Below are 57,500 nucleotides of genomic sequence, written 5' to 3'. Positions count from 1 at the left end.
AGTTCAATGCTAGCAGTGTTCTGTGATCTTTTAAATTCAGTTTGTGTCCATTAGAAGGCTATTTCAGATCATAGCCTTAAATTACGTTAACGATTGACTTAATTTGATATTTTGCGGCAGAGCGTTCTAGGGCTATTCAGAGCATCCATTTTAGGTAATATTTTCCGCAAGAGAGCATCACAGATGAGTAAAGTTATATGTATTACATACCTTATGAACTTGTTGCACGCGTTCTAGGCTTTGAGCCAAGTGCCACGTAGGCGCTTTTCAAATACTTTCGCAGCAAATGTTGGGAAAAACCCCTTGGCTGGTTACGGGACTCGAATAGCACGTGTTTACCCAGTAGCCAATGACGCTTTCACCTTAACCTATACTCTGCATGATTAGCTGACTTAACTTCCTTTTGTGGTTTGATTTATTGACCTCTGTATCCTTCAGACTGTAATCCTGTTGCACGCTAGACTACCCCACTACTGATTTCTAACTATAATTGATTATAATATTTGCACGTGTCGAACGGAAAAAATGACCGCCAGTCTTAGCTGTTTTAATGTTATATTTTAGTTCAACACCTCTAGAATCATTACTGGTGTTGTCCTAACCTTGACCCCTGATCATCTGATATTCTGCACTGTAGTTTTCCTTTCAGTTTCTAAATCTTCAGTTTTGTCATTTAAATTGTCAAAGATGAAAAGAAATAGGATCTGCATGCTTACGTGGGTATTTTGAACGTTGAAGCTGACGATGCGCTTATTTTATCCCTCTCTCGGTCACAAGATTCGGACAAAAAAAAAAAGGGCTAATACGATAAATTTGCTTTCTTGGAAAAGCCTGCTATCGTTATCGCCAATTGTTCAACTCACTGTTGTTTTCTTTCAAATTATCTGCTGCAGACTGGCTGAAGAAAAAACAACAAAAAAATCTTTCTCGGAAAAGCCGATTAGTCAGCTTTGTTTTGCCAGCCCCGGTTACAGCAGTTACACTGTTCAGGGGCACCCAACGACAATTTTTGGAAAATATCTGTTCCGAAGACGATTTGAGATCTAGAATTTTCGGAACATTTGTTGCTAAAATTTCTTGCTTGCATGCCTCTCCTAGGATTTTCGAACCTCCCAAAAATGGTATAATTGCCCATTTTTAACGAATTTTTACCTTAAAAAGGTCACCTAGAATTTTCTGGCTGAAATTTTCGAAAAGGTAAGTTTTGATCGCTATAATTTTCGGATCACTAGACTTTCAGCTAGGAAATCCGAACAGATGAAAAATGTTGGGGGATAAAAATATGCCTATATCTACCGTTTAAATACTGAAATACGTTCAACAATGCTATATTTAAGTGGTTTTGAACTATATTCTCCTTGGTTGCCCCTGACTGTTAAGCTACACGGAAAAGAAGGAAGTCAAAACAATGATTTGAGATAATGCTTGAGGATCATATTCGAAACAGAAGGCTGCCCATGCTAACCAACAGCGCCATACTTTCCTCGTTCTGATTTAATAATACCTCGCCTGCCATCAGACGGTCATTTTTAGAAAGAAAGGGAATATAAGTAACGCAAGAATTTAAACATAAGGACACAAGAGCGAAAGTATTACATTTGGTAAATATTATTCATATCTTTTTCATTCATGGCCTTACTTATAAAAGAAAAATTACCCACAAAACGACTGATCGAATTAGAAATCATTAAAATCACGGTTTGGACATTCATGGTAAGCGAATTAATTCAGGTTGTGGAAATTTCAGTCCAATAAGCGTTTTCAATTTACCAAAGTCACTTTCATTTCAAAGAAAGAAAGTTTCCGCGAAACACTTCAGTATCAAGTATCAGGGCAAGAATTTACGTTTGGAACATATTTCCGCGGAAAACCGCCGGGACAAACTCTTCGGACAATTCGACTCTTTTCGAAAATCATTGTCTAAGTCGAGTTTCACTGACTTTTCAAGCAGCGGCTTTTCAGTACTTCTGATCCATCGAGTTAAATCCAATCTCTTTGCATGGGTCGTTAAACACTGACTGCATTCAAGGCGAAGATTCTGAGTTCAGACGCCGAGTTTTCAATTGGAAAGGCTTATTCATTGACCATAATATGAACCTGTTCAATATCCCATAAATTCCCATAAATTTTCTATAAAGTGAAACATACGAAGGGTAAGGCTCCATACATGTCGTGAAACAAACCTTGTACTTAGTTTCTCGCGCTTTAAAGTGTCGCGTGTCTCGCTTCGCGCGTGTAGGTCACATGCAGAGCTGGAGGAACGTGTACTCCGACCACCCCAACAGAATTTTATTTTTTTTTTGTTTACCTTGGCTTAGGTTTTAAGCTTAGAAACCGATTTTGACATGCTCTGTTATTAACGTGAAAAATAATGTGCGACATCGCAATTAAAGTTCTCTTCCCAGACGGAGTAAGCGCGTTAGTCCACTAAACTTGCAATTTCTATCAAGCCAACGCGTGTTAACCTTTAATTATAAGAGACTTACCCAAAGACATTTAGTGAAGTAGAGTCTCAACACCTTAACTTCCTTGTTAGTTGACAACCGAACCGATTCAAATGGTTGGAATAAAATCTCCCTTGGTTCCGGGCCTCAGATAACAATGTTCACGACTATAACATGTTAAGTTTCGGCCTGAGTTTATATAGCAATAAAGCTTTGGTCGCTAACTGTTTAATTGCCCTGATTCGCTGATTTGACTTCCGTCTTTATCTTAAAGGCCCATTGCCAACCGGTTTTGCTTTCAGTTTCGAGATTTCCCGCCCAAATTTCATGACATGAATAACTTTCAATATCACGTCTGCGATCAGACAGACTAATTTTTATGTTTTCAAAAAATCATCTCGCTTCCTATTTCCGTCTTTATCTTAAAGGCCCATTGCCAACCGGTTTTGTTTTTAGTTTCGAGATTTCCAGCCTAAATTACATGACTGACATGAATAACTTTCAATATCGCGGCTGCCATCAGAAAGACTGATTTTTATGTTATCAAAAAATCATCTCGCTTCCTACAGAACAGAGTAATCAAGACCAAAGAAGCAATAATAACATGAAGAAAATAAAGAAAAAATGACATAAATTTTAAACGATAAACTTAAATTTCAGCAGGTCCATTCAGAATTCTTTCAAAATCGAGATGAAGCTCAGGTTTCAGAAGTTTTCTTCTAGTTGTTGTTGTTCTTGTTGTTTTATTTCACTATTTTAAAAGCAGTAACGCCAGAGTAAATAGTGAATTTAAGGAACAGGACGGCAGAAAGAAGAGAATGGCAAAAGGCCTGTGTGTGACAAGCGCGACAGGGTTATGTTGGGGAATTCTTATAACCCCGCTCCGCTGGTTCAAACAAATCAAGAGGACTGTATCTTTCGATGTAACAACACGATTTAATCCAATCCAACAATCTACTGCGATGTACAATCCTGACATATTCAACGGTCGTAACCACGATCAACGGTCAACGATCAACTAAAACATTCTAAATATACAGAGGTTTTTCTACTATCCTTGCGTAAGGCTGTATTTTTACATTAATCACATGTACAGTAGAAGTTCCCATTGTAAAGAATCTAATTAAGTGACTATTTCATGAAATCGCACGTTCTTTCACCTTATTTAGCCTAAGAAAATGCATGAAGTTACATCATTTTATATCGTAAGTATACTCGAACTTTGTCTACATTATTATGAAATCTAACGTCACGAAATCTAACTACATGCACGCCAATTAACCCTAAGAAATATTCATGCTAGGGCCAGGGTTATGGGCTCCTGCTATGGCCTAAAAAAATTCATACAAGGAATTTGGTGAGTGATAAACCTGTTTATCAGGATTAAATACATGTGACGGAAGTTTAGCGCCAAGCCCATGTATATATGTGAGTTGCTGCCACGTGTGAGTCATTATGCGATTCTAGCCAGCTAATGCGTTGAACTCGATTGTAAGCTTTTGTTGTACACTGGATCTCTGCGGCTACGATCGCTCGCGTTTCTCTGGACACTCCTTTAGGCGAGGGGGTGCTTCGTTTGCCTTGCACTGCGGCGTGCCTAGCGATTATATTAAGCTACAGGGCGATTGGAAATCGACTGCATATGAGCGTTACTTAGACCATTCACTACGCTACAAATTAGAGGCTGTTAAACAGATGAGCCAGGGTATCACTCACTAACTCCCCTTTTCTCTCCTTGGGGGTTTGGAGGGTATCGCGCGATGGTCTTGGCAATAAAGACCCAGAGAACCCCAAAGAAAGTTGTTGTGTATTTAGTGAGTGATAAACCTGTTTATCAGGATTAAATACATGTGACGGAAGTTTAGCGCCAAGCCCATGTATATATGTGAGTTGCTGCCACGTGTGAGTCATTATGCGATTCTAGCCAGCTAATGCGTTGAACTCGATTGTAAGCTTTTGTTGTCCCATCCCTCCCTCCCTGAGGGTATCGCGCGATGGTCTAGGCAATAAAACCCAGAGAACCCCAAAGAGAGTTGTTGTGTATTTAACAACGAAAAAAAATTCCTGCGGCTCGAAAATTCCCCTCCCCTCCATAACTTTTCTAATGGTCCGTCCCTATTAAAAAAGCTGCATCACCTGTTTCTTTCCCGACAGGTTATTATTTGCATGTTTTGTCGTGCTATTCACTCAGCATTAATGTTTCTCGTCTCTTACAAAAATATCTGAAGTTTGGCAGAAAGTTTTTTTTTTTTAAAAAAAAAACAGCATTATTGTCATGCTTTTCACACAAATTTTGCCCTCTTCTTTCCTCTCCCGCCGTGTTAAGACAGCTCTCAAGTGAGCAAATAAGTTACAAGAAGTTAACTTTGATTATTTGGTTAATGTCTTGCCACGAATAGTTTAGTATACATGTTTTACACCAACCAGCCCGTTATCCCCAAACCCCTAAACCGCCTAAACGTGAACCCCCCGCACCCCCACCGCCATTCCCCGCCTCCTCGCCCTTGCTTGTATGAGCAAATAAAAATATGAAACGGCAAACTGATTCTTACGGTAAAGCGATGAAGAAGTAAACAAAAAAATAAAACAAAAAAATATCTATTTAAACAATTGCCCAATATTTCGGTTTGAAAACAAATCTTCTTCAGGGGCTAAACGAAAAATGGAAATAAAGCTAAAAGTTCGTTACAAATTAGAATTTGAAAACGTGTCAATAAAACAATGGGTTGTTATTGGTACGGGAGACTAGGTGGTATCATATATCAGTGAGCCTTGTCACGTCTAATCATTCCTAGAGGAAATAATGTGTTCCCTTTGTGTATTAAATGAGCTTCTCGAGCCTTTCTCACTGCATCATCAATTTGTTTAAAGATATATTTTTTGGTTTTATTCTTTTGTTTACTTCTTCATCACCTTGCCGTAAGTATCAGTTTGCAGTTTAATTGTACTGATCCAGGTCAACGACTGGGGGATCCGGCACTTCTCATTGGTTTGTTGCTGTGGACTTGCCCCAATTTAGATTTGAGCAAATAGTTTAACTTGTCGAATTACTCAGCAACTTGAGAGCAACTACTCGCTGACGAAGGGGAGGGAGAAAAATCATGACTATATCAGTCACGAGACCCTCACACGGAAAATCATAAGATTCACAATCCTACCTTAAGGTTATACCTGCGCCCGTTGAATGTAAACCAGATGCTTTCTCTTAATGGTTTTATTTAATGGTGAAAGGGAGAATTTGAAGTAGGCTACTCGATCGAGGAGGTGAGCGACTTTTTTTTTCTTGGCGACTTTTGCCATTTGGTCAAATTTACAATACTGCGAAGGTTGCTTTGATAATTGTTTATTAGGCATTCGGGCATACGGAACTCACCGTAGCGAGTTACTGCTTGAATGACCGGCAAACAAAATTAGCTTCCCAGAGCGAAATTGCACAATGCCCAAAGAGGCCTTTATTGAATCATGTATTAATTTTTCGTATACCGAAACGTTAGCGCCAAGCCTATGAGAGAGCTTATTGTAGGGATGAATTTTCATTGTTGTTCAGGAAATATTGTTGAACCCATTCTCCACTACACCAAGAAACTAAGGCTCGGTTCAGACACCGAATATTTCATGAGCCGAACCTAACACGTTGAATTATACCGGTAAACAGTCTGGGTTCTCAATCAAAGAGTTTGCCTAATGGTCGTGGGTCGTGGGTCGTGGGTGTGGGTGTGGGTAAAAGTCGTGGCTGGGGGTAATGATGTAAAATTAATTTTTAATCATTATTAATAATTAACAATGTTACTAATTTTTGTTGAATATTAATAATTTACAGAATTACAAGTTTTGGATTTTTTTTAACCACTCAATAACAAAACGAACATTCGATGTATGAAAATTATACAACACTTCCCCTACTCTGTTACTCTACCAGAGATCATCGACCGCCAGCGCAGGGGGTGGCGGTGTGTGCAGGAGCAATCGAAAAGAAAAAGAAATAACGTTGAACTAATTTTTGTCTTCAAATATAAAGTTGACATAGCTGGGGGAAAGCTGTCAAACTTTGGAACAAATGAGAGCACAGGCAAACAATAAAATAAAGTGATTCTTATCCTGCTGTCTTACCGTATCTTACCCTTTAGAAATAAGCGAAGAAGGGAAAAGAAACAGAACTGATAACAAAGCGGTTAAAAGCCTCAAAAGAATCGAGAGGAGAAAAATCAAAGAGAAAAAGCGCTTTCTAAAGAACCTTAAGCCACGCAACCAGCATATCAAACTGTCAAATTCACAGCTGACAGACGAGCAAATTACCTTACTATCCCGTGGTTTAAAATTCATTCCCACTCCCGTGACAAGAGAAAACCAGGCGGCAGCTACTCAATGACTTCAGTCAATTTGCCAGAAGAATGCGCCTAAAATACACATTTCACGGTAAAGATAAAGAACCTCATCCTTTCCACGTTAAGTCAGACTGGGACCCACCAGTCCAGCCCTCAGTTGCTCTTGAGACCTTCCTAGAAGAAGTCAAAAGTCAAATTTGAGCTTGCTAATATCAAATTTCAACAGGCCGAAAGACAACCCTGTCACAGGGAGAGCGAAAAGCTCTAAAAGAACTATCGCGTGACAAAAACATTGTGATAAAAAAAGCCGATAAGCCCCGGGTAAGGGAACCACAACCGTCATAATGAACAGAACTGATAAACTTAACGAGGGTCAAGTCCAAATTGATGATATACATAACTACCGACCCTTAGACAACCATCATCGATTGATTCAATCACTACTTCAAGAAGGCCACATAGACGACATGACGGCTGAATGGCTTTCCCTTACACCCGATCGTCCGCGAAGCGTTAAGGCTTCTGAGAACAAATTCCTCTCAATTTACTTTTGAGGAAAACATGAGAAATTTCAAAACACGCCTGCAGAATAGAGATTACCCAGCTAGAATTGTAGAAAAACACCTTTCAGAGATTAAATTCTCTGATAAAGAAATGTCGCTAGCGCAGAAAGACAAAACCGCACCTAAGAAAATACTGCCCTTTGTAACACAATACCATCCGGCATTGCCTAACCTAAAGGACACACTCATGGGGAAATGGCACCTTATAGAAAATCAACCGCAACTGAGAGAAATCTTTAAGGAGCCCCTCCCCCCCCCCCCCCCCCCCCCATCATCTCATATCTAAAGGACATCCCAGTTAAAGCTAAGCTATGAAGGCTTTATTAGAATTTATTCATCCGCGAACTGCAGGAGTCGTGTAGGCTTGTCAACACTTCATCATTGTAAATTATTAATATTTAACAAAAATTGGTAACATTGCTAATTATTAATTATGATTAAAAATTAATTTTACATCATTACCCACACCCACGACTTGTACCAACGACCCACGACCCACGACCATTAGACAAACTCTCAATCAAATAGGATCTCCTATTTCAATTTGGAACGGCTCAGCGATTTTTCCCGCTGGGGAAGAGACAAGGAATGGGACCGAGAAACGATATTTTGCCCACATCTTGCAAAGCGGTCACGTTGCGTGGTGGTCAGCGGATAATTGCAGTAAGAAGCGAACCAGCAGAGGAAATGATTAAAAATCAAAATATATCTATATATATATATATATAGTAATATCATGCCTCTTTGTTTTTCTTGCATATTGTATTTGTCCTTTAGTACTAAAAATTGCGAGAGAAGCTAAAACGCACGCGACTAGACTGTTCACAGACCCCTATTTTCGTGTAAGATCGTCGAGATCGAGCGCTATTCGATACGGTTTGCCATCCTGGATCCCAGACGCCCGCCCTCTAGGTACATTCGAAAATCAAGATGGCCGCCATTAACGGTAAGACGCGCTATATCACGACTATCTGAAGGAAAAATAGGGGACATCACTGTGAACAGTCTAGCAAGCGACAGTGACTGCAACCGTGTTAAATCAATGCGCTCGATCGATATATAGGTTACATCGCTCAGTTTTGCCGGGCGAGGACATCTTAAGAGCGACGTAAATTCAATAGATTTGAGAATTACCAAAATATAATAGTGAGAAACAGTTCCACCTTGGACCGCCATGCTTTTGTTCCTTCTCAAAACCGTTGATCTATGGTTTTTGACGTATTGCGCATGATCAGTACAGAAATCCGCTGGCAAGACTCTTGATGATCACTTTGCAATTTGTGAGAACATCGTTTTGATTTCATTTAAGTGAATGTATAGGAAGTAGCTGTCTGTCATCTAGTATGAATCCGCTCGTTTATCATTCGACCCTTTCCTCAACCGCAAATGAATAAACAAACTATATCAAACCAACTTTGAACAGCAAAAAATCTTGATAGCGACTTTATTTTATGTTGTGGCAGCACTGAGAGAACACAAAGAGTTTAAAACTTATAAGTACACGACGTTTCAGTTGTTGGAAAACAAATTTAAATATACTGCATAACTTTTTACGCAAGAGTTTACCTGTCAAAACTTTGACCTATCCGAGATAAGATTGTGCTGGAGCGTGAATCCAAAAACTTGACCAAGCTATCTTTTGAAAGTTTTGTTTTTGTCAAGGTTTCAATGGAAATTCAAGATCGCTACTGGAAAAATGCCAGAGGCTGCCTCTCAGTCAACTGGTAAACGTTTCACCAAGACAAACGCAACTTGCATGTCTTGCTTTCCCCGTCCCCACCCCTGCAGAGTCTACTTAGTCCCTCTTTGCTAGTACGTACCTCATAACCAATTTTTTTTTTCAAACGCGGAGGTCCCGTACGCTATTAGCTTTTATTCATGTAAAATTACATGATTAAAGAAACTAAAGATTTTAACAAATCTATACAGTATGTGGTCCTTGGTCCCCGGGTAAAAGTCATTAACTTGAACATCTTATCCGAATCTTCATGTAACGAGCTGAAATACTCCCTGAAGATAGCTTTTATGTTCCTGTCGATAATCCTGAAGTTTCAAGTTCCAGACATAAATATTTTGCTTGGAATTCGCAAAAAGGCGACCGTTTTCGATGGTCCTTGGTCCGCGAATCTGGTCCTTGGTCCGCGTCTCAGGTAAGCAGCACGATAAAAACGTAAAAATGTTATAGTTTCCACACGAAAACGTGATTTTCACAGTATTTCTTGTATTTTTTTCATTTCTTGATGCAATTAAGCTAAAGTTTTTTTCGGAAGATGTTCTGAGCATAAAATAATCTGCTTTTCTTTCAAAGACTTTAGACAACTGTCTCCTCGAGTCTCCCACACGAGCGTCGACGAGCGGTTTTTAGCGCGGTCGAAAATAATTACCAAAAACTCTGTATGTACTCGAGGTATTAAAAAAGAGAACTTGTAGACAAGAAGAGGGACGACTTTCAAAAACATTCTTCGAAAACAAAGGCCGTCGGTTTTTACTTCGGGAAGTTTTGTTCAACCAAGGTCCATGATAGGACGCGGACCAAGGACCGCTAAGCGAAATTTGGTGATATTTTTCAAGAGTCGCTAAAACAAAAAATTCAGAGTCTACAGCAATATGCTTCCAACACCAGAAATAAGTTGATCTGAAAACCTGTTCTGCAAAAAGGCAAGTCTTCCCGTTGCGTTTTAGTTATTCGCAGGCTAAGTAAACATGACCACGTAATTTACGGTGCCGCAAAAATCCAAACTTCAAGAAAGACAAATTAACCTACCTGTCAACAAACTTTAATTTCGCGTCTTCACCCCGCAGCAAGAAGGCTGAAACCTCGTCATATGAAAGAATGCTAATCAGTAAATCACGATATCTTTCATTATTCAATGTATTTTTTGTTCTTGACGAAATATTTTATCATTTTCGGAAAAGACGCGGACCAAGGGCATCGGGGACTTGCGCGGACTAAGGGCCACATACTGTATCTTTTAATATTTTTTTTAAATCAGGAAATCAAAAGATCATGCAAGCCTTAACCTTGTTGCTCGTTGTCATGATAACCGTATCAGCCAGTCATGGATACGTCAGGGTGTGCTACTACACCAGTTGGGCCCAGTATCGTCCAGGTGCTGGAAGATTCCTTCCAGAAAACGTAGATCCATTTCTTTGCACCCACGTCGTCTTCGCTTTCGCAGTTATCAACGATCAACACCAGGTAACCTAAAATAATTTGATCTTTTAAGGCGGCAGTCTGTTTGTTTGTTTGTTTTTTTTTTAAGGGGAATAATTATTATTTAAGAAGGAAATAAATAAGGGATGAAAAGGTATACACATGCGCATACCAGTTAGGCCGATAATGCGTTCAGAGGCACCTTGTCGTGGTGGTGGACTATCTGGTACTTGTCTACTATTCACTTTATATTTCCAGTTTAACAACCCCCAAAATCGAGTATTGTCCAATTTTCCAAAATTTTAAACGTCCCCCCACAACCACAAATTCTTATACTTTAAAAGTATTCGAAAGAAAAGTCATCCAAAAATTCTCAAAAAAAAAATTGAACCCAGGACTCCAAGCTAACTGAGTCACTTTTTGATTGAATGAAATCTTGGCTATAAATTATATATTTAAGAAAAAGGGCGGAAGTAAACTCAAAACGATGCTTTCGACCAGGCTGTCCCCTTGAACGTCTCTCCACGGCCGCGACTTGAAGACTTCCACCATAACTTTGGACTATACGACACAAATAAAAAAATAATTTAAAAATATCCACCGGTTTAATGCTTATTGTGGATTTTAGGCTTTCAACGTAAATACTCTACTCTGAACTCGACTTAGACTGCAATAAAGCGTCCCGCTGAATTTGTTTTTAAGATTAGCCCCAATGTAATATTTCCGTATCATTCCGTCATTCACTTGTACCATTGCACATTGCGTTTGCTGTAGTTCAATTTAGCTTTCTTTCTTTTCTCAACAACTATTTCTTGATTGGTGATTCAGGGGAACTTCTGTGTCTGATTTGTTAACAAGTGATAAAATGGTACAAAACAGTTGAATCGAAGACCTTGCAACAGGTATAATAAATTTACTTGATTCTTTACTTGTTTCACCTGATTTCTTCCTTTCAATTTTCTCTTCTCTTTTTGTCAATCCAGATTATTCCATTCGATTGGAACGACAAAGAAATGTATAAACGTTTCAATAATCTGAAGAACACGAACCCGACCCTTAAGACGCTTTTGTCCGTCGGAGGTTGGAACTTTGGAAGCCAAAAGTTTTCTAATATGGTCAGTAAGCGTGGTAACAGAGAAGTATTCATTAACTCTGTTATGAGGTAAGAAATTTATTACGTCGTCCGTGCATGTCACCCCAGCTTGAAAAAGGAAAATTCTCTTCAGACTCGTTTAAAGGTTTCATTTTTTGCAACGAGTGTACAAAGGCTCCATGTGCTCCACATGGAAACTGAAGTTACTTGTTCGTAATTTCCGGTTACATCATGAAAAAATTTCACCAAATACCATGTTTTGTAAAAAGGCCTAAAAGGGCCGGGTTAAAATCAACTATACAATTACCTTTTTCAGCTGTGATCGCGGAGGGTTGGGTTCGGGGGAGGGTTTAACGATTAAAAAATATTGAAAGGGCGTGGCCTTGAGTGACAGCCATTATTTGTTCTTCTGATGTTTTAAAAGTAATCAGCTAACCGGCAGTCTGGAGTGATATAAGGAACGCATAAGGAATATAAGCACATCTCACACTCAACATTATGACCAGGAGTCCCATCGTTTCAGTCCCACTGGAGTGAGTTTTTTAACTTAAGGTGCATAACTAGGGGGAATTAAATCAGTAAGAATTTTTTTTTTTCTCGCCGAATTTGAGGTTAGCTTTTCCTTCCACACTTCCAGATTATGAAATGACTGCAACTTGATTTTGATTAGTTTGTTGAGGCATTATGATTTTGATGGACTTGACCTGGATTGGGAGTACCCCGCAAACCGTGGCTCACCACCAGAGGATAAAGAACGCTTCACAACCCTTTGTGAGGAGACATTAGCAGCATTCGTTGAAGAATCAGGGCAAACGGGTAAACCACGGTTGATGCTGACTGCAGCAGTGGCAGCTGGCAAAAAAGTAATAGAATCTGCTTATGAGATCAGCAAACTGGCTGAAATTCTAGATTTTGTCAGCGTAATGGCGTATGATCTTCATGGATACTGGGATGGCATCACCGGTCATCACACTGCCCTAGTGGACCCCTCTGGAAGTAACCTGACGGTCATATTCGCAGTGGACTATTGGCTATCTAAGGTAGAATTTTACGTCTTTTATCAATGTTAACTTTACAGAGAATAACAAAATAAATAACGTAAAACATGAAAACATGTAGTGATCTTGTCATTGTAGATGAGCGTAATGTTTGTTTCAGTAAAACTTTAAAATGTGACGGAAGCAACAATTTATATTAATTATTGTTGTGAAGTATTTGAAAAGTTATTTTTAAGATCTGTATATTCTTTTAAGTTTCGTTTTTGTTTCGTTAAGTTTGTCAAGGTTGATTTTTCCAGGTATAGGTGTTTTCCTGTTTTGATCTTTTGTTTTCACTTGTACTTGAATTTTTGCTTAGTTCGCGAATTTACTGACCTTGTACCATTTTAGAAATATTCTTCGCTTGCCATTGTCAGATGTTAGTTTTTCATAGGTGGTCGTGTTTGTCATGTTAGTGTTGACCTTGCTTCATTATATTAGTCTCGCTGAATCACAGGCGTCCCAACCTCACGTTACGAGTGTGTTACGTAAATTAACTTTCTCACAAGAGAGTCGGTGTCGCGTTACAAGCAACCGTTGAGACTTTGTATGAGAAATAAAATACTGAGGTCTGCGAACGCTAAATATCATTATTCTTACTTACTTTCTATAAAATATATAAAGGAGACTTACCTTTGATGTATTCCTCAGTTTTCTGGCGTGAATTCATCGATTTAGTCGGGTTTTTTTTTATTGTTATTGTTTGACCCCTGTCACTCTCTTCATAATACTTCATAAGCTTGTAGCGCGACACCAACTCTCTTGTGACAAAGTTAATTATTTACATAACATACTCGTAACGTGAGCTTGGGGCGCCTGTGGTTGAACGACCTATTTGGGCTTGTTAGCCAGCGTTTTATTTTGGTTTGTAGCTTCTAGCCGCGATCGCAATTAGGGGGGTTCAGTGATACGTACCAAAACATTACCCACACCGAGTTCACCTTTATTTTCCCACGGTCAGCTAACCCAAAAATGTCCAGCTTTGGCTACGAAAAGCCGCTACTATACTTGAACTAGTTAGTTAGAAGTGAGTGAGGATTGAGTAGAGAGAAGAGTAAGAAGATTAAGATAAAGACCAATATGTTAATCAGATTCCTGGCGTAGCAAGCGAGTTGCTCGAACACACCCCCACATATTTCGCTTTTCCTCACCCAGGGCATGCCAAACAATAAACTCGCCCTGGGAATGGCACTGTACGGAAGAACATTTACCTTAGCAGACCCCAACAACCATCGACTGGGAGCACCTTGCAACGGTCCCGGAAAAGCTGGTACCTATACTCGTTCAGCTGGATTTTTGGCCTATTTTGAGATATGTACAATGGGGTTGACTGTGGTGGAAGAAACAGAAGTAGATGCTCCATATGGATATCTTGATGATCAGTGGGTTGGATATGATGATCAGACTAGCATGTCACTGAAAGTTAATACCCTTATTAAAGGAAAAAATCTGCTTGGCGCTATGTTCTGGGCATTTGATCTGGACGACTTCACGGGAACTTTCTGCCGTGAAGGAAGGTATATTTCCCTTATCACCAATTATTTTCTTGGGGTCCTACTTATTGCCTTTCTTCAGTTTGGAATCGAGTCTACTGACAAAATTCAGAAGAAAATGGCAGTTAGGTGTTATTGGAGATTTTCTATGAGAAAATCTTGACAAAATTGATAACGCAGAAAGAGAAAAATAAAATCTCGAAAGTGGTTTGATCATCAGGAAAATGTTTGCTTTTCCGTTGAACTAAAAAGGAGTTTAAAAAGCTATCTCGGACACTCAAAGCAAACTCGTTCCAAGGACTCTCTCTTCTTAGCGAACGAAGTTGTACCCAAGAGAGACACTATGTCTAGTTAATGAGCATCTGGATACCTCAAGATCAACACAAAATTCTTAGAAATGAGACGAGAAACATTCCATCTCCGGTTCGTATGAAATTAAAATATTGATTAAACGAAACAAGTCTTAAGACTTTATTTACTTTTTTAATGTCTAAACAACAGAGCCTTTATATCTTCCCTTTAAGGACCTAGTGAAATTCACCTATCTGAAAATTCGGGAAAAGAAGATTTGAGTTCAACTTTAGGGAAATATGAGTTTAAAGGATTTAAAAATATATAACGCTAATAAGCTACGTTTTCATAGGGGATGATAATTATATATCAAAAAACTGATTAAGGAAAGCTTTGTCCCCCAAAAAATGGTTATTAAGGAGATCTGATGAAAATATCAAACGTTTCTTATCTCAGGTATCCGTTAATAAATGCAGTAAAAGACGCTCTGGAAGGTGGAGAATATGTTGACCAAAGTGAAATTCCACCTATCGTTTCCCAAACTACCTCTGGTGTTTGCTATGCGATAGGGCCATGGCAGGGCGAATCCGATGCAGACGCTTGGTGCTACCTCAACTGTCCAGCATATTGCCCACAGGATTCGTGTGCTTGCGATTAAAAAGGAAAAGTACAGCGCCGACTAAGCTATAAGACATCTTTCTGTTGTTTGAATTATAATTGATTTAATAATATCATACTAATTGTAGTCCAAGGTTACCTATAGTGACATTTCTAAGACTCCAGAAAGAAAAGCAGTGCCTTTTGAAATACAAGCAGTTATACTAAATTGTCCCAATTAGTTAGTTTCAATTCGTTTCCATCCTAGTCATTGAAAGCCATAGATTCAAATAAACACTTATAGTCGAGGTCTTAATGGAAATATATCAAATATGACTCATAGTATTATTGTAGAGTAATTCACTTTTAAATAAAACTAAGTATTATTTCAAAATCTTCTTTGTGATTTTAAAGTTTTACAAATTTTGATATAGCTTTTATATCAACAAACAAAGAGTCATTAAACATTTTTTTTCCGCGCCCAAAGTACTTTCCTCAAGACGAGGGCTGCTTCCCGTGTGGGGGTTATGCTTTATGCTATGGCTTTACAATCCTGGAGGTACATGGCTACCGTAGCGATAAGGCATATGACCAGACTGATATGACTGAGTTGGGCTTGTGGCGCATCACCCCATCAACCCGCATATTTTAGGAAAAGTGCCACAATCTGCAGCTATCTTAAGATGAAAAAGCATGTCTGAACTCTTAAATCGTCTAACGGGCATCTAGTGACGTAAGGACTTTAACACATTAGGGAGATTAAGATCCACGTTTACCGCAAACGGGCAAACCTGAGACTCAAGTTGAGAATTTCTCAGAATAGAAAATAAGCAGATAAACACAGTTCCGAACGGTTACTATGGTTAAAAGGGCATAAGACTACTTATTTTTGTGTAAAAGCAATAAAGAGTAAACGGAAAATAAGGGGAAAACTTGGTCACGTGGTACAAATTCACGTAGAAAAAACGATAGAAACTGGATTGATTTATAGCCAAGAGAAGATAACGCTGGCCTTGCGATGCTCGTGTGATACACGCGCGTTTCGCGCACGACGAGATTATAAACCTCGCGGCTCGGCGCTTCGCGAGGAATTACTTAATAGAGAATATTCTTTGCACTCTACTCCGCAAATGTAAATACGAGTATGAAGTGTAAAATCCGTTTAAGTGTTACATTCTTTATAGTCAAACATCGATCCATCAGATCATCCTAATACGTTCCAGACGGCGGCGCCTCTGTAAGCATAGAATTTTGCCTTTATTAATAGTGTTCATCTTATTACTCACAGCATTTACTGGCCTTGTTCTGGTGTACGCCATCAATAGTGCAAATATGTGCCAGCTTGCTGTGCGGCAATTTGCAGACGTCGAGGACGCCATGACGTCTGTTGAGCGAGTCATGGCTTACACCAAGCTCAAGCCTGAACCAGGGTACAAAATCAGAACACTTCCGCCCTTGCACTGGCCAAATGCTGGCAACCTGAGCTTTAGAGATGTTTCTTTGAGGTATTACCCAGGTGGACCACAAGTTTTGAAACATTTAACTTTTGACATTCCAGAGAAACAAAAGTTAGGATTTGTCGGTCGCACAGGAGATGGAAAATTGTCAATTGTGGCAGCCCTTTAACGCATGCCTAAGGCTGACGGAGAGATATTCATCGATGGCATCTCTATAAAAGGCCTTCAACTGCAGGAGTCGCGAAAATGTGTCTCAGTTCTTAGCCAATCACCTGTTCTCTTAAGTGGAACAATAAGAAAACTTTGATCCTCTGGATGACCACAGAGACGACGAGCTATGGAACGCCCTTGAAGAAGTAACAATTAAAAATTTGGTTGAAAACCTGGAAGGACAACTCGACTACGAGCTTTTAGAGCGAGGAGAGAACCTGAGTGTGGGCCAGGTCGCTGAGATGGACACTATTAATACGCTGCTTGGAGAAGACAGTGGAATTTTTTATGGCATTGCCGCTTCCCAAAAATTACTGCATTAGCCAATTTTTGTGAGTCCTTATTGGTGTTTATTGGTACGTTCTTCATCACGGTGACTGCTAAGGAACGAAAAATAATATTTTCAAGCGGTTTCAATTCCTGGATATTGCATAGAAATCACAGGTTTATTGTCAAGTATAGGCAATTATTCATGGAGAATTGGTCCGCTGTATAAAGATTTAGAGGTTCGGTTGGTGTTCATCAGAGCTAAGGTAGTAACAACGGTTACGCAAAATTTTGGGGGTTAATGAACGAGGTGTATTATGGGCAATGTGAAAATGGTGAAAAAGCTCTCGGTTCCAGGGCCTCAGAAGCACATAATCAACCATAAATGGCCTATAAACGATCATATTTTTTATTAAAAAGGAACTGTTTTGTCTAGGGATAAGAGCACCCCTCGAGTCGTGCACTTGCTACTACCGTACCTTCACAGAAGATTCTATAAAAAAAAAAAGAACTCGAATAATCGTAATGACAAAAGAACCACTGTAGCCTGAACAAATTCACCCGAAAAAGCAACAGAGAATAAAGGGGAAGGGAGGGTAACCCCCAGCCTAGCCATTGGGATATGGGAATTTCACCAAAGTTATTTTTAGACTAATCAATGGGAAGTTGGTTTCCGGAGAGGTCTGAAAACGGTAATTCAGTGTATCACGAGAAAATAATGGGACATTATGCTATCTTGGTGTCGCCATTAAAATATTTTGCAGTATTTGCTTTGAGGTAGTCGCGCGTAGACTTGAACTGATAACGTTTCAAACAATCGATTGAAATGTGTGGACGTCCCAGGTATTTGACTTCCGTTCTGTCACAACCTCTAAAAAAAAAGTAATTGAAATTCGCACATCCCGGCCACCACTAGACTGCAAAACAGTCCGTATTTTTGCGTAAATTCAAGTACGCCCGAACAGTCAAACGAAAGGCCTGGAACGAGGCTGAAAACGGAGAGTGAGACCGGGGATAGACGGTAAAAATACGGTTTTTTTCTCTCGTCTCACACGCTTCGCGCGTAAGACTCTTACGCCACGCTTTACCGATTTCTTTACTGATTTTGAGAAAAATATAAAATAAAAAACGACTGTTTTGCACCACCTAAGATTCCTTGTCTGTCCCTTTATTCTCTCTTGGAAAAAGGTCAAACAAAGTTCTCCAGTCTTAAACATTCTAGTAGCATTTAGCAGTATAAAATGATTTTCATACTCGCATTGTTAGCAAAAACCGCGCTTTACTTTCATCACTTTGTAAATGCGAACGTGTCCAATATACTTTTCAGTGAGTGCCTTGGACGGTAAGATTTTTTTCTTGTAGTAGGGATACTTGCTTTCCTATACCATTAATGGGAAAAATTAAATTACATATCTAAATTATGCGTTTCTTTCTCTTTTTTTGTTTGTTAATCTGGCGGTTGCCTTTTTTAGAACCCGTAATAGCCTTTCGTTTTCCCTAAATAGCTAAGCCACCTAAGCAGCATACGCAATGGCGGATAGCCAGGCTCAGTGGTATTTTAACTGTCTTTTCAGTCACATGTGCATCAGTCGATTCTAGCGGGACCCCCCTCCGGAGAGGGGGGGGGGGGGTGTTAGCAGCCATTTCTTCACTTGTGAGAGGTGGCAGTTGCGTACTTTGAGCCAATTAGTTCATGAGTTTTATCAAGATGTGAATGAAGGATCACTCGCGAGAGGAATCACAAGGAGAAACAGATTTTGCACCTACTGTTACAGCAAGGAGCCCAACAATGTGACCGCTTTTAATTATTTTGTTCACATTTTGTCGTGCAGATTTAATCCAATTAAAAGCCAGCTGGAAACTGTCCTCAACCTCTGATTGGTTAATGACTTCATGAAAGAATGTGAATTAATTAAAGGGTGTCACACTTTTGAGCTCCTTGCTGTAATGGACTTCAAATAAAGTTTGTCTGAGCTCACATTACCAGCATTGTTAAGAAAGAGCGTGCAATTCTTGAATGCCGGATACAAAATAGGAAGCTTGCATTTTTAAAACATTACAGTAAGCTACAGTAATATGAATGATCAATACAACATCCTTTTATCTATTTATTTAATTTTTTTACTTTCCTTGATATCTATCGTGATAGTGTTCTTGTTGTAGATTAGCATGAATAAAGGAATTTTGCACTGACATGTCTAAGCTTAGAAATTTGACAGTTATTACTATGGTTATTTTTTATTCTCTCCCTCTTACTGAATGGATACCCCGAGAAGATGACCCGGTAGCAGGCCCTGCCGGAATAAACTGATGCATAAGAGATACAAAAAAAAAATTGCTAAACATACATTCTTAGGTTATTGCCTAGGGTACTGTGGTCCAGGAGGGGGCTGCTGCCCCTGTGGGGGATAGCCTTGAGGCGGTGGCATGCCATATCCACCGTAGTAATAACCAGGAGGCAAGGGAGGTGCGTATCCGGGATAACCTCCAGGAACCCCACCGACTCCCCCTGGGGGTGCATAACTTCCGTACTGATAAGGCATGTACCCAGGGGTAGGCATAGGCTGGTAGGATTGAGGGGGGTATTGCTGGGGGGCTCCGGGCGGAGGTGCCATTGGTGGGGCGGAGGATGGTGTTGTTGCTGGGGGTGCCTGTTGAGTTGATGGGGGTGGAGGTCGAGCTGGAGGAACACGTCCACCTGAAATTCAACAGAAAATAGTTCGTTAATAGCAGATAAGGGAAGGAAGCAGCCAGCTTTAGTCTCAACGCTGAAATGTTTACGATTGTAAGTCTATAAATACAGATTATGTGAAACAAAAGCCAGGTGATAAGATTCTCTATGTATATATAGGTGTTTCCCTGTTTTCTTTTCATCTTTAATTTTAAGATTGGTCATGGTCAAGTTGAAATTTAAGACAAAAAAGCGTAATCAAATGTGAAACAAACCTCAAATAGAACAAGCTTAACATTTTAATAGAGCGCATGTTCGGGTTCGCACTTGTAATGTAACAACGCGACTGTAAGTACGAGAAACCAACGAACGACGCAAGCATAAGCGGGTGTTTTTGTGCGTATCCTCGCGTTCCTACAGTTTACCGGAATTCCTACTTACGCATTTATTAAAACAGCTTTGTCTACTCATTTGTCTAGCAAAGGCCTCATTATTCCGCGACTTTCGCGTCTCGTCGTCCGAGCAAAGAAGTGAGTCACCGAAGTGAATTGACCGTGAAGGCCTGGGAAAACGCCGTACAGGGACTGGGCAAAAACAGCTTAAGCTAATGGAATGTTCTATGTTCTATGCGTGTGTGCTTGCGTCGAATCGTCCCACATGTGACACGGTTTAACAGAAAAAATAAACAAAAAGCAACAAAAACACGACTCTCGCTGCTAATCGGACGGATAAGGCCTACCTAACCTCGCCTAGGGTTACTAACCTGACGGCTGGTGGTGTGGAGGTGCTGCAGGAGTTTGTTCTGCTGGTTGATTGGCTATTGACTTCTGGAGATCTCTGCAATTGATTCAAATACCACAGAGATAAACCGGAGGTTCTCCTTTGAATTGCCAGCTAACAGAATACTGCACAGCTCAGAAAGTTTGAACTAAATGAAGTTATCGGGCATTCTCCATTTACCAAAAACTTTCGGAAACGTTCATGGAAAGGGCCATCGAGTGAAGAACGTGTTTTATTTGACACAAGTTGCATTCGTTTATGATCTCGTCACAAAAATTCAAGATGGTGCCACAGATATCGCCGTAAATAGCCTGAAACTGGTGATTCCTTGTGAAAACTCGTAAATGGTACATGCTTTTTCACCACAAAATTTCAACAGGAAAGCAGGAATGCCTTTTCAAAATTCCACTTATTCCGCAAACTTTCCAGTGGAACGCTCGGAAAACGTGTGTTCCATTAAAATCCCAACAGGAATTTCCAGGTAAATGGAAAGCGCCGATCATTATTTGCTTCTGATCTACCTCTTGAAAAAACTAACTTAAATCATTACAAATTGTATTACCATGGGATGTAGTGTACAGTCTTCGACATTTCATTCCTTGTACAGACTTTTACCTGACATTACATAGCTAGAAATGATTAGTGCGTGTAAAGCGTTGGAAAGGGGAGAGTAAAGTGGGATAGGAAGGAGAAAGGGGAACGGCGTACACATTCCTCGTTCCTCGCGCGTATTTTCGAACGCCTGCGACGCGCACTTGAACACTGAAACGGGAGCCCATATCCCTTTGCATAACTGCAAATCAGCCAATATTTGAACAGCAATACAGATACATCCTAAGCCACGCAATCAAGTGAAAAATTCTTTGTTTAAGGACAGTAACTCATGGTGTTCGGAGTCATTTGTACAAGCGGTCTGCGTTAGATTTTACCACAGCTTACCACAGCTACAAACAATTGCATGTGAAATATTTTAACATCAACAGTGCCATTATTCACATACGATTACAGTTTAGGCTTATTTATTCACCTGGACAGCTCTTCGCGCTCTGTTTTACGAGCGAAAACAAGATCACTGGCCTTCTGCTGGTAACGTATAAGTATCGGGGTGAAATCGTTGTAAAACTAAAAGAAAATAAAAGAAAAAAAAGAAGTTTTGACTTTCTAAGAAGCCATGGGTTCGAATCTCGTCGATAAATCGTTTTCAGCTGTTGTTGTTGATGGTTTTTCTCTTTATTTTTTTTTTCCCTTCTTTCCACGCCATTGTCTTATTGTATTAGTCCCGAGAGAAACAGTGTTGTTTGAAAACGTTTGGGACATTGAGACCCTGTTTACATGGAGTGGGGGACCCCGGTCTAGTGGGGTAGGTTTCTTTTGTTTTGTGTCCCCCAGAGCGTGAAAACAAAAGAAACCAATCCCACTAGACCGGGGTCCCCCACTCCATGTAAACAGGCCCTGAGATTTGAAAGTTAACTAGCTTCTCGAGGGACTAACTCAGTCACGTACCTACGAAGAATAACTTCTAGCAGTACAAAATTACGAAAGTAAGGCCTGGGCCAAATGTCGAACTTTAAATCAGACGAACCAAAATCTAATTTGGGTCGACCTATTTTACTAAAATAGGATTCAACTTGAAGTTGAATCTCTTTGGAAGAAATTTTGCAAGATTGTAATTAAATCTTGGAATTACAGAAAAAGATTGATGTGTATGAAAGAGTTAAAGAAAAAGCGGTTTTCTCTGTCACTCAATTAAGTCGCATTCACATCTTTACCTTAGTTCCCTCCTGAAGATTGCCGAGCAGTTCCATGTAAATGTCATAAGCTGTGGCTAGTTCTTTAAGCATGGTTTCTCTTTCAGTTGCTGCCTGTCCAGATTGCTTCTCTTTAACAAATTTATCATTAGCCGTCTGAGTATAATAGGAAAAAAGTAAAATGAACACAGTGAGAAAGATCTCGGAAATTGATTGGTCAATCCCTGTACCTGTTTTCAAGAGTTACTTACCGTACGTGATAGGCGCCCGGGGCGTTTATCTAAGGTTTAGTTTAGGGGTCCAAGAGGGGGCGTTTAACTCTTTAAGTCCCAATGGTGACCAATATCAATTTTCTCCCAACGATATCCACAGATTGTCAAGAGATTAAGTTATGAGAATTAATAAAGTCATCACCTAAGGGAAAATGCTTTGATTTTTTACCAAATTCTCTCAACACATTCTTTAAGGAAATGTATAGAGATCAAATTGGAGAATTTGTATGTGGATATTGGGGCTTAAAGGTCTAATAAAAAGGGGGAACACAAAAGTTAACATGTTAGGAGGGGAATTTATAAGACAAGAGATGTTTACGTATTTAACAGTTGGCGTTACATCATTTAAGGTAATAACGACTACTTTGAATGTTGTTTTTTATAGTTACAACATGGAACATGAATTATCAAGAGAGTTCCAAGCATTTGACATAAAGTATAAAGGGATGTAGTCTGCCACACGGTCCTTTTATAGTGTCGTCACGCAACGCTCCTACCCACAGACGGCTGCTGAGAAACGAACCACATTCCTTTCCCTTTATACGTGCGCCGCAGGGTGCTAGGAAGCGAACACGCTTCTCAGTTTTCGACGAATCAACTGGTCTTCCACTCAGCCGCTTTTAGTGTCGTCAGGCAACGCTCCTCACTACGGAGCGTTGCGTGACGACACTAAAAACGGCTGTGTAGCAGACTAAGAGGGATGTAGCTTACTCTGGAAGGAAGGTCATCTATAAGTACATTACACTATATCGCACAAACCTGCACTGAAGCCATGATCTTCTCTTGTCTTGCAACGCTGTCGGTCACGCTCTGTTTCAGCGAATCAAATGCGGCGCTTAAATTGGAGCTAATAATCCCTTCTACATCCGGGATAGTACCATCGGCCGCAAGGGCACTCAGAAACTTCACGGCTGCAAAGTCACGAGAACATTTTTCAATTTAACATGTTAATATATTGTTTGTTACTTTTTTTGTTCTGTTTTGTTTGTTTCTGTTAGAAATCTAACGTGAGAAGATTCTAATTGTTGGGTCTAAAAAAGACAGTAGCACTTACTGTTTTGTTCCTCGCGATTCTACAATGGGCGAAAAAATTGTTGAGACATTGAACTCAAATAGGGTAACTTCAGCAAACAAAACAGTCCACACCACTCCCTTCCATTCAAAGTTGGGGTGTTTGTTGTTTTCTACAGGTAACACGAACAGCGACACAACATTGCATAGAGGGATGAGGGAGGGAAAGATCTATTTTCTCCTTTTGAAGTCGGTAAAACGTCAGAAAGCCCCTTAAAGGCAAGGTGCCTGTAGCTATAATTTGCTAGAAGAATTTCTTAAGTGTGGGGCAAATGAAAAAAAGAAAAAAAAAAAAAAAAAGAGCATAACTTTCCTGTGGTATGTTCGACACTTCTGAACACGTCATAATTATATGACCATCTTAGTGAGAACAATTACTCCAAACAATAATTTAAAAAAAAGCAAACAAACAAAAGGACAAACAAAAACAGCTTCTACCGCAGTCTCCCAAAAACATCGTTCTCCTCCTAAGTTATCGACAAGTAGTTTTTTACCAATTTAAATAGCTTGCGAGCATGCTCACGGGCGAGGAAAAATGATCGCTTCGCCGCCAAAATTTTGCTCAAAGTCTCACAAGTGAGCCTCCAGTTAAACTCACGGTGGTTTGAATCTCATACCACATGTAATGGTAAGCATATAATACTGACCCATATCGTCCTGTTGTACTTTCAAGTCTTGTTCCATAGTGTCTCTCTCAGCTTTTATGGTGTCGATTTGTTCCATGAGCTTTCTCAGTTCCTGTACAGCAGGGCTTGAAGATGACGAAGAGGACGCCGCTCCTATTTTAGGTATTGCGGCAGTTAATTGTGCCTGTTAATAAAAGATAAAACCTTAAATATTGTGCAATTACAAACTGTCTACTAGAAAAGACTGTACACTTTACTTAACGAGTTAATAAGAATAATCGCGCTTTCAGGATTAAAACACGCAAAAGTCTTTTTTTTTTATTACGAACTTCTTTTACAGTGGTTTTTTGGACCATTTAAACTTTATATACAACTACAGAATATTTTATTTCAAGCAACGATAGCTAAACGTATTAGTGAATACTGTATCAAAGAAGTTACAATACACTGGTTTATAATTAAAATACTTCGGAACGTCCTCAGAAATCTTCTGAAATCTAGTTCTAATTTTCTCTCGCTTTTTTTTTTTTTTTTTTCAAAAAAAAAAAGAATGATGTTTTTCTTTTTCACCCTAGGTTGAACATTCTTATTTTCCTCATGTTCTTTCTTGATTTTAGCATGATTCTTGCATTATTCTTAAATATTTATGGCTTTCCAGAATGAAGAGTAAATCTTGCAAGGTGAAACGTCCGAGTCCGTTGACGAAAGCGTTTGGTGTGACCATTCAAATGAAACCTCATTGGCAGTACCTTCACAAGGTGCATAGGCGTACGGGCCGGGGGGGCGAGGGGGGCTACAGCCCCCCCAAATTTTGGGCAACTCAGATTTTTTGGGCAGCGAGAGAAAATTTGGGCAAAGCCAGTTCTTAAAGACGTCTCCATGTTTATTTAATTATTTTAAAGACCTGAATATTAACCTGAAGTCGGCGTAATAATCCAGTTACATTACAGTGGTTGCCTAGCATGTGATGAGTAATTTACATATTTGCAGCTTTTTTTTTGTTGGGCACTATACTGTACTGCACTAGCTGGAATGGGCTATGTTCAGTCGTGAATTGATTAAAATAAACTTTCGCATAACTTTCTAGAATCATCTCCATTCGAAGAACAGTGTATGGCAGATAGCATTTAGCAATGGGTATAGCCTGCATAGCAAGCGTTTCCGCGCGAGTTCGACTGGAAACCCTTGCTACGCAGGCTACAATGGGTCTGAAAATGAAGAAGTGCCTGACTAATTCTCAGTTGAATTACGAGAAGAATCTTAATTCTTTTAAAAAATCTATCGAGCGGTTTAAATTATTCGATAATTTGTTAAAGTAGACCAAAATGTTTACACTGTGAGCCGCTAACAAGAGTGTCTCGATACATACTAATCAAATCCTTCTTTCGATTCTAGCAATCAAGCAGAGCTATCTCCACGATCTTTCACACATGTTTTTAAAACGATTAAGACTACTATGAGGTGAAATTGCAGGTCAAAAGCGCTTCGTTTTCTACAGATAACGGCCAAAAATCAAGATTTTCCTTCTCTTACCGTATTTCTAATAATAAAAACTTCATTCCAAAATATCTCGATAACGCTCTTAAGGTTTTGCTCAAACTTCACGAACATCGAGGCGACCGTATTGGAGAAAAAAGCTCCTGTGAACGATTTTGTAAGGTTCCCGTGCCGAGAATCATAGGTAATGGAGTTATTTCGTTGCTATGACAACTCCGATGTCATTGCAACCCTGATGATGACAAATTTTCATCTTAATACAACTGTGGTCGCAATTTTTCCAAATGTTTGTCTATGGCGACGTAGTTTATGCTCAGACTTGGTATTGCCCCTGGAAAACTGTATCGAGCCACCTTCATATGCCAGGACGGCCTATGTTGTTGCAATATCGCCCTCATTTCTTTTCGACTCTTTCGTAAAAATTTGGGCAACTTGCGAGATTTTTTTGGGCAAATGGTTTACCGCCCCCCCCCCCCCCCCCCCCCCTGGCAAAAAATTTCCCGTAAGCCTATGACAAGGTGCCATTTATTTTCCATCATGTTCCAAAATGAAATTTATAAATGTTGTGAGTACCCGGTCCCTTACCTCGCCTTTACTAAGCAGATCCATATGACGGCGATGTTTGTTGTATTTCTCACGCACCACTCCGTCAGCTCGCATAGCATTCTCCATTATTCCGCGGTACTTTTCAGCTTCTTGCCTTAATTGCACGGTGAGTTCTGCAGATGGTTTGGGTGTCCACTTGGTTTTGAATCGTTCTCTCATTTGCGAATCATCACGTTCTTCCTCGTCCATCATACGAGTTGCCTGTGAAAAAAAAATCATATATTCTCGATCAAATGGTCAAATCACCGAGCTGCGTATTTTTCTACAGCCTGGTACGTCCCAGAGGAAAACAAACTTAAAGTACATGTAATTGTATGCTCAAACGTTGGCCTTTATTCTACAGTGTATGACTTAATAATTGAATGCTTAGGACGTGAACTGAACTCAGTATGTCCAATAATAGACATGGTGAGTTGAAAGTTTGTTTGCCTAAAGACCCGTGCAAACGGGCGCAACCTTTTCAGCCTGTGAACAGGCCTTCGGTCGAGGGGGGAACTGGGAGTCGCTACATCCGTTTACACACCACAGTGAACACGGAAACAACAACTCCCAACATTGTAGTAGCGTCCGTTTGCATGTAGCTTGACTTTCAATTCTTCCTAACTAGTTCATACCTCATCTAGAATTTCTCTATTTCTCTGAAGCAGCTCCGGTAAGTCCTGCATGAAGGTGTCAAGGGCCTGTAAGCCTCCTTTTTCGATAACAGCTGCTGATTTATCTAACATGGATTTGGGAACCGTCTGCCCAGACAGGTCTTCAATGGCTGCCGGCAAGTTTAGCGAGGCAAGAACACTGATGACCAAAGGAAACAAACAAAAAACAAAAAAGATTATATGACGTCAACTGTATTGATACACACGGTGCAACGCACGGTGCAATTGTGCAACTACTCATTTACTCTGGCAGTTTAGAGGTCAAGAAAATAGCGGAAGATTTGACATGTTATGCTAAAAAGAAAAAGACGAACTTGTGCCCCCAAAACAGCAAGAATAGACAAGAAGCTATTTGACAAATATTTGTTACACACACAACCTGACATATTCTGAAACTGCCTAGGAACAGGCACATTTTTAAGACGGGAACTTTACATGTTAAACGCTCGGGAATGTTTAGAATGTAATCAGTCACATTCAGAATGTAATGTGAAAAAAGCCACGACAACAATAAGTAGCAATTATTGCATTCGGCTTTCTATTGATATGGGAGTGAAGACGATTGTGCAGATTCAGTAAACCCTCCTCGATCTGCAAGATTCTTCAAATGTACCCAGCATCATCCAATAATTGCTACTTATGGTTATGACTGACATTTATACTTAACTTAGCAGTCTAAAGCTTAGGACAAATTGCTCGCGCCGGTGACTCTAAAGGTGATGTTACACGGCGAGGACGATTCGCAACGACGATTTTTAGCGCAACACAGCGTAGCAATGTTGGAACAATGTTGCAACCATTCCAAACAATGCCGCAACAATGTTGCAACGCTGTGTTGCGCTAAAAATCATCGTTGCAAATCGTCTTGTGTAACATCATCTAACGCGGCTTTGAGAGTAAAAGCCCTCAACCACCCAATCCAAAATTTCATTTTTGAGAAAGGTGTTTATCCAGTCTGTGACATGGGCGGCTTGGAAAGGCGAATTCGTGGGAAAGATGTTTATGACCTTCTGGTTACTACAGTAGTCTCGATGCGAATTTTGTTAGCCTTTCAAGTTAACCGACCTGTTCATTAACTGGGTTCCTTCTCTCAGACGGCCAACCTCAAAGTTGATTATCTCCCCTTTGCGAGATTCGTACGCCTGCAGTGCATTGTGGACCGCCATGGGCACCAGCTTGGAAAACAAGTCTACAGAACTGGACGAAGCCGGTTTAGACGGCGGCAAAGACTTAGCAAGCGCCGCTCGACCAATGGCCTCCAAGTTGTCGGTTGGTGGAATCCTATCGTGATAAATGAACTCGTTGTCTTTTTTAAGCTCGGCAGCTTCTCTATTAATCCGGCTCTGCCAGGTCTAAATAAGAAAGGGAAAGAAAAAATTTACAGTTTGGAACAGGATTCCTTTCTTGCTCAAGTGGGTTTGAGGACTATATCTAGGTCACTACCAATCCTTCGCGATTGAATTAGAATCATATAACCCAAAACATGTAATTTTATAAGCCACCGCTGATTCAATAAATCTTTGAATTATTATTCGACAAAAGATAAAATTACTCACAGAAAACAAAAACAGCAAAAATTTGGTAAAATCGGCAACCGGCTTTTGACTTAAAGCTTGGTTTCCGAATGATCGCTACGATCGCTGTGATCGCTGAGGAAAAAATAAAGGTTCAGCGAAGGCAGCCATCATAGCGATCATATGGAGACCTCTTTCCATCTATCGCTAAGATAGAAAAAGTTCTATTGTAGAGAACTGGAACTAGTTAGAATAATATCGAAAAGGACTGGCTCTAGCCAAGATGATGTAATCGCAAGATGGCGGAAAACGCCACCGACACGTATTAAAAGAGTTAGAAGTTTGGAGTAATTTGTGGTTGATTTAGGCGTGTAGTCTAACAAAATTGGCGACCCTGCCAGGACTTGTAACCCGACGAAGATGAAACACTGGATGGAACGTTTCTGGCGATCGATTTTGGTATGTTTTTGAGCCTATTTGTGTCTCTCATCGCTTTGACCACGTGCTTCCACTGCCCGCCATTGTCAATCGGAAACATCGGAACTGAGGCCTTGCCGATGATGGCAGAAGATCTTCAATTGGAATTACAGTCTAGCATCGCCGCGGACTGGAGCTCACTCGAGCGAATGGCCAAGTTCTTCAAAGTTGAATATGAGGGAAAAACAAAATTGTTTGTGGCGAAACGTGTTGCTCTACGGCTCGATGATGAAATTGAAAAACTGAAGGAAGCCGAAGTCGTGCCGTACCTCAAGGACGTAAAAGAAATGCTGACAGAGAAACCCCATGGCATCAAGAACGATGAAGAAGATGGTAAGCCAGTTCTAAGTGATTCAAAACCTCCTCCCGTAGCGAAGGAAGATCCTGTTCAAAAACTACTAGCGACTAGCGCGTTACGTAGACAGTTTAAGATCAGTGGTCAAATCGGGGAACCCGAGCAGAAAGACAAAATTAGTTTTTCTTCCCTTATGCGTCAAATTCAAATGGGGTTGGCCCAAGGTTATGGCGAGAGTGAAATTGTTGATGGTGTTATTCGCTCAATTACACCTGGCATGGTACTTAGGAGTTACCTCGAAACTTACGAAGATTTGACATTGGATCGGTTAAAGAAAATTCTCCGTAGCCACTATGGTGCAAAGAATACATCAGAACTCTATCAAACACTGGCATCCCTATGTCAGAGCCCAAAGGAGTCACCCCAGGCATTTTTGATGAATGCTCTTGATCTGAGGCAACAAATCCTGTTTGCATGTGGTGAAGAAGAAGGTGAAATATCCCTACAGTATGACTCTGGACACATACAACGTCTGTTTCTTCGGTCAGTAGAAACTGGTTTACAGGATGAAAGTATTCGTGCTAAGATTCGCCCATTCCTGAAGGACTCAAATGTGACAGATGAAGTGTTGATGCAACAGATGAGCATGGCTACGTCAGCAGAAAAGGAAAGGGACAAGAAGCTTAAGAATAATACCAAGACCAAACAACCACCATTATCAGTGTCTGCGGTATCTGATGGCCCACCTAAAGAAAAGGAAGGAGGCAAGAAGAACAGCCCTCAGAATGATCTTCTAACAGCTATAAGTGCAATCAAGTCAGAAGTCGAGGCATTGAAAAGCGAGGTCAGGAAGAACAGCAATCAAAGTGTACCTCCAGGCAAGTGGCCAGAGAGAAGAAGACCACCTTTGTGTTCAAGCTGCCTCGAGAACAGAAAGGAATATTGCAATCACTGTTTTAAGTGTGGGAGCGAATCTCATCTGGCAAGGGGATGCAGGAAGCAGTTAAACAGGAATCGACTGCTCCCGCGAGACAGGAAGCAGTCGTAAACCCACCAAAGTCTCACCAATGTAGCCACTGTTGTAAAACCGGAGTAGAGCATGGACAACTTAAAAGATGTAGTCAGTGTCAGAGTGTATGGTATTGCACCACGCGATGTCAAAAGGGACACTGGGCTGAACACAAGGTGTTGTGCCAAGCAATAAGTCATCTTTCTGAGGCGAGTACAAGTAAGTCAAAAGAGTTTGTAGACCCAGCCTGTGTCAGTCATTTAACTCCAAGTGAGCATGCTAAAGTTATTGGCCTTGTTGGCAAGAAGTGTATGGTGAAGTGCTTGCTCAATGACTATGAATGTGAAATGTTATGGGACACTGGTGCCCAGGTTTCAATAATATCAGTCGACTCTGTCCAAAGATGCTTAGGACAAGTAGCCATTAGACAGTTGTCAGAACTCTTGGAGACAAGCCTTAGCCTAACAGCAGTGAATGGGTCTCAAATACCCTACATTGGGTGGGTGGAAGCCAGAGTTATGCTAACTCCTCCTGGTAGTGATAGCAATCAAGAGGAACTGTTAGTGCCTTTTCTAGTGACATCAGAAAAGTTGGACTGTCCCATTTTGGGATACAATGTCATTGAAGAGTTAGTAAGTCAGGACCAGAATCCAAACCCAACAATTTACAAGAGTTTCCCTGGAACAGATAAGACAAAAGTAGATGCCTTGGTAAATTTCATTCAGAGTTCAAGTTCAGATGCCATTTGTAAAGTGAGGACGGGAAGGAGAGATGTGGTGATACCAAGGGATAGCATGATAACTGTTGGCTGCCGTGCAACTACAGGACCAGTAAACAAGCTAACACCAGTACTGTTTGAGCCAAATGAATTGGCACAGTTACCAGAGGGTTTAGAAGTTAATGGAACTTTGTTAAATGTCAAACCAGGAAAGTCATCTAAGGTACAGATTGCTGTACACAATGGGACAGACCATGATATTCTGCTTAAGAGTCGCACCCCGTTAGGAGTCCTTCAGGCAGTCAAATCAGTGACAACAGCAGATGTTAGACTGAGTGAATGTAGAACCCAGAATGACCAGCAATATTTTGAGAAACCTAAACCTCAGGGACCCACCACCCCTGCTGAGCAGCAAAACAAAGAAAATGAAAACCCACTTCCGGCAGTTGATCTCGGTGATTTGGATCATGACCAGCGGACTGCAGCTGAAATGATGCTGAGGGAAGAGTACGAGTCATTCTCATCCAATGAAGAAGATATTGGCTGCATCCCTGATCTGGAAATGGAGATTAATCTGCATAATAACCAGCCAGTGCAAAAGAAGTACACGTCAATTCCTCGACCACTGTATCCGGAGGTGAAACAGTACATTGAAGACCTTCTGAACCAGAATTTCATCACTGAATCCAAGTCCCCATACTCCTCTCCAGTTGTCTGTGTTCGCAAGAAGGATGGGTCTCTAAGGCTATGCATTGACTATCGAGAACTAAATCGCAAGACTATTGCTGACAGACATCCCATTCCTAGAGTCCAAGAGACCTTGGATAGTCTTGGCGGAAATAAGTGGTTCAGTGTACTTGACCAGGGTAAGGCGTATCATCAGGGGTTCGTAAACAGGGACAGTAGAGCAGCGACAGCATTCATTACACCGTGGGGGCTATATGAATGGGTAAGGATCCCATTTGGATTGATGAACGCACCTGCGAATTTCCAACGGTTTATGGAACGTTGTTTGGGTGAACTAAGGGACAAAGTGGCTATACCGTACCTCGATGACATCATAGTATTTAGTAGGACATTTGCAGAACACATCGAGCATCTGAGAACAGTATTGCGAAAGTTACGAGCACATGGAGTCAAGTTGAAGCCGCGCAAGTGTAGTTTGTTCAAACGCGAGGTCAAGTTTTTAGGAAGAGTTGTGTCAGGTGATGGTTACCAGATGGATCCAGGGTGTGTACAAGCTATCGAGAAGTTAAAGGAAGTAACACCCAAAACTGTTGGTGAAGTAAGACAGCTTGCAGGAATACTAAGTTACTACCGAAGGTACATTAAAAACTTTGCTAAAATTGCGAAACCGATCTATGACTTGCTTACCAGCACAGGACAGGATGGACAACAGCCCTCAAAGACGCCAATCGTTTGGGGAAGAGAACAGCAACTAGCCCTCGAGAAGTTAGTGGGACACCTCAGTAATCCACCCATTATGGCTTATCCAGATTTCTCAAAAGCATTTACTCTCCACACCGACGCAAGTAAAGACGGTCTCGGGCAGTGTTGTACCAAAACCAGGATGGGGTCATGCGAGTTATTGCTTATGCTTCACGAGCGCTGTCACCAGCTGAGAAAAAGTACCACCTTCACGCAGGAAAACTTGAGTTTCTTGCTCTAAAATGGGCAGTGACTGAACACTTCCGTGACTACCTTTACTACTCGCCAAAGTTTACTGTTTTCACTGATAACAACCCCTTGACATACATCCTAACATCAGCGAAACTGAACGCCACTGGTTTACGGTGGATTAATGAATTAGCCGACTTCCATTTTTGAGATCAGGTATCGACCAGGAAAAGCCAACGCAGATGCTGACACCTTGTCTCGTATGCCAATCAGTTTTGAGGGCTATATGAAAAGTTGTTCGGAAGTAGTTAATCAGGATGTTCTGGATGCTGTCACATCTTCAGTCCATGTAACTAACACCCCCCAGACCGCCTGGTTGTCATCTCTCTCCGCAGTACACGACATGTTAAAGGAAGAGCGTGTAGACATTCCAACTCTGCCACGTGATGAACTTGTCGCAGCTCAGCAAGAAGATCCATCAATTGCTCGTGTTTTACAGTTTATTCAAATTGGAAGGCGTCCCACCTATCAGGAAAGGCAGCAAGAGACAGCTATTGCCCGACAACTCTTACACGAATGGAATAAACTGTTTATTGCTGAAGATGGAATCCTTTATCGGAAAACTGGGTGTGGAGACAAAATGGTTTTACCCAAGAAATACCACAAAAGGGTGTATGAAGAGCTACACGAAAACATGGGGCACTTGGGTGCCGACAGAGTAGTGGAACTAGCTAGAGAACGCTTCTATTGGCCGTTTATGAGAGCAGACATCACCCATTATGTCACAAAAGTGTGTCGTTGCCTGAAGCAACGTAAACCCGCAACTCATGTCCACGCACCACTTCAGCCTATCCTCTCCACAGCACCTTTCCAACTCGTCTCCATGGACTATGTTCATCTCGAACCAAGCTCGGGTGGATACCAGTACATATTGGTAATCATGGATCACTACACCAGATTTGCCCAAGCATACGCCACCCGGGATAAGTCTGCGAAGACCGCTGCCAACAAACTGTATAATGACTTTATCATGAGATTTGGGTTTCCAGGAACCATTCATCATGACCAGGGCGGAGAGTTCGAAAACAAACTCTTCTACAACCTTGAGAAACTGAGTGGGATCAAACATTCGCGGACAACCCCCTACCATCCACAAGGGAATGGGCAGGTTGAAAGGTTCAACCGAACACTTCTATCAATGCTGAGAGCCCTGCCAGAGAAACAGAAATCCCGTTGGCGTGACCATCTCAATAAAGTAGTCCATGCATACAATTGCACTCGCCACGACTCTACTGGATTCTCACCTTTCTATCTACTATTCGGTAGGACGCAAGGCTACCCATCGACCTAATGTTTGGCTTGAAACCTCCAGAGGGATATTCTACATACCCTGAGTATGTTAAAAATTGGCGAAGAGCCATGAAAGAAGCTTACGAACTAGCCTCCGCTCATGCAAAGAAAAGTGCAGACATGGGGAAACAACAGTATGACAAGAAAGTTAGACATACCACGCTACGTGAAGGAGACCGTGTTCTTGTGCGAAACATGACGGAGCGTGGTGGCCCAGGAAAGTTACGCTCTTATTGGGAGCAAGAAATCCACGTTGTTACTCAAAAGAGGGAGGATATGCCAGTTTACGAGGTAAAACCAGAGACTGGTAATGGAAGGACAAGAGTTCTGCATCGCAACCTGCTGCTACCATGTTCCTTTCTACCTGTTGAGATACCACCTAAGCCATCCAAGAGTCGTCGCACGATGCCCAGGACAACCCGAAGACAGCAGGAGCTACAAGAGAACACAACCAGAACCACTGATGAGAACATCCCTGGGTTAACACCTGGTCAACTTCAAGAATTTTACGAGTCTACGAGGAATCATACTGAAGACAATTGCCAAATTGTTCCAGAGTTAGATGAACACGACACTTACCCTTGTCAAGTTGATGGTCCAGGCTCAGAGGGAGAGGCTGAAGACACAGAGCAACCAAGTGGTGCGTTCGATGATGAAGCTGTAGATGGTGTACCTCTAAGACAGTCACAGCGCGTAAGCAGACCACCCCTCAGGATGACCTATGATGCAATGGGACAACCCTCCTTTCAACCCAGTTCCACAACAGGAATTCGCGGCATCACAGCATCATATCCACACCAGTTATGGCAGCCTGTCCCGGTATCATGGATGGTGCAACAACCTGTCTTTCAGCCCTTCAGTTATTTTGTACCTTTCCCAGTACACGTTCAGCCGATGTATCCTGTGCCTGCGTGGCGTTACCAGCAAGCCTGGTGGCATTAACTTGAAGAGAAAGGAACTGATTTGGACCATTGAAATTACGTTCGTTTTAGATAAGACGGATAAATGTTTAGTATAGTATAACTCACATGTCGTTCGTTTTAAGAGGTACAACCTTGTTTTATTAGGAGATTTTTTTTTTTTTCTCGATCTCTACATGTTCTTTGTACGGGCAAACAATCGATATAGGCGCGTTATCGAACAGTACAGTGCAGTAAAGATAACACAGTAACATTTGGGCAACTTAAGCGAACATTCTGGCCTGATCAACCAGGATCACTTTGTTGACCCAATAATGAGATACAAGAATACGAGGAACTGTTACACGAGATAACCCACAAGAGACTATGGTCTATCCGTTCATGTTGAGGACAACATCTTTTTCCAGAGGGGGAGAATGTAGAGAACTGGAACTAGTTAGAATAATATCGAAAAGGACTGGCTCTAGCCAAGATGATGTAATCGCAAGATGGCGGAAAACGCCACCGACACGTATTAAAAGAGTTAGAAGTTTGGAGTAATTTGTGGTTGATTTAGGCGTGTAGTCTAACACTATTTCAGCGATCGTTGTCGCTGCGATCGCTGGAGAGTGGATTCCATATGATCGCTATGATCGCTCGTAGCGAACATATGGAAACCAGGCTTAAGGGAAAGTTCATTTAATATGACAAGGGGGGGGGGGGGGATGAAGATATTGAGGGGGGGGCTCCGAAAATTTTTAGACACCCGAAGGGGGGGCTCTGAAAAAATTGTTGCGCTAGGAGGGGGGGGGCTCCGAAAATTTGTATACTTCAAAACCAACACATGACATCATCATACAGATCGGATGGTTTTCAACTCAACAATTTAATGACCTGTGCAACTCAGCTATATCACGTGGTTTACAGATATAACAAATGTAGTCTCAGTAATTATTACACTCTTGTTCATCCCAAAAATGCTTTAGAAAATTTCAAAAATTAGAAATGCTCAAACTTTTTATAATAAAACCACATTGATTCAACAAGATTTCAAAATCTGCTAACGGGAACTATAAAAACGATGACTCTGTAACAAGAAATGTTAAGAAATGAAGGAGGAGGGGGAGGGGGGGGGGGGGCTCCTAAAAAATTGAACGGCTAGCGAGGGGGGCTGCTAAAATTTCAAGCTTCGAGTTTCAATATCTTCATCGCCCCCCCCCGCCCCCCCCCCCCCCCCCCCCCCCCCCCCCCCCCCCCCCCCCCCCCCCCGTTGTCATATTAAATGAACTTTCCCTAAGTAATCATGAACACGAGAAAAGTGAGCATTTACATGACAAAGAACCGCGAAAAATCGTCAGACTTGCGATTTTTCGCAATTTTCGCAACTGGCTTTTAAAAAAACGCCAACCATGCGATTTTTGCGATTTTCGCAAACACACGAAAAATCTCGATTTTTGCACCTGCATGCAAAGCTGGACATATGTGGAGGCTGGTCCTGAGGATGTGGAAAAATCTTTCATTATCTCTGACCGGCGTGTTCCCAGTGACAATCCTAGAAACAATCAGTGGTGTTCTTCCTCTTCTCGTTTCGATCTACTTAGAGGTGAACGCGCAAATGCATGGCAAGAGGCTAGAAAGGTAATCATGTTTAAAACTACATGACAAAAGCTTGGCTTCAGAGCGGAACATACCTTGAATTCAATAAGTCCCATGCTATTCTTTGCAACAGTCGCCATGAGTTTTTCAGCCAGTTGAAACCTAGCCACGCCCTCCCCATAAGAGCCCTTGTCCTTAGCTAGTCTTGCCTGGTGATACTGAGCTATTGCAGTGAAGAAATCATGCTTTGACGATAGGATCATACTCCACTCCTAATGAAACAAAACAATGTAAAATGGTTTGGTATTCATCTTTATCTTACCACAAAACTCAGACAAGCGAGAAATTATAAAGAAAAATAATTATTGCGGGCGACAAGAGGAGCTTGCAATCCTAATCTCCAGGTTGTTATTACGCATGCATCGCATGCATCGCATGCATCGCATGTATTTAGCCAGCATTCGTTTGGACTTCCCATAAGAATGTATGGAAAATACAGAACGCACTTTGATCACACTTGTTTGGACCTTCTATCACTCGTAATCTGATCACGCGTGTTTTGACCAAAGCACAACGCTGGAGCAAAAGCATTTTGACCTTCGATTATTGTCACCCGCACTCCGTAACCTTTGGTTATTACTAGTTATTAGACTTATCCAAGGCTAAAAGCAAAGCTCCCTTTTGATAAATTTATACTTCACTTTAAACAAAGTAACCAACCCAAAGAAATCCAGCTAAAGTTAAGCCTGCAATCAGTTGAAAACTTGTAACTTGTCAGTGGATAACTTCAAACACTATAACCTTGATGGGTCAATAACTGGGCCTGGATATGGTTAAATGTAATACTGGTAAGCACATAACCTGTTTTGACAGCTGTCAATAATAATTAACCACAACATGAATGTGCAATATCAGGCTGCAGGCTCCCACGATAGCTAGAAAGTCTGGGATTTTACATTAGTTGCAATGTGGTGTGGACAGATGGATGGAAGAATGGACGGACGGTCGGTAGGATTGACATTAAGTCATGCCTACCAAAATTTCTCAGTTGGATCAATAACCATATTTTTAGTTAGCTACGAGGCTCCGCTTGCACAAGCCTGTTGAGCTCCACTATAAGTGTTGAAAATGCCCTTTACCTTTTCTAGTTGTTGTTTTACTGATGTTACTTGACATGCTGCATTTGCTTCTTTGTACAAATCTGCAGCCTGTAATGCCACTTTTGCTATAATAGCATCCTTCATCTTATCTACAAGCAAGTGCAAAGGTGCTGTTATGCATGTTTTGTAATTTAAATGAATTTTTGATCTACTGTAGCCCGTGTAACAAGCGTTACAAATCAAGTTATCAAGAGCACCCACAAAAAAGGGAGGATGAGGGGAAAAGATGAAACTTTTTCATACCTCTCCCACCCCATTTATTTATCTTTTTCACCCTTGTCCCAACTTTCTTGATGACCTCTTGTGGAAACGCTTGCTACCCAGAGTATAATTGACCACTCCCAAAAACCGTCAGGTTCAGTATAAACAGATAGAGTGGTTTTCGTTTGAGTGTCGTAAAACCAAAACCAAAGTAATTACTCTGGCCAATCACATAGGACACAGACAATGCATTGAACCAATCAAAACTCGAAGTAATTACATGTGGCTGACGCAAAGCGCGGGAAAATGCATGCGAGCGCGTCACAATTGACTTTGGTTTTACTTCTGATTGGATGAAAAGGTGGCGCGAATCTTTTAAGCCAATCGCATCGTGTAGAAAGTGCAAAACCAATTACTTTTCGACACTCAAATGAAAACCGCTCTAAGAAGACCCAAGTGGCCTAATATGAACCGTGCTTTTTCAACTAACACTTCAGCAGAACTTCTTCTTCTTTTTCTCTTATTCAAATTATTGTCACGGATTTACTTTCATGTTTTCTTTGATAGTTATTGTGGCATGTCTACCTTTGATTATAACTGACCAATAATTGAAAACCTTAAGTGAAAAGGGGAGAGTTTGGGGGGGTAGGGCACCCTCACTTACTAAATAATTACTGTTCTCCCAGCAAGACTCTGTTTTATGTCTCCTCTTAAAGACAGGATCGCCATTTCCTTGTGGTCGTACAAAGCTGTAGCAAATTGACAGTAGTTCAGTTCCTCCTTTCCCAGATTAAAGACCCTGAGTATTAGTCTGGTCTGCCCTGGGGTCGAACCTGAAATGTACAGGTGTACCTGCTTTGCAGACCACTAATCTAGAAACTAATATCCCACTCTTGCCGTGATTGACCTGACTGGCCTACATGTACATAATTATCATAAGCCTGTGGGCAAGCTCTTCTGGTGATATCATCCGATGGCTCAACTCAGACAACCCCAGCCCCAACCACCATGCATAGAGAGAACAGTACAAAAAAAGCTTGCTCGCAAGCTAACTGACCTTGTTCAGTCTTGTTCCAGATGCTCTCCTGTCCTTGAGCTAACATGATGGCACTAAGAGCATTCAGTGTCTCCACAGACAGATCAGGCGTAGGTACTTGATGCAACTGTGCAAACACTGATTCCTTCAGAAGATGGAAAGAACCACTGGCCAACTACAATCAAGCAAAAAAAGTTCAGCCTGCGTTGGAAACTTTTACACATGTACGTGCAATTGGTAATACAAAACAATCAGAATTACCAATCATTTGCTCGATTTTAATCAAAAATTTTCTTTAATGTTTGGCAGGTCCACTGAGGTACAGGAAAATAATACAATGTTAAAATGAGTTTATTGACTGTGGACAAATGAGCTCAGAACTTTCTTATGTGCTAAATAAACAAATTCTCTTTCTTATACATGTATAATTATGAGACCATTAAAATGACAATTAATTTTCCCTGCTACAATTGATTGAACATTTCCCAGAATTGATTACATGTATTGCATTGGTTAAAGAGAATTCACTCAATAACCAATAATTATTAATAATCTATGACTGGGACACTACTAAAAACAGATCTCTCTCTCTCTCTCTTTATTTTTTTTCTGCCCAAACATTCAGATGCTCTACATTATAGGACAACAAAGGAGATAACTTAAAACTTTTTAACTCTCACTTTATAGCCACCTTAGGGTTGTACTCTAGCAGACCCTGGTGGCCCCTGGCACCTAACTTTTTCCCTCTGGCGACTAGAAAATCTCAGATTTTCTTACAAATCATAAGCTGGACACCCTTGATTTTACAGTTTCAGAGTACTGGGCTCCCTTCAATTTTCCTTATAGCACAGCCTTGCTGAAAGACAAGCTAACCTGAAACATTTTTGCTGCTGTTTTCAATCCTTCATCAGACTGAAAATTCTGCGCTGCTGCAATTTGTCCTTGCAAAACTCCAATGTTAAACAGCAGACATAGTCTCTCATAATTGAGACTAGGCATTGCTAAGGACAAAAGAACACAAAATAATATATGTATAATAAAAAAATAGAGACCAGCATCAAAAAATAACTCCATTGTATACTAAAGCATCAGCAGGGTGAGACATAAATGTAAAATTACGAAAATTGCTTCAGTTTACTTTGGCTGTGAGGTCTGAGTTACATGTACATGTTAGCACAAAAATATAGCTGACATGTTGTTAAGTTCTCATTTTTGACCTTTTTTAGAAAGGTAACAAACTAATAATATTTCTTTTCCATCAGGCAACTTGGAGTAAAAATGCACTATTAATAGCTATTAAAAATGAGTATACATGTATTAACTAATGCAATAGTAAAATCATGTAAAAGTTTGCTATTATCTAGCACACTATGGGATTGACATTTATATTATTAATTTTCTGTTCTGTCTATTATTATTAAATACAGTGGAAGCTCTTATAAGCGGACGCCCTCAGGATGAAAAAATGGTGTCCATAACTGGAGTTACAATGTAGCCAACTACCGGTAAGTAAATAATAATAAAGAGTTTGCACAATGTATGAGAGTTGAGAAAAATGGGGTTTTGTGAAGGTAGCCATAAGTAGAACAGTCCACTAAAAGAGAGTGTTAATTAGGAGAGCTTCCACTATACATTATACTATTATTATACTTACAGCTTTTCCGATAACCCCACAAAGATCCCTTGTCAAAGGCATCATACCATGTAAAAGAGATCCTGACCTGTGATTAAAAATAATTCAATATAATTTTATTATAACAAAATAATTATACATAATTATGTTAACTTACGAGACTTTATCTTTTTTGAAAGTTTAGGGACGTCAGTAACATTTAAAGTTACCTTGGTAGACTGGGAAACTGCCCACCTACCCCTCTCCTAATCCAACATTTTGCCCTAGGTGAGAAGTAAGTGCTAATGTTGACTTAGGGGAGGGGTAGGTGGGCACGTTCCCTGAAACCTAAATTGATCTGGTAATTTTGCACTTGAGATTCTTCTGGTTCTATTTTCCTTTGATTTTGTTTGTTTGTTTGTTTTTTTTTTTAAATTGCTGGGTTTCATTCTCAGGAGAAATCCCTAGACCTCCACCCTTAGTGATAGCCCTGAAGTTATGATGAATTTCTTTTCCCCTGTCTACTTTAATATAAGCACTGTAATCTTTCTATCATTTGCTGCCTTTATTCTACTTGCTGAAATTTCACTTATCCACATAAAAATTCTCCATACTGATCTCCGCACATTTCCTTAATAAAATAGTCAAGAGAATTTGTCAAAAGATCAAAGCGTTTTGGTAATTTTCATTAATTCTCTAAAACTTTTCTCTTGAATATAAATTGACATTGTTAAGAGAAACTTGATGTTGGTCACTTTTAGGGCTAAAAGGGTTAAAGCATAGGGTACTAAAAGCTCACCTGTGATTCTGAAACTGGAAATTTTCCCTCCATTGCTTCCAGTTGATCATAGTACCTACAATGCCACAAACACAAAAAGTTACTTTCCTTAAGCTGCACGGAAATGGGCACAATAACTCCCAACATTGCTGGGTCAACTATGTTGCGAGTTGTTGTATCCGTGTTGGCAGTGGTGTGCAAACTAATGTATCAACTCCCAACAATGTTGGGACCTGCAGTGCATCTTGGGCAGGATACAGCGCATAAGACTTTGGTGACCAACATTGTTGTGCCACACTTCAGCAATCACGGAACAAAAGAAATCTTAGGAGTTGTCGCCACGACGAGGAAAACTTAAATTCCTGAGAAGTACTGGGAAGTCGTGCAGTTAAGATTAATACACCTTACTGTTTGTCATATAAATGAATGTTTGAGGAATGACTACAGAAATTCCATACTCCATACTGTTAATAACTGGTTGAATCAAATGGTAAAATGAATCAGAAGCACTGATCTGGGTAGTGACATGTCATCAGTTTGGATTTCCTGCAGTTGTTATTCAGGCCTCATTTCACGGGGAAACTAGTCAAGGCTGTGCTCTAAGGAAAATTGAAGGGAGCCCAGTGCTCTGAAACTGTAAAATCTAGGGTGCCCGGTGTATGATTTGTATGAAAAATAAGAGATTTTCTAATCGCCCCAGGGCAAAAGTTAGGCACCAAAGGCCATCGGGCTCTGCTAGAGCACAGCCCTGCTAGTGGTCTGATCACAGAATGTTGGCTGTTTTCATAGGCTACCCCTCACAGCAACATACATGAATATCACTTTACAATGTAGTTCTAAACTGCTTGTCAAACAATCATCTTGCAAAATAATGCTTTAAAATTGCCAGTGTAACATTAAAAACATGACAAATGACTAAGTTAACATTTTGCTTGAACTTTGCTTGAACATTTTAGGCTCAAATCTGTATTTTGGAGTACATTCACTTCTCTCTAAGCCAACACCTTCAAGACCAGTCTAAGAGTGTTTTCCATCTTGTAAAGATTAAAATAGGCAGAGTAAAGAAAGGCGGAGACCAACTCTAGGTGTTTGATTTACCATGGTGTTTGTGTATTTGTTCTATTTTGTACAAAAATTTGATGCTCAGATTTCAATAACAATAACAGCTACAAGAACTTAGGGTACCTATGGTATACCTACATTAATAGCTCATCGGTACATTGGCAGTGGCCCCTCTCCACCCCCTCCCCTCCCCAGGGACTAATCCTCCTAATCAAAAGCTGAGTGATTCTCATTTCACATCCCTTCATTAAAAAATTCACTCTGGAGATTCCTTTGTAATGACATGGTATGCCTCTTATGGAGGTAACATCTGGTAAATATAGACATGACACTAGTGACATGCAACAATATAACCTCTGACTTGACTGAAAAACGTACAATCTGATTAACTGTACATTATAATTAATTTGTACGTTGATGCTCCTCTGAATTTATTACAGCAAGCACTGATATTTATTTCATTTTATCCTGAATTACCCTGATGTGTAGCTGTAAGTTGGGATCTACAAATCGTTTACAAATAACAGAAATTAAATCCAGCTTCCATACTGCAGAATCAAAAAGGACCGTTTAATAGAGCTTCAACACAACATACGACGTCAAAAAAAAAGTCACGATAAAAGCTAGGTGATAATTCTATACCAAAATGTAAGCTAAAGCAGGCTAAAGCGGGGTAAACTCCAATCCTAACCATCAATTTTTAATTGCTTGAATCCTTGCATGTGTCACCGTCACATCAAATCAGCGAACGCTTTTCCCCGCACAACCAACAGAAATGCTGTTTATACTATATTATTCCATCTCACCTCAACAAAGGTTCCAAAGCAGATTCGTGTTTATCTAATGTTTGCATGACACAAGTATTTCTCAACTTCGTGAGTTCAGCAATGGCGTCCTCGTTTTCCGTAGCTACCTCAGCGGAGAATGTGTTCTTGATAAACTTCTCCAAAGGCTTTTTAAAGTCCACACCATCGGAGCGTTTCAATGGAATATTTATCCAGCCAGCCATATCTTCGCCAAGAAGTCAATTTTCGCTGAAAAGAAGTTATGTTATCTCGATTTTTCCTTCCTCCATCCGAAATCTTGAGGCTATTTTTAGAAGTTTACCTTTGTTGGAAACCAGTCTCTCTCGGCCAAAGCAGCCTTTGCCCGCGGGCTCATTTGGGAATGATCATGCTCTCTCCCCGGTCTCTGTTGTCTTTTCCCGAGCCAAAATACCCTCGGCTCAACATTGGGGAAGGAGAGCGGCACATTTGAGTGAGAACAAAGGTGTGAAGCGTGAATGTAAGAAATTTTGGAGAAAATTCAAGACAAATGGCTCCTGTTTCAACGATTTGTGACGAGTATTGCAGCTCTCGAGCCAAAGAAGCAAAGAAACAAAGAAGCAAAAAAAAAAAAAAATAAATAAATAACGCCTGATCTCAGGTTATACCATATATATCTTTTTGAACAAATCGGGGTGGAGGGAACTGCGCTCAGGAGGCTCATTCATTCAATAGCCGTCCAAGTTGATATTGTGAGCAGGAATTAGTGAGCAGGAACCAGTTGTTTAAAAGGCGGATAACGCATAACAGTGGCTTAGCTTTACGCTCTCTTGCCGCCCGGTAAATCTCTACCGTACAATCATAGGGGGGGCCACACAATCCGTGTGTGTAACAGATGTTGGTAAAATCCAACGAGTGGTCTATTATCAATGCTGCGTTCTGATTGGTTGAGCCACTACTAGTTATGTTATAGCCCACTAGTAGCGAAAAGCGCCGGATTTTACTAAAACAATTATTCCTCTCAGGTTCGAGTCATAATTGTTTATTATTTTATAGTAAATGTACTGGATTTACCGTTTGCCTCACCCATAGCGATATATTGCTAAGTATGTATATAAATCAAAGTTAGATAAACGTTAAATTACCTTTAGTCGTCCTTTTGCCTCAAAAGAGGGTATTAATTTGAGCGATTTTGAATGATTTGAGTTTGCCGATTACTGTTTAATAATCGGCGAACTAGAGTGATTCTGCGGTGGCCCACAACTGTCACGGCAAAACCAAAAACCTCACGCCGCAAAAACAAAATACCTCACGGCAAAACCGAAAACCTCACGACAAAACCAAAATACCTCACGACAAAACGAAAAACCTCACGGCAACACCAAATACTTCACAGCAAAAAACAAATACCTCACGGCAAAAGCAAATACCCACGGCAAAACCAAAGCTATTTTGCTTTTGCTGTGAAGTATTTGGTTTTGCCGTGGGGTTTTTGATTTTGCCGTGACAGTTGTGGGCAACCATAGTACGATTTCAAATACAAAGAGAATTTATAACTCCTTTTGAAGGAATTTTCCCACAATAGCTAAACAAATGCCTTCAAAAGTTTTATTTGTCGGCAAGAAAACGCGACGCCTGACGGTCGTTTGGTCATTTGCGCGCCTTCAGTGAATAATTGAAGGTTATAAGGTAGAGGGTTTTTACATGACGTCACGGCTGTCATATTGGTGTTCCAGGCAATAAAACAGTGATGTTCCAAACCAGTCCTGTGGGAGTTGAACTCAATTTCTTATGTTAACACTTTCTTTTTTACACAGATGCTGGTCATGTGACTGAAAACGCTCTATGTATTAGCTCACTCGTGAATAAACACTTGCAAACGACGGGCCCAAACGACGTTGATTGAGGGTCCATTAACCATGCAGCCTCGCTTTCAATCAAATATGCCATCGAATCGAAGGTTTATTCAGCGCCGGTTGGTTATGAAGACTAAATTAGCCGGGGGGTTAGAACAAATCAGAAACGGCGAAATATTTTTGAATGAATATTAATAAGGTGTATAAAACGTGATGGCCTCATACTGGAAATAAATAATATCTTTGTCTTACTTCACCATTAATGTTAGTAAACTACAGTATGTTTGTTAAACAAACTGCATTTTCCTCTTTGCGACTGGTCTGGCGCAATTTTAACAGTTATGCTTATTAGGACAAGGGCAAAAAATAACAGAGTACTAATTACAAATATTATATGATGGTGTTTCAACTGAATTTAAAAACTACAGAGATGCTGTTTTTGATTAAACATTTATATCAGTAAGCGATTGCATTTGAATTTCTAATTGTTCTAATCTGAAATATATAAAACAATCCATGCGTTGACCTTTACCTTTGAGCTTAAATTGCTGTCAGGTGCCTATTTGTGTCATTGAACAAAACATTCATTATAAAACATCTTCGCTGGCAAAAGACTAAGACAACTTTGTTCTACAGACACATGTGGGTTAAAGCCATCAGTTGAAATTGCTTTGCGAGGCCAACCAAGATTGGAGTCACTACATTTCAGGACCGTTTGTATTTCCTTTCATGCCAGGTAAGTCACGCGCGCAAGGCTCGATTTTAATTGCGGGTAGCTAGTGAGGTTTGAGTTGCCAATAAGTGAAGTCGTATCAGGAATGGAAACTTGCAGGTTGTTTGGTCACGTTTTCAAGCGTTCACTGTATTTTTTTTGTCACTGTTATAGGTCAATGTCTTAAAAGGTGTGCGAAGACTTTTGGACCCGTTTAACCGAACAAGTTTTTTTTTTTTTGTATCACCAGAGGAAGATTGCAGGAACCTAACAATTACCATTCAGCTGCTTTGTGTGCTTTTACAAACTTAATGCATTTGCTTGATGCATTTTCGAGCAAACTGTTCCTTTATTAGCCATGAATGATTTCAATGCTACTAAAAAAAGTAGGTTTATGAAACAGTCCGAAACGTTTCCTCGCGTTCTTTCTTAATTCGAACACATATACCTCTTGACCTTTATATGCTCTTATATCTCTTCAGACTGTTCCTCATCGAAATATTCTTTATCGGAGGTCAATTTATTGCAGTTTTCCTATCTTAAGAGGAAAGGAAGCCATATCAAAAATTTACGTGTTGCAATTGAAGGTTTTGAAATCATAGACATTGAAATCGAAAATGGACGAAAACCATCGCATCGGGCGCTGGCATTTTTATCAGGGGCACCCAACGTGAATTTTCGGAAAATATCTGTTCGGAAGACGATTTGAGATCTAGAATTTTCGGAACATTTGTTGTAAAATTTCTTGCTTGTCTGCCTGTCCTAGGATTTTCGAACATCTAAAAAATGGTATAATTGACCATTTTTAACGGATTCTTACCCTTAAAAGGTCACCTAGAATTTTCGGGAGCGTTTTTTCCGGCTGAAATTTTCGAAAAGGTAAGTTTTGTTCCCTATCATTTTCGGATCACTAGACTTTCAGCTAGGAAATCCGAACAGATAAAAAATTTTTAGGGGATAAAAATATACCCATATCTACCGTTTAAATACTAAAATACGTTTAACAATGCTATGTTTAAGTGGTTTTGAAATATATTCTCTTTGGGTGCCCCTGTTTTTATTCTGGATGCACAGGATTACAGATAGTTCATGGCAAGGCGACATAATGCATTTATTAACGGGCTTTCCTGCTTTATTAATTCGCTTTACGAGAGAGCACTTTTTTGACCACATACGTTGCCAGATCAGTTTATAGCTGGTATTTCAGTGGCAAAACTTAACGGCGAGTTTCTCCATTGACCTCTATTCTATTGTCCGGTTTTCACAGCTGATTCCGTATCTTCGTCGCCTCCATGCAAGAATGTGAAATAAGAGGATATCAATAGGGTGGTAGCTTTGACATTTCACGGTATTTATTATTATTATTATTATTATTATTATTATTATTATTATTATTTTTCACTGTTGTCGGTTAAATTTTAGAGCAGCTGCTACAGTACTGTCATTTTATGGGGCTTTAACGACTATTAAAGAAAAAAAAAACCGCGCACAAAGAAATTTTTATAGTGAGACGTAGTCAGGGCCATATGCAAGTGAATTTCATAGTGAGCTTTTATGAAACTGCGGCTAATTGTTTTTCTTTTTTTGTTTGTTTGTTTTCGCTTGTTGTTTTTGCTTTGTTTACGTGTTTGTTTGTTTCATTTGTTTGTTTTTTTTTCTACGATCTCTCAATTCTTGGTTTTCACGTGACGCCACTAAAATTCAAACTAAAAAACTATCGATCCTTCCGGGATTTTACTTTCACGATGCATTAGAACAGCTGAAAACTAATTTTCATACAAGTTTTGGCTTTAAAAGGGTTCTTGGTTTTGTGATAGAGTGCGCTTGAATTAATTTCTAAGCTTTTGCGTGACGCGGCATTTACATGACGGCCAAGAGAGCTGTCATGTAGGTTAAAAAAATGACTTATTTCATGAATTTTGCTATTTAAACAGTTCATGTATAAGAAAAAGTTTTACTTTAATGTTTATGAGTTTCTCCAAGAAAAAATTCACGCTTTTGTAGCAAAACTCGGTAACAGATGTTTCTGTTAGTTTCCGTCCGCCATGCGGGAGCTCATCCAGGTGCGCACTAGCATGGCGCCAGTCTCCATACAAATCTCTATGAGTTGGCCTGTTTGGGTCTGTTATAGAACAGGGTAGGGACTGAATCACATATTTTGATGTGAAAAAGAGTAACAGAAATTTTCAAGGAGTAAACCCCGCAGGGAATCGTGGCTATTAGTCTTTGCACGATTCTCTTAAAACTCAAGAAATTAACTGACATTTAAAAAGTGATCTAAGTCATTATTATTAATTTTTTCTTATTTTAAACAGATTAGACGATGGCTGGCATAAAAGCAATGTTGTTCGTTATTGGCTTTGCCTTGTTCCCATTTGTGATGGCACAGGAAGTTGTAAACAATGCATATGGAGGTAATGAATAGGCACGAACAAATTTACGTAGGCAAACAGTACAATGTCCGTTTTAGAGTAGCTTAGACTGGTAGCATCCAGTTCTCTTTGTTTTGGTGTCTTTGACGTTCGTATTCATTTGTGGAATTTTCACCCGCTACTAAAAATGCGCACTTGTTTTTAGGCATTTTGTTTAAGCATATCTAGCTTTTTCCTCCATCACAGGGTCTAATCAGTCTAATATTGTTCATTAAACATCTTCCCTAATACTTCATCATCCCAAGGATATGTTTTTAAAGGGGACTTTTACAACTATTTGAAACAGAATGTAATAGTGATTCTTACATATCAAACATGTGTGACCGAGACTTCACAATAAGTACGTTCAGAATTTTTCGCTGATGTCGTTGAGCTAATGTCCTTCTTTGATGGATTGAAGGTTTTTGTTGTATGATTTTTTTAAAATAACTTTACCATTTTTTATTGTCTGCACAAGTCCTTCGTTTAAGGTGAAAGTAATTTAGTGTCCTTTTTCAAGTTTTTCGGCAAAAACCATTTTGCAGTTTGTCCTGTTCCGATGAACAAAGAACAAGAAGAAATGATTAAAGAGCAGGAAAGGAATAAGGAGGAAATGGAGGAAATCATGAGAGAAATTGAAATCACTTGCTTAGGTGAGTTAATAAAATGAGACTATAGTAACTACTTCCAAACAAATTGACTATCATTTTAGAATGGTTGTTCGAACCGGAACTTGTACGGGAAAATATACGTTCAGTCAAAAAGCTGTCCCGAGAAAAAGGTTATTTGTCTTAGCTCAGCTGTGTAAATCTGCAGTCGTAGTAAAGTTGAGTTTTAAGATATCTTGGTGTCGAAAGGGAAACTCGCAACCGACCATCGCTATACTTGCCTCAAATGCGTGCGAAAGATAAACGACTGAAAATGTCAGCTGCTAATGTTTTATCGTCTAAGAAAAAACTCAGAAAAACCTCAGAGAGGGGGTGGCAACCATCCCTCCCTCCCCCTCCCCCTTTTACGTCGGAGGGCTAAGTAGATAAGCTGCATAATTAAAGTAAATGGTTGCCTTGATAACATTAATGGAGGTGTATGCATGGGTTACAGTAAATTAGTAAGTTAACCTCAAACAAAGTTGCAAACTATAAAGGCACTTTGATGACCAAATCAAAACGAGGTTTTTTTCTTCATGGACAATTTCAACTCAGATCAGTTTTAAAACTAAAACTTCTACTTGCTCGTTTGTAGATGAGTGTAAAACAGGACAACATAACTGCCACGATGATGCATACTGCACCAACACCAAGCGTTCCTTCACGTGTACTTGCAAATCAGGGTATTTTGGGGATGGTGTAAATTGCAAAGGTAACATATTTCTATCTAAGCTTGAACTTACAAGATTTTCGCGTTGTTTCATGCACTTAAGAGTACAGCTAATTATTGGGGTCGAATTCAGTCACAAATATTGAGGTTGGTCGAGGTTTTTCAATCATGCAAATGTTGTCACATGACTCCACACGGTCAGAAAACAATAAAAAGTCTTTAACAAAAATGGCAACATTGTTTGCTGCGAGTTATTAAACCGGATTAGTTTAGGACAATGTGTAATGTAAGCATCTACAAAACTGTGCTTGGCCTTTTTTGAATTTTTTTTTGTTTTAGAAAATAAACGGTTTTCTCCACTAGACCCAGTTCCCCATGGCATTTTTATCAGATCTTAACGCCTTCGCTTTTAAATATCTAAAAAAGGCCAAGCAGAGAAGTGATACATTAAACGGCCTTAACATTATGCAACCGGTAAAAAAGTTGAGAACACACGAAAAAGTGTTGCCGTTCCAAGAACAATCCTTTTCAGCCGATGGAGGTCACGTGCCCTAATTTGCATAATTTTAAAGCACGAAATTGGCACAAACTAAATATGTGTGCAGCTGGCAAAGTTTTATGTTGTTACATCTAAAGCTCTTAGATGTAGACCACTCCCACACTTTTGAAGTGAGCAAATTGAGGCAAATTGACGCCAGTGCCTTAATTTACCTGAGTTTGCCTCTGATCATATTTCGTACTTGAGAAAAGTGACTTTCTCCATTAGCTCTTAAGTTTTTAGTTGTGTAGGTTAAGTCAATTTTCAAATTTCCTTCTCATGTTCTTCCGTGAATATATTTCCGTACACTTGACTTGATTTTTTTTGCCTACATGTATGACAAAAGTTAATTCATCCGTGGGAGATTTCGTGGTATCCAATCAAACGGATTGCCAGCTTCAATTAATCCCTTATCAAAAACCATAAAAGTTAAACTAAATCGGTTTGATTTGACTCACCATTAAATTTTGTTTTGCAGACATAGACGAGTGTAAGACAAAAAAGCACAGCTGTGACGTTGCTAGATCAGTTTGCCGTAATGTTAGAGGATCATTCGAGTGTATTTGCATGGAAGGGTATTCTAAAAATGGACAAGATGATAAATGTAGAGGTATATATAAATATATATGTATGTGTCTAAAGGTTTGGGAAATTATTAGGATTTGGACAAAACGCGCGTGAAATTATTCCCTAATGTCACGAGTATACCATTTGATTAGCTATTAATATCATGGGTGACGAATTACGTTAGCAATCTTGGACTTTTGACGTGTTTATCCTGGATCGTATCGATCGAGAACTCCACTCTCTCAAATGTTTAGACCTTCAATTTGGCTTATAATTAAAGTTCAGAATTTTTAAGACTTTTTTGGCAAAATACCTGTTAAAATCCTTCTTGATGTTCTCTTGTGTGTTCAGGTTTTCTAAAGCGTCGTTTTGTGCGCTTACATCTTCATTCACGGCATTTTAAAACTTCGCCGCCATCTTGACAATAAGACGTACGGAAGGGTTGCCATGGCAATTTTGTAACTTCACACAAATTACAAATTAACGCTGAAATTTTGCGCCAAAATTAAGGAGTAATTCGTCACCTATGATATTAAGACATTAACATCATAGGTTACGAATTATTCCTTAATTTTGGCGCGAAATTTCAGCATTAATGTGAAATCAAAAAATTGCCATGGCAACCTTCCGTACGTCTCAGTGCCAAGAAGGCGACGCAGTTGTAAGATGTTATGAACGAAGATGTCAGGGCATTTAGTTTAAAAGACGCTTTAGAAGACCTAAACACACGAAAGAGCACATCAAGAAGGATTCTAACAGGTGTTTTGTCGAAACATTTTGAAAATTCTCAACTTAACCAAATTTAAGATCTAAACGTTTGAGAGAGTGCAGTACTGAACAGGCGAGGGAAATTATTCAAGACGTTACAAATCAATCGAAATCGATCATCGAAAACGTAATCGATTAATCGATAGTACTCTACAATACTCGATATTTGTCGATTGACAGTTATAATAATCGATAAGCACAAATTTTGGCTAGAGTCTCATTTTTTTTTTTTCCATTCGAAGCTGAGCTGTATGGTTCATTCAAAATATTTTTCCGTCTCTGATTGGCTCTCTCCAGCTAATTCTTTGCAATCAACTAGCGCCGACCGTATTTGCCGAAGATGAGAGCAAAATACCATCTATACAACGGTGGCCATGGCATATTGCCCTAATATACAACTGCAACCTCATTTTTAGGCAGCGGCGCGGAAGCCTAACTATTTTGGCGTGGACCAAGCTATGAATTTTTTCCATTCATTCAAACTATATTAATACTACTATATTGCCCCAATATACAGTCGCATCCTCGTTTCTAGGTATGGGTGAACTTGGGGAAAATGGCTTGATTAAAGTGCACACTGCTTTCCGAAGACGAAATAGCCGAAATACCGTAAAATTCCGAAAATAAGCCCCTCCATGTATAAACCCCCCAAACCGGTAACGCAAAAAACCCTCCGTTTCTTGTTGTCTTCTTGCCCTTCTGTTTACGCGCCAAGCCAGTGTGTTTATAATTTACCATTTTGGGCTATTAGGTGTCATCTAATCACATTGATGTCACCTAATCACATTGATATAACATATGCATCGTTAAAATAGGAAAAAAATACGGCATATTCTGATTCAAAATTCTGTCTCATTCTCCCTCTTCTATGCATGAAAGTCATTTGAAATAACATCGCATTTAAGGGAGGATATCATAATCATCATGATCGATACTGTTATCATCATCATCATCATCATCATCATCATCATCACCATCATGATAGCGGAGCTCCACGCGCACGCGAAGCCCCATACCTAAGAAAATTTGGTAATCCATCCACCCGAGAAATTTTGGTAATCACGTGACCGTACGTCTGACCGTCCGTGCTTCCGCACCACAGGACACCAATTTAGAATAACGCAATTAACAGGTACATGTATGACACCACAGGCAACTCGAGGTATTTTTGGCGGGAAATCGGGTGGCCACTGGGACTCTTAGAAAAACAACACCAAACTCGAGCGTTATTTTTGATAAGAGCTTGAGCGAGTGACTGAAAACAAAGGAGAAGAATTTCGTTGGAAGAGAAACATGAAAATTTCACAGCGGTGGTGAGAAAATGAGAAATGCTAGAGGCCAGCAAGGTGAAAATGAGTTAAAAATATAAGAGTGAACAGGAACATAAGCAATAACATTTTTGGTGAGCAAACACGACAATTTCTCCAGAAAAATTAATGACATTATAGCCGTGCAAAACAATGGCAAAGAAATGTACAAAAAACGTGTGCTGCATCTGCAAATTTGTTTTTTAGCTGATTAGATTTATTAATTTTGTTACCGTTCTCATTGCCGTTGCCGTTTAGTATTGGACGATTATATTTTTTGTTTACAAGTATCAAGTTAAGGAGAGCTTCGCTTTTAGCCCTGACTAAATCTATATATTAATGATAGCGCACCGAGAGCAACTCTAGCATCTTGAGTGCTCTCCAAACTTCCCAGTTGCTCATTATCTAAACATACACACAGCTGAAGCATGAAATAATTGTTTTACAACATAATCAAAGTGATCAATTCAGCAGTTAACAGTTAAATGTTTATTCTTGTGCGATCTAAAAGCACTACCCGTCAATGTCTACGTGATCATATCTTTCTACCTAACAGTTACGGTTTTATCTTGAATTAAACTGAGAGAAAGTTTTAATACTCAAGTTGCTTAAGACAACACTTAAGAGCGAATGTCTGTAAAAATCGAGCAAAATCGAAATTTCGCGGCCACAGTCAAAAAATCATTTTCGCTCATATCTTGTCCATAGATAGGCATAAGTAAGTAACTAAACGTGGTGTAGTTTGTTTTTCAAAAGGCCGCTTGGATTTGGAGAAAATCGACAAAATCAATTTTCGTGGTCGGCGACTTGAAAACAACCAAAATTTGAGGCAAAATGAGGCGGTCTCAAAGCTTCGCTCGCACGCACACAGGAAGAAAGCGGGGTAAAATATTTCCCGATAAATCAATTTATAAAGGGTTCTACTTCTGGTTTGGTGATGAATTCTTATCTTAACGATAATCTGGAAGATAAATAATGTTATTTTAGTTTGGGTTCTTTTTCGACTAAACGAAATTTAAATTTAGGCTGAAAGTTGCGTTTTATATTTTAGGCATGTGCTACACCTTAGTCTTGCCTGAAACTCAAGTCATTTGTTATTTAAACACTGTGCTAAAACATATGTAAGAATTGGCCTGGGTAATTAAATTTGTACTTCACACGAACCTTCTGAAGTTGAATAAATTTTGCTTGAAATATGAGACTTTTCGAGAAAGTCGGTTGGTTGTTGCTGGACAAGTCACGATGGCTGGGCTCTCCAAACGAAACTTAACTCACAATCGCACTTGTATTAAAGACATTTGTACTGAAACGATAATTTTTGTTACCTCAAATGTGTTTTCCCGTTCTTGTCAACTGGCAATGCGCCTTGTCCCATGCTAATCAACCGAAGATCCAAAAACTCGAGGAAACGTGGTGCGTGAAACTAACCTCAAACAGAACATGGCCTATCTTTTCCGCAGTCACACTTTTACATCCATTCCCATTTAAAAATTCTAGGTCTCACAAAAACTGCGATTTTGATAGTGAAACTTTCGGGCTGCCGACACCTCTTTGGTCATAAAAGTCTGGTCAAAAGTGTTGCGTGACAGTAGTCACAGGCTTCCCAATCTAACCATTTGAGCGACGCCTTTTTTTTAATGTTGTTGCCAGAAGTAGCATAAAGGCCTTTCCAGTTTCTGCTCCGAAAAAGCTAAAAAGTTGCTAAGAAATATGCCAAAAAGTTGCTCAAAAGTTGCTAAAAATTGATAAAGTTGCTCAAAAATTTTGTAAAGTTGCTCGAATATTTTTAAGACAGCATGTCTAATTTTATTTTTATTTTATTTTTTAATTTTTAATTTTTAATGATGTACTAGTGAGCAGCACACTTTCACTTCCAGTGAACATTTTCACTTGGAAGAAGGGGAAACCATGCTCGTCCCGGGCAACGAAATTTTTTTTTTTAATGAAAAAAAATTTTAAAAAAATTAAAAATAGTTTTACTAGAAAGATGTTTAGAATTTTAACCAAGAGAATTTTAACTTTTTATTTAAAAAAAGGGGGGTTATTCAGCATTTTGGTCCAAAATAGCCAAAAAGTTACCAAAAAGTGCTAGTTTTCCGAAAAGCTGCTAGAAGTTGCTCTCTGAAAAAAAAGTTGCTCAAAATCCTAAAAGTTGCTAAAAAGTTGCCGAGCAGAATCTGGAAAGGCCTAGTAGCATATTATGCTACTAACAATCCAAATCATGTTTTTTTCTTCTTTTTTTCCTAAGTTTTCTTAAAGTGTGCTTCCATACAATACTAAATAAGTCCAAAAACATCGTTTTTCAGGTCAACTTCCCCCGTTGCCTTATACGTGCCTTTGATTGACTTCAGGCTTCAATCTTTAGCTATTTCACCGCGTTATTACCTATCAGGCGGCTGTCTTTCCTCTCATATATGCAAGTTCCATGTTTTGGATAACAGTTTTCGTAAACATTCTGCAATTATCTTTCATTATATATATTTTTTCTAATCTGAACATGGTTATTCGATCGTCAAACTCTTGTTTCAGTCTGTTTATACACAGAGGAACCCCGCCTTGCGACCACCCCCTTTACGCGACCACCTCTTGCCTCAGCTCGCCTCCCATAGTCTTTCCACCCAGACGTGAAAATCTCCGAGTCATTTTATTATTTTGAAGACCTCTTTAATGCGACCACCTCCGTATCACGACCAGGATTTTATGGCCCAACGCTGGTTGCAAAAACGGGGTTCCACTGTATTGAAATTAATAATAATAATAATAATAATAATAATAATAATAATAATAATAATAATAATAAATAATTGAAATTAATGTAAAGAATTAAAATTTAGGCCCCGCTTATATGAAGAAAATTTGTCTCGAGCAGAAAGGTCACCCGCCTATCCGAGCTTCCCTTAATAGGGAGAGGGCATGATCTCAGGCTAAGCTTCCCTGGAAGAGGCAACGTTTCACACATTTCCTTACTGAAAACATGGCGAACCGTTTAAATTACAAAAAGTTTGCTCGGCTAGAAGGGTGACCCACTTTGTCCAGTCACCCTTTTGTAATGGTATGGTCAGCCTCCTAGCCGGGCCAACATTTCTCCGTAGGCACTTTACGCGCTTTCCATTGAACAAAAATTCCTGTTTGAAATTTCGGAAAAACCACTTGCCCAGTGGAAGGTACATTCCAGTTGCAGAGACCAAACCAAAGCCACCGCGAGTTGGGTTATCGTGCTTGTAAGCAGGATACAGATCATTGGTCCTAGGGAAAATAATTTTGTCAAATGGAAGGAGACATTTCGGTCCGACCGTCTAGATAAAATCCGATCCGTATCGGTAAAGGGCTCGCATAGCCAAGGCGAGACAATTAGAGCATGCACGAAGGCCGGTTGGGTCAACCGTTTTTTTTTTCTCTCGGCTAGCGGGGTGACTCTCCTACACGAGACAGGTTTCGATCGAAAAGACTACTCAAGTTGCCCTGTGGATGACTGAACAGTTGTTATAATTATATGGCGCCGCAAAGAACTTAGGGATTTAGATAGCCTAAAAGGGTTTTCAATGTATTTAGGAGGCAAGTGTCGTTTGGTGCCCCTGTCAACTATCGCCTAACGCTACCACTACAATCTTTACCCACATAGTTTTTTTTCGGTTTTACTCTCGGTCATTGCCATTTTCTGAGTGTGCGCTTTGGTACCGGCCTTGAGACTGAAACTTGGTGGCTCGTCAGAAATTCGTGATCAGAACTCTTGAAAAGAAAGTCTCCGACCATAACTTTCTCTGGCAATCATCAATGAAACGGATATTGAAGCTGCATCCGCTTTTGGGCCCGTTCAATTCTCGAAAGTCCCGATAATTAACGGGCCCCTAAAGCTGTTGTTGTTTACATGCAAGATAGAAATTTCAGTAGTTTTGCATCTAACATGATAAAACTAGCAGTTAATGAAAAAATTAAGTATTTTGCTAGCCAGGACCCGCGCTCCTGTTATTCCTTTTATTTCGATTTGAATATTTGATTTCGGGCCGGAAAGTTATAGGGACTTTGGACAAACGGGCCCCAGGGACCCGTTTCTCGATAGTCCCAATAATTAACGGGCCCGGTAAGCTGTCTCCGTTTACATTAAAGATCGAGGTTTTAATAGTTTTGCATCTAACATGATAAAACCATCAGTTAATGAAACAAAATGGAGTAGTTTAATTTGCTAGCCAGGAGCAGCGCTCTTATTCTTTATATTTCGATTTGAATATATGATTTCGGGCACGAAAAGTTACCGGGACTTTCGAGAAACGGGAAACCTGGTCCGTTGTCAAAGGCCGCAAGACGGACTTTGCTGGAAAAGCAATTTTAATGCTTTTGCCTAAACAGTGTCCTTTTGACGTGAATTTGAAGACGTCAGGGCCTAACCCATTGGTAAACACGTTTGATTCCAGCTTTCTAACTTGCTGTATCTGCGGTATATCTTCTTAGTGGCAGATTTTAAAGCTTGTGTGAGTAGCCGAGCATGCTGCAAGGAGGAAATTGTCTGATATACTTTGACATATCTTTTGGTAAAGGAATGAGAGACGAACAGGTCAGGTTTCTTTCATTGTATATATTCGATACTAGAAACTGAAACTCATGCCTTAAGTCTTCACACTCAAGGAGAGGTTTGTAGACTTGATTTTTTTGTTGTGATTCTTCACTCAAAACAAAAAAACGCTTCCGAGATCATTTATCCAGGTTGTCCAAAGTTTAAAACCTACTCAGTGGTCGTGTGTACTGGCAGGGTGTATGATTTTGATGTTTTCCAAATTCCTTAATAGTCATTGCTTTTATCACACGCCCAGGTGTCCGAAAAACTGACCTCCACTTTACACTTTTAAATCAAGTACTGTTGGCAGCCAGACTATACAACCTTTCAGTTGTTGTATAATTGAACAAATAACTTTGGAAACATCAAAGAAATGTATAAACAATTTTGTTTTGTGTTCAAAGGATGGTGTTCGCAACACCACTCCTTGTCCTCTCACACTTTCTCCCTGTATGTTGTAAGTGATTCTTTTAAATGGTAGGAACACAAATCGCCGAAAATGTCTTAAAAACATATTTTTCTCGTGAAA

At 39.9% G+C, this 57,500-nt stretch overlaps 4 protein-coding genes across 4 annotated transcripts in view; 2 read left to right on the top strand and 2 right to left on the bottom strand.

The window, feature by feature from the left end:
* The window catches only part of LOC140929558 (uncharacterized), a 15,783-nt gene extending 13,254 nt beyond the window's left edge, over positions 1-2,529 (bottom strand). Inside the window, exon 1 of the mRNA XM_073379312.1 lies at positions 2,487-2,529. The gene's annotated coding sequence lies outside the window, so the exon portion shown is untranslated. The remainder of the gene's footprint in view (positions 1-2,486) is intronic.
* Positions 2,530-5,623: 3,094 nt separating this feature from the next.
* On the top strand, positions 5,624-15,328 carry LOC140930846 (chitinase-3-like protein 1). The gene is made up of 6 exons (XM_073380559.1): positions 5,624-5,708; positions 10,326-10,531; positions 11,470-11,648; positions 12,250-12,619; positions 13,772-14,133; positions 14,857-15,328. The coding sequence occupies exons 2-6, from the start codon at positions 10,340-10,342 to the stop codon at positions 15,056-15,058; spliced, it is 1,305 nt and encodes a 434-aa protein (XP_073236660.1). The 5' UTR covers positions 5,624-5,708; positions 10,326-10,339; the 3' UTR covers positions 15,059-15,328.
* Positions 15,329-18,190: 2,862 nt separating this feature from the next.
* LOC140930845 (programmed cell death 6-interacting protein-like) lies at positions 18,191-43,243 on the bottom strand. The gene is made up of 16 exons (XM_073380558.1): positions 42,986-43,243; positions 41,139-41,193; positions 40,382-40,448; positions 39,601-39,728; positions 38,749-38,902; positions 37,470-37,579; positions 36,426-36,602; positions 27,921-28,207; positions 26,817-26,994; positions 26,182-26,403; positions 24,121-24,283; positions 23,162-23,313; positions 22,152-22,286; positions 21,410-21,504; positions 20,366-20,439; positions 18,191-19,629 (listed from the first exon to the last, which is right to left on the bottom strand). The coding sequence occupies exons 1-16, from the start codon at positions 43,186-43,188 to the stop codon at positions 19,289-19,291; spliced, it is 2,541 nt and encodes an 846-aa protein (XP_073236659.1). The 5' UTR covers positions 43,189-43,243; the 3' UTR covers positions 18,191-19,288.
* A 4,578-nt stretch (positions 43,244-47,821) lies between these two features.
* LOC140932077 (uncharacterized) lies at positions 47,822-51,548 on the top strand. Its single transcript, XM_073381735.1, has 5 exons — positions 47,822-47,925; positions 48,468-48,575; positions 49,165-49,281; positions 50,256-50,387; positions 51,529-51,548. The coding sequence occupies exons 1-5, from the start codon at positions 47,835-47,837 to the stop codon at positions 51,546-51,548; spliced, it is 468 nt and encodes a 155-aa protein (XP_073237836.1). The 5' UTR covers positions 47,822-47,834.
* The last annotated feature ends 5,952 nt before the right edge of the window (positions 51,549-57,500 follow it).

Source organism: Porites lutea, chromosome 3 (assembly GCF_958299795.1).
Source record: "Porites lutea chromosome 3, jaPorLute2.1, whole genome shotgun sequence".
Lineage (NCBI taxonomy): Eukaryota > Metazoa > Cnidaria > Anthozoa > Scleractinia > Poritidae > Porites > Porites lutea.
The sequence above is the reverse complement of the archived record's forward strand: the minus strand, read 5'-3'. Positions and strand labels throughout refer to the sequence as shown.

Excerpts from the sequence above, each read along its gene's own strand:
- LOC140930846 (XM_073380559.1), top strand. The coding sequence starts at position 10,340 with ATGCAAGCCTTAACCTTGTTGCTCGTTGTCATGATAACCGTATCAGCC. Across the intron at positions 11,649-12,249 it reads TTCATTAACTCTGTTATGAG|TTTGTTGAGGCATTATGATT; the intron begins GTAAGAAATTTA and ends GATTTTGATTAG. Across the intron at positions 14,134-14,856 it reads ACTTTCTGCCGTGAAGGAAG|GTATCCGTTAATAAATGCAG; the intron begins GTATATTTCCCT and ends TTCTTATCTCAG.
- LOC140930845 (XM_073380558.1), bottom strand. The coding sequence starts at position 43,188 with ATGGCTGGCTGGATAAATATTCCATTGAAACGCTCCGATGGTGTGGAC. Across the intron at positions 21,505-22,151 it reads ATCTTCAGGAGGGAACTAAG|TTTTACAACGATTTCACCCC; the intron begins GTAAAGATGTGA and ends ATTTTCTTTTAG. Across the intron at positions 19,630-20,365 it reads TCCACACCACCAGCCGTCAG|GTGGACGTGTTCCTCCAGCT; the intron begins GTTAGTAACCCT and ends GTTGAATTTCAG.
- LOC140932077 (XM_073381735.1), top strand. The coding sequence starts at position 47,835 with ATGGCTGGCATAAAAGCAATGTTGTTCGTTATTGGCTTTGCCTTGTTC. Across the intron at positions 48,576-49,164 it reads AATTGAAATCACTTGCTTAG|ATGAGTGTAAAACAGGACAA; the intron begins GTGAGTTAATAA and ends GCTCGTTTGTAG. Across the intron at positions 49,282-50,255 it reads GGATGGTGTAAATTGCAAAG|ACATAGACGAGTGTAAGACA; the intron begins GTAACATATTTC and ends TTTGTTTTGCAG.